This window comes from Rattus norvegicus, chromosome 15 (genome assembly GCF_021556685.1).
Source record: "Rattus norvegicus strain SHRSP/BbbUtx chromosome 15, alternate assembly SHRSP_T2T, whole genome shotgun sequence".
NCBI lineage: Eukaryota > Metazoa > Chordata > Mammalia > Rodentia > Muridae > Rattus > Rattus norvegicus.
The window spans coordinates 72,996,032-73,068,120 of NC_141548.1; the positions used below are offsets into that span (position 1 = coordinate 72,996,032).

Genomic DNA, 72,089 nt, shown 5'->3' on the forward strand with positions numbered 1-72,089 from the left:
AAAGACTGGTTAGAAGCTGCTGGAATAGTTTACTTCCAGTGCAATTTGAGCTTAGAAATGAAATAGTTGCTTTCAAGGAGACACACAACATGTTATTTATTTTCATGTCAATACATTTTAATTAAAAGTAAGTTTGGCTAATTTGCTTAGGTAACACGTTAGGCTCCATTCTCTGTTCCCACTGAAATATTTGTTTCATTTAGCTACATTTATTACTTACATTATGTTAGGCTCAAACCTAATGTAAACCTAACAGTCCACACTCTTGGTAAGTATTACTAATCTATACAACTTGATCCTACCCAATGTTTTACAAATGTTTCTAATGAGTATAAAACTCTATGTAATGTAATATCTTTGTTAAAAGAATGTCCTTTTACTCTAGAGTATACCCTAGTAATGGAGATAAAATATAAAATTTCTGCAATCAAAAATATATGATAGAATGTTAATAGTAAGGAAATTTCATGGAAACAGTTTTCCTTTGGAATTAATTTATAAATTACCTATTTGTAACAAGTTCAATAAAATACCACTGCGCACACACACACACACACACACACACACACACAAAACACACAACACATACAACATATACACATACACACAGAACACATACACACACAACACATTCACACACAACACATATGCACACACACAACACATATGCACACACACAACACATACATGTACAGAACACATACACACACACAACACATATGCACCCACACACATGTATTCAACAGTTTTTTTTAACCCATTTATCTGTTGACAGACTTTTAGGCTGTTTCCGTTTATCAGGAGGGATGAAAATTTGACAGAAAAATGAATGTACAAGGGTCTCTACCCTATGGCAACTTAGTGTCTATGTGTAGCTATTCAAGAAGAATTACACCATGATCATATTATATTTATATTTTTAATTTTGTGTCTTATTCACTGTTCTGTTGATGCAAATCGACAACATGGCTATGACCACTCTCACAAAAAAAGCATTTAATTGGGTCTTGCTTACTATTTCAGCTCATTATCGTTAGGGCAGGAAGAATGGCAGCAGACATGGCACTGGAGCAGTAGGCAAGACCTACATCCTGGTCTACGAGTATCAAACTGAAACAGACAAAAGAAAATCTGCCTGATAGTCAGATTTTCAAACTTCACAGTTCAGCCTGAAGACACACTTCCTCCACTGAGGTTGTAAGTATTAATAATACACCAGGGTCTGATACAGCCTGCCTCACATGCGGCCCATACATATACAGCCACCAAACTAGATAAGATGGATGAAGCAAAGAAGTGCAGGCTGACAGGAACTGGATGTAGATCTCTCCTGAGAGACACAGCCAGAATACAGCAAATACATAGGCGAATGCCATCATTAAGCCACCGAACTGAGAACCTGAGAACGGGACCCCCGTTGAAGGAATCAGAAAAAGGACTGAAAGAGCTTGAAGGGGCTTGAGACCCCATATGAACAACAATGCTAACCAACCAGAGCTTCCAGGAACTAAGCCACTATCCAAAGACTATACATGGATGAATAGCCTAGTAAGAACACCAGTGGAAGGGGAAGCCCTTGGTCCTGCCAAGACTGAAGCCCCAGTGAATCTGTTTGTTGGGGGGAGGGAGGTAATGGGGGGAGGATGGGGAGGTGAATACCCATAGAGAAGGGGAAGTGGAGGGGTTAGGGGGATGTTGGCCCAGAAACAATAAAGGGAATAACAATCAAAATGCAAATAAGAAATACCCAAGTTAATAAAGATGAAAAAAAAATCATTGTATATATAAAAGAATAGGAACCTTTGAGTTTGGCACAAAAGCAATAATATGATGAAATCTCCACTATGCACTCCAGTTACATTTCAATCATTGAAAATATATGACTTATTTGTGACTTTTGGCAACAATTAAATAAGTTGATTAGAATTTGGGAAAGGAGCAATAGTGCTACTACCAATGCCTTCTATTTACAAATTTCTACAATGCAAAGTCATTCTAATACTACAAAAATAATCCTTTATTTTAATACATGACAATATGATACAAAGAAAATAATATTTTATATCTTTTTTTCCATCTTTATTAAATTTGGTATTTCTTATTTACATTTCAAATGGTATTCCCTTTCCAGGCTTCCAGGCCAATATTCCCCTCTCCCTGCCCCTCCCTTTCTATATGGATGTTCACCTCCCAAACTTCCCCCCATTGCCGCCCTCCCCTCAAGAAACGCGTTCACTGGAGGTCCAGCCTTGGTAGGACCAAGAGCTTCCCCTTCCATTGGTGCTCTTACTAGGCTATTCATTGCTACCTATGAGGTTGGAGCTCAGGGTCAGTCCATGTATAGTCTTTAGGTAGTGGCTTAGTCCCTGGAAGCTCTGGTTGCTTGGCATTGTTGTTCATATTGGGTCTCAAGCCCCTTCAAGATCTTTCAGTCCTTTCTCTGATTCCTTCCACATGGGTCCCGTTCTCAGTTCAGTGGTTCGCTGCTGGCATTCGCCTATGTATTTGCCATATTCTGACTGTGTCTCTCGGGATAGATCTACACCCGGTCCCTGTCACCCTGAACTTCTTTGCTTCATCCATCTTATCTAGTTTGGTGGCTGTATATGTATGGGCCACATGTGGGGCAGGCTCTGAATGGGTGTTTCTTCTGCCTCTGTTCTAAACTTTGCCTCCCTATTCCCTCCCTAGGGTATTCTTGTTCCCCTTTTAAAGAAGGAGTGAGGCATTCACATTTTGATCATATGTCTTGAGTCTCATGTGTTCTGTGCACCTAGGATAATTCAAGCTTTTGGGCTAATAGCCACTTATCAATGAGTACATACCATGTGGATTTTTCTGTGATTGGATTACTTCACTCAGGATGATATTTTCCAGTTCCATCCATTTGCCTATGAATTTCATAAATCATTGTTTTTGATAGCTGAGTAGTATCCCATTGTGTAGTGTGACCATGTTTTTTCCTAATCCTAGAATTATTTTAACAGATCTCAAGAATACTATTAAAATTGATGTGTGGGATGATATAGAAACTTATGAGGATACAATATAAAAAACAAAGTATAACACAAAATTAATCAATTTTACTAAATTATGTTTCAGTTTTATATTTAAGTTAGATGAGAAAAACCATTTGTTTTTGTCCATTTTAGTAGAAACATCTTAAGTTTTATTTCACACTCCCGATTTTATTCCCCTGCTGGTGCACCCTCTAACTGTTCTCCATTCCATACCTTTCCCCACCCCCTATCTCTACGAGGATGTCCCCACCCAACCCCACCAGATCTCTAAACTCCCTGAGGCCTCCAGTCTCCTGAGAGTTAAATGCATCTTCTCTGAGTAAACCAAGATCCAGCATTCCTCTGCAGTATATGCATTGGGGGTCTCATATCAGCTGGCATATGCTGTCTGGTTGGTGGTTCAGTGTCTGAAAGATCTTAAGGATCCATGTTAGTTGAGACTGCTGGTCTTCCTGTGGGGCTGCCCTCCTCCTCAGCTTCTTCAAGCTTTTCCCTGCAACTAACTCTTCCACCTGCTTGTGGGGTCTGTTGGAGGGCAGCCATAATAAGTCCCCTTTTTGAGTGTTTCACAGCCTCAGTCATGGTGTCAGGTCTTGGGGCCTCCACTTGAGCTGGATCCCACTGTGGGCTGGACCTTCTTTTCCCAGGTTCCTCTTGATTTCTGTCCCCCAGACAGGAACAATTATGGGTCAGAGTTTTGACTGTGGGATGGCAACCCCATCCCTCTTTTGATGCTCTGTATCTCTGCTTGAAGTGGGCTCTAAAAGTTTCCTTGACCTCTGTAAGATATTTAATATAAGGCCCCTCCCTTTGAGTTCTGAGAGTCTCTCACCTTCCAGGTCTCTGGTATATTTTGGAGGATTCCCCTACCTCCTGCTTCCTGAGGTTGTCTGTTTCTATTTTTCTGCTGTCCCTCAGGGATTCAGTCCTTTTTCCATGCACAATATAAGATCATTTTTCCCTTTTCCCCACCCCAGTCACTTTCCCCTCCCCTGTCCCTCCCTCCCTTCCCCCTTGTGGTTGCTTTCTTCTATCTCCCAAGTTTGATTGAAGTGTTCTCACTTGGGCCCTTCGGCTTACTGACCTTTTAGAGATTTGTTGACTGTATCTTGGATATTCTGTTCTCTTTTTTCTTATTTTTATTTTTTGGCTAATATCCACTTATTAGTGAATATATATCATGCATGCTAGAAATAAAACCACACAGTTATGCACCCTTGTTCTTTGACAAAAGAGCCAAAAATACACAATTGGAAAAAGAAAACATCTTCAATAAATGGTGGTGATCTAACTGGCTGTCTGTTTGTAAAAAAATGAAAATAGATCCATATTTGTCACCTTTCACAAAGCTCAAGTCCAAGAGGATCAAGGACCACAACATAAAAACAGATACACTGAATCAAATAGAAGAGGAATAGGTAAAGAGCTCAAAATTGTTGGCACAGGCAGAAATGTCCTAAACAGAACTCCAATGGCTCACACTCTAAGATTAAGAATTGATAAATGGGACCTCATGAAACTGGGAAGATTCTGTAAGGCAAAGAACATAGTCAATAAGACAAATTGGCAACTTACAGATTGAGAAAAAAATCTTCACTAACTTCACATCTGATAGATGGCTAATATCCAAAATATATAAAGAACTCAAGAAGTTAACCACCAAAAAAAAAAAAATCAACAACTCAATCAAAACATGGGGTATAAAACTAGTCAGACGATTCACAACAAAGGATTCTTGAATGGCTGAGAAGCACCTAAAGAAATGTTCAAAGTCCTTAGTAATCAGAGAAATGCAAATCAAAACAATCTAGACATTCCACCTTATACCAATCAGAATGGCTAAGATCAAAACATCAGGGTACAGTACATGTTGGGGAGGATGTGAAGAAAGAGGAACACTCCTCTATTGCTGGTAGGATTGCAAATTTGTACAACCACTCTAGAACTCAAGCTGGAGAATCCTTAGAAAATTAGAAGATATACCTGAAGCCCCAGCAATACCACTCTTGGGAAGATACCCCAAAGATACCCCACTAGGCCACAGGGGTATCTGTTCCACTATGTTCATAGCGGCCTTATTTGTCATAACCAGAAGCTGGAAACAATCCAGATGTCCCATGACAGAAGAACGGATACAGAAAATGTGGTTTGTCTACACAATGCAATACTACTCAGCTATTAAGAACAAAGACATCATGAGATTTGCAGTCAAATGAATGGAACTAGAAAATATCATCCTGACTGAGGTAACTCAGACACAGAAAAAACTTATCTTGAATTTATATTTTTAAGTAATGCTATTTCTGATACTACCACGAGATTACTTAGGAATCTTTACTGTTATGTAGACAGATTTCAGTATTTAAACCTGCAGCTCTTGTTAAAATTCTGTACTCATTTCCTAGCATTCTCTTCGCCCTAACAAATGTCATTATGAAATAAAATTATCTATAAGGGGGGCAAGCTATCTCCTCCATGGCGCTTGATATTTAGGTTCCTGGCATTTTTGTTTTTGCTTTTGAGCTTTGTTGTTATCGTTGTTGTTGTTGTTTCTTCATTTCTTTGTCTTCTCCAATTTCTTTTCAGAACACTGAATAAGGAGTTAGAAATTGATGTGTATATGAACTGAACTCAAAAGTAGATATTATTATTAGAATTAAACTTTTAAAATTATCAATTATACTTGATCAGAAAGAAAAAAAGAATAATTTAATTTTAGTTCACATCTGTGATTATGGTTTTATTTGTGTGGTTTTTTGTTTTTATTGTTGTTCTTAAATCCTTAACATTCTACACACTTCATCAGAAATTTAAATATACACAGTTTTGTAAAAATAAGAGAAAATCTTCCATCTATTTTCCATCTTAAAAACAGCTTGATGAGTTGTTTCCAAGAAGAAAGACAGAATTAAAATAAAAATTTCATAGACCTAGTAACATCATCTTATAAAGAAAATTGATGGCAAAATTACTGTCTTATTTCACCAGCAATGATAGTTTGAAGTTTAAAAAGTAGCAACTTACCTAGAAAGGAAGAAAGAAAATTACCATGAAGCACAGAGAAAGGAAAATGCTAAAATGCCCTCAGTTATTACTATGAGGGTAAGATGTCTCCTACTGTTATTAAATGTTTAATGTAGCTGTTGGCAGGTGTGTATGATGAGCTGTGTTTCATGTCTGGAAGGTTGCTAATGGAACTATTTCTTATTCACCTATTGCACGATGTGGAAATCATCCCTGAGCTTCAAAATGTTCATTATCATCCTGTTCCATTTAAGTAAAGATTGTCCCTGGCATACAGAAGTTTGAAATTTTGTTCAATTTTATTTGCTTTAAATAAAATGGACATTTTCACCTGTTAAGAAAAATAAAACTGAGACTGTAGGAGGTTTTTACTGTATAAAAAAGTGTTTGATTATCAAAGGTCAAGTGTTCTGGAAGGTAGTGGATGTTTAAAAACGTTTTGCAGGACTTTCTTAAGGCTAAGCTTTCCTTCTGGTCATATTACTTGCTGTTCTGTAACATACTGAATTAATTCATTTTATTTTGTGTTTTCAAGCCAAACAATTGTTTAATTGCTTCAAGTGGTAGTATACCAATACACATTGTAGTTGAAAAAAATTAATAAAATATTGGGACTTAAATAGAATAAATAATATATAATACAATGTATTTCAAATTTTTATAACATGGTTTTAAATGAATATTATTCATATTAAATATGTGAATATTAAATATGTGAATATGTATATATTTCAAAGCCTCCTAGGAAATATTAATTGGCTTACCACTTGGATCCCCATACCAACCAGCAATTCAGAGCTTCTATTTTACTTATGTGAGGGTGACAAAGATGCCGCCTCTTCTCCTTGCTCCTTGTCTCAGCTGCTGAGGAAACAATTTTTACTCTGAATCTGGTTTCTCATAGTCATTTCTTCCTCAAAGGTAGTCAGAGCCTTATATCAACTTCAGGGGGTCTTAGAATGGCTCCATACACAGATAAAGGGAGTGGCTTGACTCTTAACTGAGACTGAGGCTTTATCCACCTTGATAAGTAAGGGAAGCAAGCACATTTTATAAATTATAGGTAAAGGACCAGATCTGTTTGTTTCGCCTGTTCCTTCCCAGACAACCAACAGTTCCTGAGAAGTCATACCTCTTTTACTTATGGCTTCATTACCTTCCCAGAAAAGCTAGACACCCACTATACCAAGGATAAACTGCTGGTGACCATACTGCACATTAGATGGCTCCCCTCCTCAACTCTTCACTGTCCTCTATGTCAAGGGCTCCACAGTTTTCCTGGAAATTGCAACATGGAGTCACCTATACAAGATACAAAGGAAATACTCTGAGACACATTTATTTTTCCTACTCACAGATAAGTCTCCTCAATTTGAAGAACTGTATGTCATCTTGCTCATCTTAACATACCTAAAAGAACCATTTAATTTGTATTCAGGCAACATTTATGCAGCTGATTTGCTCCCCTATATAGATCACTTTTATGCCAGACTGGATGGTAACCCCTTTTCTTCTCATAGCAGTTTGAATAGGTTTGGCCTGCAAAACTCATGTGTTTGAATGCTTGGGCCACAGTAAGTGGCAGTATTCTGTGGTGTGTCCTTGCTAGAATACATTAGAATACATTTTGCCTTGTACAAGGAAGTATGCCACTATGTAAGCAAGCTTTGAGGGCTCCTAGTGCTCATGCTCTGCCCACTGCCGAAGACTATGTTTCCTTCTGGCTGCTTTAGATCATGATTCAGATCCTTTCTTTCCTTCTAGTTCTCCATGCCTGCCTGGATGATGCCAGGCTTCCTGCCATGATGATGAATGAACTTCTGAAACTATAAGCCAATTATAGCAGTTACCTTGGATGTGGTGTCTCTCTACAGCATCAAAACCTAAACTAAGTCACTCCACTATTAATCGGTTTCATAAATACTTTAAAGAAAGATATGTCCCATTTTCATCAGCCACATATGGTCCCACTCATCCCTTTCCAGGCTGGTATATAATGGTAATGCCTTAGCTGACAAGATTGTCTCAACTAGGACCTTTATTATGTCAGTGCTTGCTGCTTAAGAATTCCATCAGCTGATCCATATTCACCTGAAAAGACTATATCTCAATTCCCCAAGACCCCCACAAAACACTGTAAACATATACTTAAACTCTGTTTCCTTTATGCCTCCCTAATCCTTACCCCTGTTATACAACAATTGGGCATGAACCTTAGAGGCCTTAAGGCCTGTTCTCTCTGTCAGATTAACATGTCATCCAAGTCCCATCATTAGATAGTCAAAACTTTGTATTCTTTATCATTTCACTTCACCTTGGCCACTGAACAAACTAAAGAACCCTCAAAGAAACTGATTAATTAAATATTCTCCAATTTTGCCATTATGACCTGGGTCCATCTCCAAATTAAAACTGACAATAGATTAGCTTTTGAGATCCTCAAAGTCCAAAATTTCTGCAAGATATGGAAAATTGTCCACCATACTGCAGGCCATACACTCACTATCCTCAGGGACAAGTCATCATTGAAAGAGCACACTACTCACTAAAATAAATAAATAAACAAACAAACAAACCATTACAAGGCTACATACCACCAAAAACCCATTTAAATCTGGCATTATTAACATTCATTGTGTTAAATGTTTATGCTACTCAGGAAGAACCTTCCATTGTCTGTCACTGGAGTCAGTCACCACATATACCACCCATTCTGGTCAGGTGTACAGACCCACTTAACAGGTGTCAGAGGAGACTGAATCCTCTGCTGACAGGAAGAATAGGATTACTTTGCATATTCCCACAGGACCAACATTGCCCTGTCTGGGTTCACCCCACAGTGTCCAATAAGATGCTTTCGGTCAAAAAGATTGCATGCCTGGCTATCACAAAAGGCAAAGAGAAAATGAGGCAGGCACTCAAGGACATGCAAACAGATCACCTGGAAGGATTTTAAAGGCCTCATTGTCACAGCCTGATGTAGCTCAACTCCCAAGTCTCCTATGCCATTCTATTGGCTGTTTTTTCCATTACCAATGGCTTAACACCAATGCCTCGGTTAGTTCCACTCCTAGAACACTATGCTCACATAATTTTCTGTCAGGAATACATACCAAGGGAGAAATCAAGTAATCGAGATCAGAGATTACCCACTAAGAGAACGTCAGAAGCCCATAAAGCTTGTGATATGCCCATAGGACAGTGTATATGTTAGAGATGCATATGCTTGATTTCCGTTCCAATACAATCCCTTATATCTCAAGGAGGTTCATACATATGGGGGCTGCCATTATTTCAATCCCTGTAGGATACAGCGAAATCTGACGGAAGGATCAGCTCATGCCAAAGGAGGAGAGATGAGACCCATTTACCTGATGGGTTTTGAGGGTGACTATGCCATAATACGTATTACATATCCTTGGCATGATCGCAGGTGTGATGGGTGAAGGTAAGAAGTTCTAGCTCAGGGGGTTTGCTAGGTACTCAAATGCTGACTTTCATCTCCTGACGGTTTGTACCCACAACTAAGCCTGTGTTCATTCATCATAATATTCTTACAGATTAAAACAAATGGAGTAGCAAACCCAATCAACAATATCCTAGTAGAATCAGTATGTTACTAAGTTGCTGACTTCGTCCCATTCACAACATACCCAAAGGTCTCTCACTAGCATTCTTTGTACCTATAGCACCCTGCCTCTCCTTACTGCAGTACCCACAACTGCTTCTGTGAATAGACCCACCAAGAGAAATGATGCCAGTTCAGACCTTCATGACACCCTCCTCCTCCTCAATCAAACATCTATTCTACCCCTGTGCCTCGTGTATATGCTTGCACTAATGGATCACTGATATGCTGCCAATCAAACTGTTAACCAGCTTGGCTTGCCCACTACCACTTTGCTTCCATTTTTGTGTAAAGTAAATCCTACATAGACTTTTCTCTGCCAGCGTTTGCACCCTTATTGTGATTAAAGCACGGGTTTATCTCTAAGAGGAAGAAGAGGCCACACTGCTGCTACAGACCAGACCGAACAAAAGAAACTTTTTCCATTACCATCAGGATTTTGACTTGCTATCTCTGTTGGATCTGCAGGAGCCATGACAGGTGCCATCATATGAACCTCCTAACTGGAGAAATAATCAGGCCATGGCCTCCAGAGCTGACAGCCTAGAATCCCTCCAGCAGTAGAAGAACCCTCTTGTTGTGATAGGGCTCTAAAACAGTAGTGCTAATAACTGCTGAACATGGGCAAACTTGTTAGGTGCTGCATGATTCAGCACATACATCAGGCTCAGCCCTTCCAGCCATATGATATTAGGTTCTGTGTTATGACCAATCAATCCTTCCCACCTGTAATCCCAAGAACACTTTATAACCTACCTGTGCAGGAGTAAAGTAAAACTGCCTCACCGTTTCTGTCTACTGAGGTCCTTCTGTCAATTATCCACGTAGAGAAAGAAAACCTACAATCATCAAAAGGCATCTAATAGAAATATCAGATCAACTTGCAGGCAGGTCAACTTTGTAGATCACAGAGTTGGTAGTTGGGTTGGTATTCATGGTTAGCCTTTTGTCCTGTCTCCAGTAACAAGAACACTAACTAGTTAGCAGATATAAAGGTTCTAGATAGATACCTGCTTGACTTCTCCCTTTCTGGTGAGACTTGTAGGTATTTCTTCACCAAAAGTGCTTTACCATAGCTCACTTTCTTCTGTTTGTTTTGTCCTATTCTGTTTTATTTTCACTCTACCTAAATTTATTAGTAGTAGTACTGTTTACATATAGATGCATGTTTATAGTCTAATAATTGGAAAATAAAAGTTGTGGGTTTTGGTGGGTATAAAAGTTGGGAGATCTGGGAAAAGTTAGGGAGGGACAGCCATAATAAGAATATATTCTATTTAAAAGATGTATTCCAATTAAAAATGTAAAACCTGTCCACAAACAAACAAAAGAATAATTGCCTCAAAATTAAGAGGACTATAATAGAAGACCTAGGATGAAATGAGAATGAATTAAAAAAGTTCTTTATACTTAGTCCTAAGAGGTACCAAGTCACTGCTCATCAAGTTACTTTTCTCTTCATTTTACATTAATACATACTAAATTAATATATTTAGAAGTGAAGAGGTTTATTATTGTTGCCCTAGCTTTTTTCACCCTCCCCCAAGAGAGTCTTTGGGGGTAGGAGCAGAAGCAGACTTATTTATTGAAATAGTAAGGGGTTCCTTTATACCCTCTCTGCCTGTGTCCCCTAGGTCCTTAGCTGCTATTCCCACACAGCTGGCATCAGCCACTTGGCTGCCCCAGTCACATGCTAGGTCATTGTTCATCCCTGGGTGTCAGGCAGTTTCTGGAGTTAATAAATGCTGAAAGGCCTGCCGTGCATGCACAGGCTATTTCGGGGAAGTGGGGAGCCAGTCAGACCACACTGACTCACTTTCCCTAAATAGCGTAACTTAGCAATGCATCTTGAATAATCTCCACTTGGAAAATTCAGGCCTCTTAGAAACTCAGTTTGGCATTCTGTGGTATTCAATTTCCTTGGAATCATAAAATACCGCATATTTTTCTCAATTTTTTCCTTCCACCTTTTAAAGTAAGTTTCCCTGTTTCTCCACAAGTTGAAAATATTAACTTACAAGTTCTGTACTGTTTTATTTTCCTTTCATTCTTATACTCTGAAGCAGGCATAACTTAAAACAATTGTTTTCCTGATGCTATGTATATGAATTATATCCAACACTTATTCAAGAACCATTTATCCAGAATCAACAATGTGGTTGGTGACTCATATTTAGAAGTAAAACCATGACAGCTTAAGTCAGAAAAATAATGTAACATAGGAAGAGAGACAAGCAACAAAATTCCACATGATAGCTTATGTTACCTACATGTTCCCAGCCTTTTCTGTAATGTCACAATGAAGACCATGTTACTCTGCATGGAAGACAAGATATCTATTTAAAACCACAGTAGAAAAGAACATATGAAGTGGATGAATTTGGAGCAGTGTGGCACAAGAAAGAAAAGGAACTTTACATGTAGCCAAATTAATCTAAGATCAACCAGGTAAAACCCAGATCACAACTCTATTGGGCAAAATTAATAATCATTCAATTTAACTGATATTACTTCGTTTTCTAAGTAATATTTAACTATACCAAGATTTTTCTTCTGGGTTAGTTACAATTTTTACTTAAAATTGTGTGTGTGTGTGTGTATACATATATATATATGTATATGTATATGTATATATATATATGTGTGTGTGTGTCTAAATTTTAGTTATACCAGAAAAAATATTTAGTATCTTATAAAGCACCTTAACTTCTTCAGATAGTGCACAGTGGCTGATGAAAGTCAAAACATGTTTTCAAGTGTTTTGTTATTGTTGGATAAGTGGCATAGGGTTAGAAATTTGGAGTGTGGTGAAGAGACAGATATTGAGAACAAGTAAGAGATTATTTTAAAGATTAGCAAATGAGAACCACAGAAAATTTTATCATCAAATTATTAGCTAAGTACTTCAAATAAGTTATTTTGTTAACAATCGAGAGTTTTAAAAAAATGAGACTATTTATAAGTTTTATCGTAGTAACTGTAATAAAAGTAAAAGAAATACCTAGAAAATTGAATAACTCAACTTCAGGTTATCATTGAATTGTCTATTTTTAAAGATTTTTAAATTTTTTTATTATTTATTTATGAATTTTGGTTAAATTAAATATCTTATGTTGTAATACAGCTATGATGAGTTACATCAATTGGTCTAATACATTGATTTTTTTTAAACCCAATATTATATATTTCAAAAACTAAATTTAATTGTATTTCATAATTTAAATTGATTCATATATATTTTGTAAAATCTCAATGAGTACTCTTCGGTTATTTATTCTCATTTAGAAGCTGCAGGTCCTTATTCTGACAATATTTTGGAATTTATTATTTTTTCAGATTTAAGTAATTAACTATATATTATTTAGTTATTTTAAAACAATTATGTAAATTTGAAATAACCAAGTTACTAGAAAATAATTAGTAGTTAATCTTGGGTTTAGATTTCATTCATAGGCATAAGATCAATTTCATTTTTTCCTCTTTATTTTACCTTTATAATGATTTTAAATATCTAACACACATCACCATACACATACACACAGACACAGACACAGACACACCCCCCCCACACACACACACACACAAACTCAAATATATGTAGAAGCCATGGTGAATATTAAACGGAGTAATTTCCACCCAGAAATATGTGTGTCAAGGTCATTCTTCCCCTGCATTTTTATTGTCTAGTCTTGGAGTAGCAAAATCAATCTAACACCAGGTTTCCCGTTTCAAATTAATTTCTGAACTTACTTTCCTTTTACAAAATACAGTTATGCTTCCTATATTTTTTATATTTTTTCTTACAAAAGAACAGGATGAAATTGGTTTTCGTATCACTCCAGATAATGATGATCTCCACCCTTTCTTTTTTTCCTCTCTATAAATCTGTCCCAGTTATTCTACCACATGTCATTACTCTGCAAGGTTCCTTTCAACCTCATCTTTCTGCCTTCATCTCCTGATCTGAGCTACTCTTCCACATCTCTTCTGTTTCACGTAGGCCTACTCAACATTTCTCATGCAACTACGATGATACTTTTCTGTCAAATAATTTGCATTTTTGCTCCCTACCATATTCAGTAACACATTAAGCTCTGAACTTGTTTTTGTACTTCACTGACTTCTTTGAATTTGTCTGGAGGAAATGTTGGATGACATTTTAGTTTACATCTAAATATTTTCCACCTAAATATTTTGATGTACAACTTTTAGAATTTGTTATATATCTATGTGAATGAGTGATGACATTCACAGAAAGAGTAGATAAAATAGGGAAGTAAAAATACTAAGATGGTCAGGTCCTACTAGATATTTAGTTTATGTTTCCACTATAATGTATGTATTGTACTAAGACTCAGAATCATTTTCTTGTCTTTTATGTGGTGATATACCCATGTATTGAAACTGTGTTATAGTGTTTTCAACAGAGATAAGCAAAAATATGAATGTTCTAGTTTGGGTTCAATTACTGTGAAGAGACAGCATGACCATGGCAACTCTTATAAAAGAAAATTGGGGCTGGCTTATAGTTCCAAAGGTTTAGTACATTATCACCATGGAATCAAACATGGCATGATTGAGGCAGATACAGTGCTAGAAACATGGTTGAGAATTTTACATCTTGATCTACAGACAGCAGAAGGCAACTGTAAAATGCAGAGTAGCTTGAGTTTAGGAGACTTCAAACCTTCCTTCATAGTGACATATTTTCTCCAACAAGGTCACACAAAATAAAAGTAAAATTGGTTATGGCTAAGTTTTCAAAAATATAAGTCTAGAGGAATCATATTACTCAAACCACCACATTTGACTCCAGGGCCCCCTTAGGCTCACAGTAATACCATGACGGAGAACTATATTCAGTCTAATGTCAAAAGTCCCCACAGTCTATGACAGTCTCAAACTTGCTTGAAAGTTCAATGTTCAAAATCTCTTCTGATATTCATACAGTCTCTTAACTGCAGCCTCCTATAAAATCAAATATAAAAGCAAATCACATAACAGCACAGGATGCACATTACCATTCCAAAGCATAGGAAAGGGAGAATAGTGAATAAATTGTAGCACAATCAAACTGAAACATTTGCACAAACTCCAAACTTTGCATTTCCATGTCTGATGTCAAACTCTTCTTCAGGTCTTGAAGTCATTTCAACTTTGTTGACTGCAAGGCACTTCTTTCTCTTGGACGGGTTCCACTCTCAGTAGGTTTTCTTGACAGGTCATGACTCTGGAATCCCCCCAAATCTTGAAGCCTCCAAGGCAATCCATCTTCACATAATGGATACCCTATGCCTCCGTGCATGGGTGCACATTTGAACATAGTGGATTTCTTTGGTTGCAGAGGGAGATTACATAACCCATTTTACATAATGGATTCTCTGGGACTCAATATATAGACACCCTGGCCATATATTGGACCTCAGCTCTTTTTTTCAGTTGCAGAGGGAAATTCCATAAGCATTTTCCTGTATTTTGATTTTAAAATCAGAACCATTTGGATGAAATGGCTAAGTTCTGCTGCTTTTGGGTGTTGTGGTTTGCCCTGGAGTTATCTGTATTTTGATGCTAATTCCACTGCCCCAAGGACTGCTGCCTAGTCACATGCTCAGGACTCAGGTGACTTAGCCAGAACCTTCTCCCCATTGAATTTGTAAAATACAGGTGAGGGGCAGGTACAGGATGGAAGGAGGCCTGTCATTGGATGAGAAGGAAGGATGGGTGGGAAGAAGTTTGAAGGAAGAGGAAGAGACTGGGACAGAAGGGAGAAAGAAACAGGAGGGAGAGGGAGAGAAACCATGGCAGGTGACATTAAGATTCCGTTCTGTGTATTTACAGGTTGTTATTAATGTTCTTAAGGGATGGATGGTACCATGCTCTGTATGTTTAGGTGGGCAATTATATGTTACCATTTGGGTCAAAGATTATTGCATTGTGTGTTCTTTTATGTGATGGTTTGAGTGTAAGAAAGTGTGCAGTGGCAGCAGACACTGGGCCGCTGTGGAGTTGGGATGTGTTTTCACCAAGATATCTAGCAGATCTTGGGTCACTCTGGTGCTAGACCTAGTGGGGATAAAAGACAACCTTACTTTTTTTATTTTTTTATATTTTTACAACAACATTTGGGAGCTGGAACATTTTTATCTGCTTTCTGTTTTCAATGATTTCCTTCACTGATTATATTGGCTACCTTGGAGTTTGCTCCAGTTTTAGGTGTTCTTTATCTCCTCAATCTGTACATTTTTTTCTTTTTCCTTGCTCAGCTTGGTCCTTTTCTTCAAAATGTTCAAAATGCACAAGAGTAATCGGTAGAAACATACAACTGAGTCTACACTAGGCTATTGAGATTCCCGATGCCAAAGCAATTAACAAAATCTTTTCAATTTACCCTCAGGCAGACTCTTTAGACAAGCACAAAGGAATCTCATTTCTGAAAAAAATCACAAGAATAATCTGTAGACAGCATAGTATATATATATTCTCTGAAATTACTTGACACATACCCCACACTTAAAATCACCCTCAGTACCTCTGTCTTCCATGCTTCTACTACTATGGCCCATTAAGCAGCATTTAAAGTGTTCCACTGCTCTCCTACCCCAAAGTCCCAAAATCTACAAAGTCATAGTCTGGCCTAAAACAATAAAACCCCACTCCTAGTACTGAATTAGTTTTGTTTACATGGCTGTGAAGAGACACCATGATCATAACAACTCTTATAAAAGAATTGTAAGCTAGTTCATTGGAGTTGGCTTACAGTTTCAGAGGTTGAGTCCATTATCTTCCTGGAATCAAAAATCGCAAGTACAGACAGACATGTTGATACAGAAATAGCTGAGCGTTCTATGCATTAATCCATAGGCAGCAGAAGACTGTGACAGTGGGCATTGACTGAGCATAGGAGACCTCAAAGCCTGCCTCCATAGCAACAGACTTCCACCAGCATGCCATACCTCCTAATAGTGGCATTTCCTATGGCTAAGCATTCAAGTATATGAGTCTCTGGGAACCTTACCTGCTCTAAGTCCCGCAGAGAGGTACGATGATTAAATCACTAAACTTGAGGAGTCTAACAAACACATTTTCTGAAAGAGAAGAAAGTAGAGCAGAGAGGGGAGATGCAGGGAGATGGCTTCACCACATGCCTCAGATCTGTTAATTACCCTGAAAGAACATTTCAACAAATGCAATTCTAATGTTTGTTGTTTTTATCTCTCTGTCCTGCACTCCCCTCTTAATTTTGCTGTTACTTTCATAAATTTTCCTTTTATGCCATTATATAATATTAGAAGTTTTAGTATTTCTCTCAAAATTAGTATTTGCATGGCCTTTTAAAATTGAAATTCGGTCTCAGCTAATTTAGAAGATAATTGTTTATCTGATTTTATCCGATATAAATACATACCTGGAACAAAAATTCACGTTTGAATTTCTTATGTCATCCTCAAATGTTTATAGGTCTCTATCATTCTATATTTGCAAGAAAGTAAAAGCAGTTATTTTTTTAGTCTTTTTGTATAATATAGTTTTGCATTTTATTCTTATCTTTTGTGTAGAGATATTTTGCTGCATGGGTCTGTGTACCATATTCATACAGCACTTATGGAGGCCAGGAAAGGGAAATAGGCCCTTTGGAACTGAAGTCACTGAAACTTGTTTATTGCCATTGAGAGATCTGGGAACAGAATCTATATCCTCTGGAAGACCAGCCAGTGACCTAAACCGTTGGACCATTTCTCTATCCCCCATGCATAACAAATTTAAAAACTATAAAATAAATGCTTCTGGTTCATACTAGATTAAATTCTGTAACCCAGTGTTTTCCAAAGAACATTCCTTCCATTATACTAGGATTGGACAAAGGGTAACCATTTGTGAAAAGTATTCTTATTTTGTAAAATGATAGAAAAGAGGGAAGTTTCATATATTTTAAAAAGTTACTTTAAAAAAATGAGAACTTCTTGGTCTGATAGCACTACCATAGAATGCCGCGTCATTTAGAAACTTGTAGACATTTATAAGCCTGTAATTTATTTTTTCATACTTTCTGAGGTAATAAGTACTAGGCAAAAATTCTAGAAAAATAAGTTTCTGATGATGGGTTTTGCCTATCCTTTAAGACACTTTGTTTAAATGCCATCATAGTGCCTTTCTTCTAAGCAGTGCCTAAATATGCTTGTAAGACACACAGACATAACCTAAAGCACAAACACACACACACACACACACACACACACACACACACACACACACACACGAGAGAGAGAGAGAGACATAGAGACAGAGAGACAGAGAGGAAGAAGAAGAAGACAGGAGATGTTATTTTTTTATTATTTAACTTAATGGGCACCAGTCCCCTTGATTTTGAGCCTCATAAACCTCATAGTTATGAGCTGTTAATCATCTAACTGAAATCTTATCATTTTCAATATAGTTAGAGACATAATGAAAAAGTTGTAGGCCATAATTTAGAATATTAAAAACACTTTGTTTGACATACAAAGTTATAAAATATTTGATATACAGATTTTATAGAATAAGTTTGTTGATCATCACAGTAGGCTAGTAAATATATTTATGTTTTAGTCATCAAGATACTGAAATTTAGACTAAATAATGCAAATCTTTTTCTACCTTGATAACTTAATTCCTCATTGATATATAACAATTGAACCTATGTCAATAACACTATTTTGACTTACCATTATTTTAAAATGTATAATTTTGTCAAAATTTAGGTGTTAATAATCCTCATCCAGATTAATCTATGGCCATATGGAGCAATTCTTTAAATGATACTTGTAATACATACATTATGTGTTAGCTTGTATGATGATTCAGTAGGTAGTGGTGCTTGAGCTTAAGTCTGATAAAATAAGTTCAATAAATTGATCCTAAAATGGGGCAATAGAGCTCTGATTCCTGAGTAATGTCTTCTTACTTCTATGGACCTTGACACTTACACTAAAGTTTTTAAAGTTTGTTTTATCATTGACTTCCTTCATGATTCAAAATTTGCATTATATGTAGTCTAGAGCCTCATACAAATGAATGATAATTTAATAATGTATAAACTTGATGACAAATCATTTACCTTTCGTAGTATAAAATTTTATTTGAAGTATATGACCCTCATTTCATTACATTGCCATATATACTGCAACAACTCCTGCGCATGCCCAGCAGATGTTTCTATCTCATGAGTTTAACTTAGCAAGTCTTACATTAAGCTTCTAAAAGCTTCTAAACACCTAAGGAATGATCATTAGAAACAGTAATTGTTTAAGGAGGAAAAGCTATCTCATTTGATAATTTTTTCTGTAATTCTCTGTGAAAGGGTGTAGTGGAAAGGCAAGTAAAATCAAAAGAGGCCGGATACTTGCAAACGTAAGTTCTCTAAATAGCAATGTGCTTAAGGTGTTTCCCAAGAAACACCTTAAAAATCAAGTCAAAGATTTAAAATGTCAGAGAAAAGATGGGCAGAAGAGCAACATGATAGTGAATCCCACTTCTCTCTGTCCTATCTTCAAAAAACTCAGGATATAATATTTTCTCTGTCTATGCCAGAAATCGAACTCTTGCTTGATATGAGAGGAGCTAGAACATCTTTTTACATGTCCTGAATATGAATAAATAATTGGCATATGAAAAAATCCAAAGCATTCCAATATAGAAGAAAGGAGAAAATCTACAAAGGCTACTGCAAAATTCTCTCTGGACTCAAATATGACGTGAGTATGATTAAATATACTAAACTCTTTGTAAGTGATAAAAACAATGAGCTAGCAGAAATCAAGGATACCTTCAAGAACTCCATTTGAAAATCTGTAAACATAATATGACAAGGGTAGAATTTAAGAAGCAGAAAATAGCAGACAGCAGTGGCTGAGAATTATGACACATGGATTTATGGAGCAGACTCAAGTGTGAGGTCATTCCTATTTGCAGACCTTTCAATTTTTTTTTCAATTCACATTTTTGAGGTCCCTAACTTTTTAAATATGTCAATATGCCAGTATCTAGCAAACAACCATTTACCACTACATTTCTTTTTATTCAAAAATTCAACAAATATGTCATGATAAATTTGCTAAAATATTAGTGCTCCTCATTAAGAAAACATTTGTGCTAATTTCTATTATATTTATCTGAGATAATTTAAACAAGATTATATGTGATCCAAATATTCAGAAGGCTTCCAAGAAACATCTTTGTTTTCCTAGCACAGTGTCTTACTGTGTAGCCTAGGCTGGCCATAAACACACAAACATCTGACTCCTGCCTTACAAACATTAGGGATAGAGGCAAGGGTCATCAAGCCCAGAATATAAATATGTTCCAACAATACATGCTTCAGCACTTATAAATTATTACTTAGTATGTGATCAAAACAGTGCTGACGTTACAAAATCTGCTAACATTGAGATTCTTCCCCTCTGTAAGGAATCTAGTTTTGACTTACTGGTTTCGAATTACTTGAATATTACACTCGTGTGACAAGAGTTATTTTCTGTGTCAATCTTGTTTCAGACTCTATGTCTTTCTTATCAGTAGTTTAGAGATTCCTTTCCTTCCCCCAAATCTATGGTTTTTATTTACTCAAATGCCTGCTTTCTCTCTTAACATTGTATACAAGTGTTTCTCTTGTTAGAGATACTTAATTCAACACTAGTGCTATTGCTGATGTCCTTGGTGTTGATAATCTTTTTGTTCATATACTAAAATATTACATAAAACAAGAGACCAAAAAAGACCTATGGTATCCCATAGTTGGACAAGATCTCCCTCTGTTAGTTGAGATAGAATGACTGACCAGCAAAAGTAGCAGGGTTTCAAACCATCAGAGTCGATTAGGAAGGAGGAGAGCAAACCTGAAACCAGTATGAGCATAACCTAAAAGTGTGTCATCTTTCATTTAACTCCATTAACTGAGGTAGAGTTTCCACAAGCTCCCTAAACAATACAACTACCTGGGACCAAGCATTCAAATCATGTGAATGCGGGAGGAACTTTGGGTGAGTCATAATCTTTCTACAACAAGAGAAAAGTCAAAAGGAGAAGGGTATTGCAAATTCGTTTAATCAAAATATTGTGTTACACAGAAGACTTTAGAATGAAAACAAAAGGCCCGAAGGAAGAGCCTGTTTTTACACTTAAGATTCCAAGAAACATTGGCTGCCAAAACAAAATGAGACTGAACAAAGGGAAATAATGTAAGAATAAAAAACGAAGTGCAGACATTTAGAGTTCCTTTGTAGTCTAAAGCAGGACTCCTGTGTATTAAGGACACCATGGTCTGCAGTGAGAACAGACCGTTCAGTGCTGTGATCTAAATCTGAAGTGTTTCCAGAAAGCTCAGTTAAAAGACAGTAGCAGGAATTTTGGTGTGGGTGGTATGCCATTCTGTGTCTCTGCTTCTTGGACTTGTGCTTGAATAAATTTTCTTCCTGTATATGATTAGCATCGAGATCTATATTTCTATAGACCAAAGACCAGAAGCCAAATGACTGTAGCTGAAATCTCCCAAGCTTTGACAAAATAAACCTTTCTGCTTTTGTTTCTTTAATTTACCTTTTCGCCCATTTAAAGAAAAAAACTTACCCAAACTGAGACGTTCTTTATGGCGGGTTTAGTTTTTGTGGCTAGCATCCAGGGATAAAGAAGATGCAATGATATTTCTTAGAGAATCCAGAAAAGTCATAACCATAACTATAGATTATTTTCAGCAAAATTGTGCTTTTGATCCTCCCTTCTTTATAACAAGTAGCACGTTGGTTCTGAAGAAGATCCAACTCCAAAACCCTGGATCCTGGAGCCTGGAAGAGACTTAATTCTGAGATTGTCTTATCTGCTGTAGAAGAGACCACAGTATGACATATTTTCCAAGATTTTGTTTTATCATTCCAATACGGTTTCCAACAACGAAACAAGTTTAGGTGTACATGGTCCAAAATATTCACCTTATTTTTGTCTCTGTTGTATTACAACTACTAAAGGCTATGAATACTGGCTACCAGAGAAAGAAACAGAGCATCTGAAAGAACAATTGGATGTTACAGTCACAATAATCACTTCCAATGAATTCCAATTGTAAGTACTGATATGATCAAATGCAAAAATAAAAGACAGAAAGATGCAAAAAATAAACAGAATGTTCCTCTGCTCATTTTACCTCAAAACAATAAACATACACATTTTTCAAATACATATTGAAAACACATGATATTAATTACAAATATATTTTTCAGATTCTATAATGGGTTCTTTGTTAATAGAAACAACCACATAGTCTGGCCCTACAGCTAGATGATGCTGTAACTGAATTTCATAGACCATAGTGGTACAGTGGTGCCTGTTGTTATTTGGATATGGTGTTCTCAGAGTTTCTCGACATCTTATTTGCTATAGGTTATACAGAAAAATGGATGGAGTTTTTGCAGCTCTTGTATCTAATTGTGTTTTCAGATTCTCAGTTACTTTCCTTGGTAGGCAGCATTCATAGCCTTCACTAATTGTGATAAAACTGAAGAAAAAGAAAATGAATGTTTTGGAACCTGTACACCTCAAACTGTTTCCCTGGTGAACTCTCATGGGTAGAGCACAATGAGCCACGTTGTTCTTTTGTTTCCTTATTGTTCATGGCTTTTAGCCAATGTGTAGTATCTTGCCAACCTTCTGGTGATCTTTCTTAACCAAAATTAGGATTCCTGTTGAACAATTTGCTTGACAAGGAAGGCTTATAATTTGTTTATGTTTCTGGCTGCAATTCACAGAAACATTAAGAGGCGTAGATAAACAGGTGTATTTGAAGATCTCTTGTGGCCTGTAAGTGAATGGAAAATGCTAATTCTGTTTGGGAACTCCCAAGTGAAAATTTTATTATGAATTAGATAAAGATGATTTAATTTTTTGGAACTGCATGGGATGTATTAAAAAGAAAAAGTACTGCACTCTGATTAGATACAATTGTTTGCCTTGAAGTAACTAGCTGGAATTATTGGATAATTGGATCTTTCTGTGGTGGTAATTTTTTTCCCTCTGGTAAGTTGAATCTCCTCTTCTCTCTCTCTCTCTCTCTCTCTCTCTCTCTCTCTCTCTCTCTCTCTCTCTCTCTCTCCCCCTCCCTCCCTCTCTCTCTCTCTCTCTCTCTCTCTCTCTCTCTCTCTCTCTCTCTCTCCCTAATTCCTCCACCCCAGATTCTTCTCTCTTTCACTTTCTCTGTGAGCTTTTGGTTGACAAGAGGTTTTGTCTTTCATTTATACTAAGGTATCCTTTGCATAGTACTTCGAATTAGTAAAACCCCATTGGCTCATGTATATGAACACTCTGCATCCAGATGGTGGTGTTGCTTGAGGATATCCTGCAAAATTTGGAGCAGAGAGTCTTGCTGTAGGAATCAAAATACTGGAGTTGAGCTATGAATGTTTATATCTTAGTCACATTTACATTAGTTCACTATTCCTTGTGTGGAAGGAGTTTCATCTTTCATCTTCTTGCTGAGTTTGACAGACCATGATATTACAATGAAGTCATGCCCAGCTCCCTTCTTACATGCCTTTCTCATCATTGTGACTTCTTTTCTGTGACAATAAGGACAAACGATGTTTATATCTGTAGGCTATTTTTGATCATGACTCATATTCCTTGATTCAAACTTGCTTTGAGGATTGTTTTTGTCCAGGCATGCCTACAATTTAGACATCAAAAATTTAGTTTAGATCATTTGGGAATTAAAGAAAATGGTATTTATTCCAGCTAAAATAACTGCTATATAAAATTCAAACTCAAGGTTTATAATATTTGATAATATTATGGCTTATATTTGGAATTAAGTAGTTGTCACTTTTCTCAGTCAATCATAATCATAATTTGGAGTTTATTGTCTATGTATAGACCTGATAAATTTATAATATCATGTTGTTTTCTTCTATGACTGAAACTTTAAGAAATGGAAATTCCTGATATCTTAGTTTCATTGAATTTATAAGAGCGTAAGAGAAAGAGAGAGGATATAATTAAAACTATTAATAATATTGGAAGAGCAAAGAAAACTCTAGACTTGCCAAGCTCTGAACATGTGGCCTACAACAGTATCAAGCCTGACAAGACATACCTATTGGTTTAGGCATAATGTTCTTGTTCACTGTATAATACCCTGTGTCATCCAAATGATGATTTTCTGCCCTTATATCTTGTTTCAATCTAGACATAGCATTGTAATGCTTGTATTAAGAATCTCCTGTGTCAAATTTGTTTAAAAAATTACTACTCATTTTCTGACTTGTCAATAAATGCTGATTACCCAATGGTTGTGTAAAAGAGAGAATATGGTAATATGGTAGTTCTTACCTGCCATAGGGGTTGGGGAGGTTCATATCGGCTAGGAGATTGGAGGAATTAGGGCCATGAGGAAGGGGTCAGAGAGAGATCATTGAAACACACCTGAAACCCAGAGTCCGACCAATAAGAGGAAGCAAGTATATTGTACTCATAGCTAGGAAATAGATTATTTTATAGGTTAAGGTAGATCAATAACTGGTCAACTATTGAAGTGCAGATTGAAGTAAATCTTGTGTCGTTATTGTGTAGCATGAGAAAAAGAAATACAGCCACAAGATTAATTTACTACCTGAATTTATGTTAAAATAATTAATTTTATACACTGATGTAAATAATAGCATGGTTTTTAGGGAGAAGCTCTATTACTTAGGCAAAAATTTTGTGGTTATAAAATCATGGTGTTGAATTGGGCAGAGTACTAAATTAGCTCCTGATAAACCACTATTATTCCTATGAATTACTGCATAGGTCATCCCTCCTGGGAGAAGCTTTTATTTGGTACAGATAAATAATACAGAGACCACAACTGATCAGTGTGCATAGAATAAGTCATTGCAGAATGATTAGTTCTAAATGGGACATCTGTGTTGTTACAGATTCTCCATTCAAGGGACAGTGATTATGGCAGAAGAATGATCAGAAGACTATGAAAACCGTAAGTGGTCACAACAAGGAAATAGCATTTTCTGGACATTTCAGGTTAGTTGAATGTAAACGTACACAATGGCTCAGAAAATATGCAATGACCTCTACAGAATCAGGTCAGGCATAATTCCAGCCTGGAGAGGGGAAATAGCCATGAACTCGCATCCCATTCAAGAAGCCAATGGGAAGTAAGGTAGTTTTGAAAGTTGGAGATTAATTTTTGGTAAAAATATTCTGCCCTAATAAATAAACCACAGGCCAATTAAAATTGAAAATCTGAGTATATTAGAAATATAAACTATTCTTGAAGGGCTTAAAATGATATATATTTTACTTGGTTGAAAGAGGAATGAGTATGCATCTGGGAGGAGTGGGGACAGAGGTACATATGTACAAAATATACTGCACAAAATACGAAAGAACTAATAAAAATGAGGCAAAAACTTTGTTATTACATTCTATGCCCTGCCCATATAACTAGCAAATCAGGGAATTTTACTTTATTTTTTAACAAGGATGGTAATTCAGGGTATTTTGTCAAATAAATGTTGAAGTTTTAGTACATTAATCTTTGTGAGCAATCTAAAACTAATTTGAAAAAGTATAGCCATTCATCATCTTAAAATTGCCTTACCTAAAGCTTATTCTTCCCAAATAATTGGTCTACATTATATGAGAATGTACATTAACTAAAGTATTGTTTTCAGATAATTGTCCATTCATATTGTTGTTCTGAAATTGATTAAACGATGAGATATTTCTTGAAAATTCCTTTATTTAACAACTTATAAACATAGATATATTGCCAACTTATAGATCTTGAGGGGACAATTGCTCTCCAACTTGTATGTGACTAATGCTTTAGTATTTCAACTTGTATATAAATGACTCATAACTCTTTTACATGTATTTGTAAATGTGAAAGAAAAATACAGTGTGTATGATTAAAGCAACAAAGTTTTCATCATGTGTCTATTACAATGTAAATAAAGGAATATCCAATAAAAATAAAAATAACAGTAGCAAAATTATGAAGTAGATACTGATGAAGTAGCAATGGAATAATTTTATTGTTGGGGGGTCAGCATAGTATGAAGAACTGAATTAAAGAATTGCACCATGAAGAACTTCTGATCCATTTTTATGTTATTATGTATCTACCAGACACCACAGATTACCTTCCAATGAAGATGTTTCCACTTCATTTTTAGTTTTTATCATTAACCTATGTTTTTGTGTATTTTGATGGGTTTCATTGTGGCAAATGCAAACCATGCATTTCTCTATCCCCATTTCCTTTTTTTTTTCATGAATAAAGTGCTTGCAGTATCGAAAATATCCCTCTGTACAACAAGAACAACAAATAAAACAGCAATTGGAACTGACTACATTTTACAATGAGGACTTTTCATTAGTTAAGTAATTAGAAATCTTCAGATCTTGGCTTCCACTGGAATTCTGTTTTTGATATTTCTGTATGGGCATGTGAGTACTCTTTATATTGTTCATGTATGGAGCACAAAAATTAAGCACTAGCCAGAGAAGCAAATAAGAAGAATGGGTATGAGAAATAATCTTAATACTGAATCCTAGAGTTTGAAATTGTGAGTATGTGTACCAGTGTATGTATAGCTCAGTTCCTGTTCCTTATAGAAAATAACATCAAGAATGTGAAAATGACCCCTTTTCAGTACTCCTCTGAATGTTATAAAAAAAAACATTATTTTCTGTAGTTGGAGACTCTCACCTAGATCTACATTTAGATATTTTCTTGTTTTAGCCTTTCTGGAAGTTGTAAGCCCATTCTGGACAGGGCAAAAAGAGATATTTTCTCCCTTCCCATAATTTTCTTTTGTTAAGTGTCCTATATGTTTATATTTGCTCTGTATCTTGGATATTTCCTGTTCTCATTTCATTCTCTTATTTTTTAGTGACACAAATAATAGTCAATAACCTGTGGTACTTTTAGGTTTAAGAGAGTATAGCAAACGAGAAGCTGCTAAAGATCCAGTCTACTGGATTCATGTCTACGAAAGTGGTATTTTCCTAACCCCTGTTTCTGTGTTCTGTTCTAAATTAGGTCAAAAGACTCTCCCACATGTTTCCAGTATGATAATCTGTCTTGACTAGAGTTCCATACTCCACAGAACCAATAACTAAAACCTGAACTGAAACCTTTGTGAATATGAATGAAAATGATTGCTTTCTCTCTGTATATTTCATGTGGTGAATTGTGCCACAATAATGAATATATTAAGAGATAAAATTGATACAGTAAGAGGGGTCTTTGCTGTGATTGAATCTGACAATGTGGCCTGCAAGCCTGTGAAACTTGTATCTAATGAAAATTTGATAAAAAGTTGAAGACAAGGTTGAAATGGCTAGGCATGCTATAATAAGAGCTTAATGACCAATTCTGTTAGAAGTGCCAAGAACGGGACAATTCTATTGAGAACTTCATTAGAGATCTCGTTAATTTTTGAAAATTAACTTCTCTATTATTTTTATTGCACTAAATTTTTTGCAAGGGTAATTCAAGGATGATGACACAGATAAAATGACAGAGAACAACTCAAAGCAGTAAAATATTCAAGGTATGTGACAGTTATTAGTGGTTGTATTTCAGAATGTTTTCTAACCTTTTTATGATATCTATTACTTATTCTCTGTGTGTTTGTGTTTGTGCATGTGTGTGTGTTTGTATGTGTGTGTGTGTTTGTGTGTATATATGTGTTTATGTGGTACATGTGTTTGTGTGTGTGTGGTGTATGTGTGTTTGTGTGTGTGTGTTTGCACGCATGTGTGTGTGCACACATAAGCAGCATGATGCTCAAATAGACATTAGAAGTTGACTTGTAGAAATTAGCTTTCTCCTTCTATCCTGTGAGTCCTGGGGATTGAACTCAAGTCATCAGACTGGCCAGCAAGCAATTTAACCCTCTAAAGAATATTATCAAACCTACTGGGTAGTTCTATTCATGTTTAAAGTTATACAAAGGAGGAAAGGAGGAAAGAACATGCTTTTTAACTAGCAGGTACATAGAAAATTAACTCATTTTAAGTTATTAACAAGAAAGCTGCTTTAACTGATTTCACATTACGAAGACAAATACCCAACCTACAAACAATAAAAGCAACTTAAGGAAAGAACAGCCGCACACCACCCTTAGGCCAGCTCTATCATTCATTTAGCTTCTTCCCCATAACATTCCCTGATGAGATGAGCATTCAACAAGTCTTTAAATTTACACATTGGCATTTTATACTTAATGTCTAAAATATCATTTTGAAGTTGTCATGCATCAAAGGTACTCACCAGACCCCATTCCCAGAGACTGTAGTGGTAGTTGGAAATACTGAAATTTTAAAGCACCAAGGTATCTGGAGAAGCTATGTCACTGCACTCATGTTCTCAGGTTAGTGTTCCTTTTTAGACTCCAGTTCACACCCATGAATTGAGGAGTTCCCGCCACATACTCCTACGGCAATAACGTTCTGCCTCACCAGGAACTACAGTTCAGCGAAATCAAGGCTTAAGTATCTGAAAATATGATCAACAAAATCAATGTTTTTCTCCTATGGCATGTCAGGCATTTTTGTCACAGGAACAAAACTTAACAAATAAGTAAAAACTGAGCATCCATTTTTAAAATGCAAACATTAGAAGAGACTCCACGTATCTCTCAATGTCACAGAAGCAATTAGAATATAAGTACCAATTAAAAGGTAACGATGCATACAATTTCATTTCCATAGTGTCTTTAACTAGTGCAAAAGTTGCTAAAATTCCCTAGACTTATCTTTATATGACTTCTGTTTGAGCTCTATTCTCCCTTATAATTGTATTTAATAATCTTACAATTGTTTTACCTGGACGCTGGCTCAGTTTTTAACATGTATTTAGTATAATTTGTTATTAGTTAACTTTATGGTATAAGACCTGTCCATCAAACAATGTTAAAAACTTACCAGTTTAAAACAATTCTTTTTAAAAAATAGAAATACTCACAGAAAATGTCACTTGGAAATTTTTCTATCATCAGGCAATTTATTAATAGAAAAAATGGGCTTACCTCATCTCAATTGTTTACATATTTATTTTAATTAAAGTCATTTTTAACCTAAGAAGTTCTATAGTCCTTATTTTAATAAACCCTAATATACTTATGACAATCTGGAGACCCTGTCAATAATAGATCTGAATAATACAACATTTGTTTTTAAATCTCATTGGGAATATTAATGATCAACCATGAAAAAAATTTTAAATAAAACAAGAACAAATTAGTGCAATAAATATATTATCTCATATATTGCTATGTGATAAAAAGGTAATACATCTGACTTCCCCTGCAAAAATGTGAGAAATAACAGAAAATGTTTCTCACCTGCAACTATCAATATCATGCAAGGCACAAAAATTTTAGTACTAGGTGAGATTAATTTTTAGAAAGGATACAGACTTTATTGCTGGAACTCTTGTGCTCAACATGAAAACAGATGTCCAGAATTATGGTATCTGAATATTAAAGAAATTCTTCGGCAGGATATGTGAAACAGGACAGCTAAGAATTTAGACAGAACCATCTCAGGTCTGTAAAGGTCATAAGACTCAGTTTATATCACATCATCCAGCTTTGCAAACGTTTGCCTATATTTTTACAAGCAGTGTACAGTGTCTGTCAGACCATTAGCACCTCTAATGAATTATAGCTCTTTGTAAGCACAATTTCATGGCTGAGTAGGAAAATGTCAGTAGTAGGGCAATTGTCTAGGACATAGTAAACAATAGATTCAGTGTCACTATTAAACAAGCAAAAGATAGTGTTATAAAAATATGCTCAAAATCAGCAAAATTGTTTTAATTTAAAATAATAGTGATTATGTAACTAGAAGCCATATGTTTTCCTCTTGCTGAATGCAACCAGAAAGTTCAAGCAGCAAATAAAAAAAATAAGGATGTTTAGAACCCTCAGTATCTAATGAGAATCAGGACACTGTGAAACACCGAATGTGTTAAACTGTCTGTGATTTATATTCTTCACCTTCAACTTGACTTCATTTTCGACTATTTAAGTGTTTTCCTTTTTGTTGTTTTATCTTTCCCTTTCTTTACTCTCTTCACCCTTAACCTCTGGTTCCTCAGCATCTTCATTAGGATTCTAAAATATAGTTTCATGAATATTATATCTACACTTTATCAACTTTACCAAACAAACTACGTCCCAAGTTACGGACTGTATTTTCAAAAGACTTAAAGAAAATTCCTCTTGGCTTTTTTGTGAAGTCACACTTAACTGAAGAGCAGGAATTCATTCTAAATATTTGCTGAGTATCTGCATGAATAAAAGGGACAAGCAGATGAAAGATCTAGGATTCTGCTGTTTGCCTCTTCCCAGAACTTGGATGCAAGATAAGGAGCTATTATGTCTTTTTTTTTTTTCACGAAGATATATTCTCTTAAACCATGAGTCAAAATAATGTTTTTTATTTAATTTAATTTTTATTTTTATTGGATATTTTTAAATTTACATTTCAAATGCTATTCCCTTTCCCGGGTTCCCATCCATAAACCCTCTATCCCACTGCCCTCCCCCTTCTTCTATGAGGGTGTTCCTCCTCTCCAAGCCCTGAAATTCCCCTACACTTGGGGGTCCAGCCTTAGCAAGACCAAGGGCTTCTCCCATTGGTGCCCAACAAGGTCATCCTCTGCTACATATGCAGCTGAGCCCATGGGTATGTCCATGTGTATTCTTTGAGTAGTGGTTTAGTCCCTGGGAGCTCTGGATGGTTGGTATTGTTCTTTTAATGGGGTAGCAAGCCCCTTCGACTCCTTCAATCCTTTCTCTGACTCCACCAATTGGGACCACATTGTCAGTTGAATGGTCTGAGGCTAGCATTCACCTCTATATCTGTAATGCTCTGGCATAGCCTCTCAGGAGACAGCTGTATCAGGCTCCTGTCAGCATTCACTTCTTGGCATCAACAATATTGTCTAGGTTTGGTGGATGTATGTATATGGGCTAATTTTTTAAAGAATTATTTATTTTTGTTAGAAATTTTATCACTACAATGAAAGACATTATCTAATACTTTGTCTATTACAAATAATCCTTTTATTTCATTCCATTTTCTGAAATTCTAAAGCCTTAAATATTGTAATATTTTGGACTTAAAAAATGTGGCATGCCTTGTTATCCCCAATCACATAATAATGTATGACACACACAAAATCGGTCATTATTCTGTCAAGACATAAGTGAAACTGTTCTGTGCATCTCTTATGTATGCTTAGAGCATACTTTTAAAAACTTATTGTATTACTTTCCTTCTACATGAGAGCTGGGATGCCCTATTAAAACAGTATCTTTAGCATTTAAACCTTTCCTAATCACAGTAAAGCTTTTTAACCACTTTGCCCCTCAACCTATTGATTCTGTGGAGTGGTGAACCAGAGATGGGAGTTTTATTGGATAAACTAATACATATTCATAAGAAGAAGGCATCATCACTTACAGAGTTGGGCACATTCATGCTCAATTTAAGTTTACATATTCCACTTAAACAGTGGCAAATTCAAAAGCTTTGCGTGGATATTTAGAATTCTAACAGGTAAAATTCATTCTATGTCATCTGGTAAAGGTGAGTGGGCAGCACTGCATTATTGGGCTATTTTCTTGTAATTTCTTCTGAAGAAATTCATCTAAAACAAAAAAAACAGCAAAAAAAAGTTACTTGTAAAGTTCTTTGTCTCATTTTAAAAGGGCAGTTGCTTCCCAAAATCCAGAGTACAAGACAATTATCTTTGTAACTTCATAGTATTTTCTTTCCTTGAATAATACTATAATACTTATATTATCCATATGTATTTTTCCTATTTTTACCTCTGATAAAATATAGCTACAATTTAAATATATGTTTTTGTACTATATATACTGTATTTCCTACTAGAGAAATGCTCTTAAGATTTATCATATTATTTTGTTCTATATTTATATTTGAAATCACCGTATGCCTACCATGTAGAATAGAAATTACTGTCTAATAACTCTTACTGATATCTGCAACTGGATTCCAAATAGCATGTCAGTCTCTTTGTTCTCTAGCAAAACATTTAGGTAAATAATATAGATCATAATAAAGGTGGTGGAGTTTACAGAATAGATTGGGATAGACTCTTAAACGTTAAGGGTCGATGATGGTCACAGGTCCTTTGCATCAACTTACATTTTCAGTGGGGAACTTCTAAAGCCTCTAGAGCAATGAACTCTACTTTAGGGGATTTGTTCTCTCCAGATGCTTGAACAGAAAATGCATGTCTTTGTACATTATCAGCAGGTCTCCTGTTTCATAATAATTTCATAAGGCTGTAGCTCCTGAAACTGGTATTAAATAGTTATCTGTTCACCAAAGTCTGAAAAATTCAGGACATCTATTATCCTCACTGGATCAGAGATATGATCTTTTTTCTATTGTTCTGACCAGTAAGTAAAGTTCTATACTGTCCTTGAATTGATAAGATGTTGATTAAGTGGAAAGGGTCCAGTCCCTCTAGTATCTGAATCCCCGAAATCATGAAGAGAGTTTTCCCTCCTGATTCTGAAGCCTTTACAAAGTTATTAGATACAGATGAAATAGGATAAATTGCATATAAACATTTCAGCAGGCAAATGAGATTCACAGAACAGGTTGGGGATGTCAATGATGTGATTATTCACTGCTAGCATTGTTTATGAATGTATTTACTTTTTTTTTCTCGATGAGGGAGAAAATGGATATATAAAATGATGAAAGCTTGAAAGTGTTTCTGATAGTAGGACGCGTCTTGAAGACAGTCTCTTCTGAAACATAAATGAGCTCGAATGATAGACCTTATACAGGAAGGAAAGCCACAGAGGTATAGTCATATTCCTTAGTATTTTTTATGAAACAAACAATAATTATGAGTGAGGGAAGAGGGTGGTCTGTTCCTGATGCAAATAAGGCTCTAAAGTCTCTGGTACTCGCACTTGGAGACAGAGAAGCAAGAAAGGTTAAAAGCTGATGACATTGAGTTTGTTTTTATAACCTCTTAATTTAATTAAAATAAAATCACTCAGCATGACAAAAATGCCACGTTTTTGTGGAGACAATGTTTGAACACCAACAGTACATATTTACATATGTAAAAACGTATCATGAAACTAATTAGCAAATTTTACATTTTTACATTTTTATTGGTTCTTTGTGAGTTTCACATCCTGCTCCCTAGTCCCATTCACCTCCCCCATCCCATCATACCCACTCTCCAACCAACATTCCTCACAGCAGAAAAAGAAAATTATACTGAAAGTTGTCCTGTGTCCCACAGTGTTCCACAGTGTGCACCTTTGTCCACATTTTTATGTTTGCAAATATTCACTGAAATGAGTTATTTCTGAAATGAGTCATGTCCCTGGCTTCTGTTATACTATTAATCCTGGAAGCTTGGGGTACTTCCTTTCAGGTAACTCATTATTACCCCCAGAGTCAGCTCTATTATGTGGCCCAGAACAGGTAGAGGGCACTTTCTCTCAAGTAAGTGCTGCAGCTAGTGAGGGACAGGGTCAGTTCTCTTGCTTTCACACTCAGAGGCTGGTCTCCCACTTGCTTCCAGAGGTGAGTGGTAGAGGAGGAAGGAAGGATGGTTTTCTTTATCTATGTCACAGCTTTGGAGATAAGTGGCAAAGCCAGCTCTTCTACTGTCGTACCCTAGGGGCCTGCTTACCTCCAATTCCTGGCATCTGTTTGGTCTCTTTCTCTTGAGTACTATAACTGGCTATGGATGGAGACAGCTCTCTTGTTTTTATGTCCCAGATCTGCTCCCCAAAAATATCCAGATAAGTGGAGGGATAAGTTCTGCATAAACTCAGATAACAAAATGTCCCTAGAAGCAGCCAGACCAAGGATGTCTTCCTGGCCTTTGGTGATAACAGACTCCTGCTGCTGAAAGACCACAGAACTAGAAGTGGATTCTGGTGCCAGGACCAGCCAGAACCCCACTATAGAACCAGGGGACATCACAGGCTACTGAAATCACGTTGTTCCACAATACCAGCGAATCTCAAATTTCTGCCTCTCTTCATTGTGCCTACATTCTTCTGTTCCTTTTTCTTTTCGAATCTCTGCATGGTTGGGGTCATCTCAGGAGTGAGGTCTTAGGAGTGCTTTGCCCTGCCTGTGCATTATGGCACCAGACAAGGGTCGTATTGAAAATGTTCTCTCTCCAGGCATGCAAGGGGCAAGACTGGTGGTTGTCTCAGGCTGGCTTCCTCTCTGGGCCCCATAGTACCAGACTGGTGGTCATCCTGGTCTTGATCCTTACCGAACCTGCACATGTGTCTCCATGCCATAGTCCTCTGTCTCAGACTCACTCCAGCTGGAGTCCCAAAGTCCCAGGCTGGGTTCTTCTAGCCTCAAGCATGCTCTCTGCCCTGGGAGCCTTCCAGACCTGTGTGGTGTTGGACTGGTGGTCATCTCTGGCTTTTGTTTTTTCAGATAGTGTTAATATTAATCATCGACATGATCACAGGTCAGAACACTGAGTTTAGACATAACTTCTCTACTCTCTCCCAGATACTGATGCACATATGACACAGTAGCCAAACATGCAAGGCCTCTAGGGGCAACTAATTAACATTACTAAATTTACTTTTTCAATATGTTATGAAAAATTACATGCAAAGATTTACAAACATTATTTATTATAGGTTCATCTTCCCTACAGTTTCTCCAACTAAACTCATTCAACTGTGCTCAAATAGAGAAGTGTTTCAAAATCATAAATAGTGTTTAAAATGTTCACTGCTACAGTCCATTAAAAAAAAAGACTGACTTACTTCAACAGAACACTTTCTAGTGAAATAAGATTTTAAAGCAGAGTATAGGTTGAATAGTCATTAAAAGACATTGAAGCAAAACCAAATAGGAAGAATTTATGCTTCTGAGTGCTTTGCTGAAATTTTTTTTTTTACTCATGTTGAAGCAAGATTGAATCTGTGCTTTTCCAGTTTTGTGTGTCAGGTAAAACATAGCAGGGGGTGAAATGAATTCATCTTTCTGTCTTCAAGTAAACTAAAAGCAATTTTTGTCTTCCCATGTGGTCACTTGAGGTGCTTGTCATGTTCAAGCTAATGATATCAGGCACCCTCAGGTTGTTTAAGTATTCATGAAGTAATTAAATTCTCATTAACATATAAATAAAAGAAAACTGAAAACAAGTTTAGCAGGCACCTAACATCTGTTCTAATGCTTTTAAGTATTAAAATTTGCCACACAGAGAAGGAAAAGTGCATTCTGTTCGGGAAGTACTTTGCATAGATTATTTATAGAAACTGTAATTAAACCGATTTGGCATATTAAAGGAAGTTAACAGCAGAGCATTATTTAGATACTTTGTTGGTCTCTGTCACCTAAATAAGGAATTAAAACAGATATCAAAAAGGTAAAGTTACATTTTGTTTATATTTCAGAAAAAATTGCATAAGTCATTGAAATTGATTTCTATTACAACCCTCTGGAATTCAGTCTGGAAGTTCCTCAGAATAGTGGACATAGTACTACCTGAGAACCCAGATATACCACACTTGGGTATATACCCCAAAGATGCTTCAACATATAACAAGCACACATTCTCTACTATGTTCATAGCAGCCTTATTTATAATAACAAGAAGGTGGAAAAAACCCAGATATCCTTCAAGAAAGGAATGGATTCAGTAAATGTAGTATATGTGCACATGTGTACTCAGCTATCAAAAACAATGACTTTATGAAATTCAAAGGCAAATGTATAGAACTAGAAAATATCACCCTGAGTAAGGGAAACCAGTCATAAAAGAACACACATGGTATGCACTTACTGAGAAGTGGATATTAGACTAAAAGCTAGGAATACTCATGATAAAACTCCCAGATCATAAGAAGCTCAAAAAAAGGAAGAGTAAAGAGTGGATGCTTCAGGCCTACTTAGAAGGGGGACACAAATAATCATGGGAGGTAGAGGGTAGAAGGGATTTAGGAGGAGGAGAGGAGGAAGAGTGGGAAAATGGGGGACAGGATAAGGTATGGGAGGAGACTGGTATGATGCACAGGGGATCAGGAAATTGAGCTGAGGAGGTATGTAGCAATGGGGGATTGGGAACCAGGGGTAGTTCCCAGAACATGAAGGATGCCAGGAAAGCAAGAGGCTTCCAGGACACAAAGGGAATGAGATTAGCTGAAATTTCCAACAAAGGGGATGAAGAACCTGTAGAAACCATATCCTGAGGTTAGGCATGCCCCCTGGTTGAGGGATGGGCCACTTACCCACTTACCCATCTTCAACATTTTAAACCTGAATTGTTCCAGGGACAAAGACTGGAGCAGGCACTGAAGGAAAGGCAATACAGAGACTGCCCCACTTGGGGATACATCCCATATGCAGCCAGCAAACCCAGACACTATTGCTGATGCCAAAAAATGCTTGTTAGCAGGAGTCTGAATTAGTTGTCTTCTGAGAGGCTCTGCATCCCTAATTTCTTTCTCAGCCAGTATAACCTTTGAGTAGAAGAAAGTTGATGATTCCTTTGAGTTAATTTTATACCCAGGCACTTTTCTGAAGTTGTTTATCAGGCTTAGTAGTTCTCTGTTGGAACTTTTGGGGTCACTAAAGTATACTATCATATCATCTTCAAATAGGGATATTTCAACTTCTTCCTTTCCAATTTGTAACCCTTTGACCTCCCTTTGTTTCCTGATTGCTCTGGCTAGGACTTTGAGTACTATATTGAATAAGTAGGGAGAGAGTGGCCAGCCTTGTCTAGTCCCTGACTTCAGTGGTTTTACTTCAAGTTTCTCTTCATTTAGTTTGATGGTGGCTACTGGTTTGCTATTTATTGCTTTTACTATGTTTAGGTACGGGTCTTAAATTCCTGAGGCTTTTAACAAGAAGGGATGTTGAATTTTGTCAAATGCTTTCTCAGTACCTAATGAGATGATCATTTTTTTCTTTGAGTTTGTCTACATAGTAGATTACATTGATGAATTTCTGTATATTGAGTCATCCCTGCATCTCTGGGATGAAGCTTATTTAATCATCATGGGTGATTGTTTTGATTTTTTCTTTATATTCAGTTTGCGAGAATTTTATTAGGTATTTTGCACCAATATACATAAGGGAAAGTGGCCTGAAGTTCTCTTTCTTTCTTTTCTTTTTGGTTCTTTTTTTCGGAGCTGGGGACTGAACCCAGCAAGCGCTCTACCACTTAGCTAAATCCCCAACCCTCTTTCTTTACTGGACCTTTCTGCGTTTTTTTCTGTGTAATTGTGTGTTTATTGAAGGAATTCGGTAGTGTTCGTTCTGTTTCTATTTTGTGGAATAGTTTGGACAGTATAGGTATTAAGTCTTCTATGAAGGTCTGATACAATTCTGCACTGGTTCTGGGCTCTTTTTAGTTGGGAGACTTTTACAAACTGTTTCTATTTCTTTAGGAGTTATAGGGTTGTTTAGATGGTTTATCTGTTCCTGATTTAACAGGTACCTAGTATCTGTCTAGAAAATTGTCCATTTCGAATTTCCTCAGTTTTTTTTTTATTTTTGTTATGTGTTCCTTTTCATTTCTTATTTTGTTAATTTGGATACACACTCTGAGCCCTCTGGTTAGTCTGGTTAAGGGTATATCTATCTTGTTGATTTTCTCAGGAAAACAGCTCCTGGTTTTTTGGATTCCTTGTATAGTTCTTTGTGTTTCTACTTGATTGATTTTAGCCCTGAGTTTGATTATTTCCTGCCATCTATTCCTTTTGTGTGTATTTGCCTCTTTTTGTTTTAGAGCTTTTAGGTGTATTGTCAAGCTACTAGTGTATGCTCTCTCCAGTTTCTTTTTGGAACCACTCAGAGCTATGAGTTTTCCTCTTAGCACTGCTTTCATTGTGTCCCATGCCTTTGTGTATGTTGAGCCTTCATTTTGATTAAATTCTAAAAAGTCTTTAATTTCTTTCTTTATTTCTTCTTTGACCAAATCTTCATTGAGTATAGCATTTTTCAGCTTCCACATGTATGCGGGTTTTCTTTCATTTTTGTTATTGAAGACCATGTCTTAGTTCATAGTGATCTGATAGGATACATGAGATTATTTCAATCTTCTTTTTTATATAACAAAAGATAGGTTAAGAAATGAAACACAAATATATTGAAATCATGGAAGCATGGAGCACAATATCCTAAAGTATATATATGAGTCAAGATGGAAAGCAATCTGAATATGAATAATTCTTGGGAACAGAAAATTCCTTCACACTCTATTCTTATTGAAGCTGGTTACCATCTGAGTGTGAAGAATTTTTGAAAACTTACAGAATTGTTCCTTAAGACTGCTGACAAAGGTACAATGTTCTTTCTTCAAAGATATACTTAATATAATAATGTTAAAAAACAATTGACTATGTTTAAATAAACAGTATTTTTGCTATTCAAATTTACATTAAGTCTTTTCCAAGATAGAAACATTTGAATTGCATTTTTTAGAATCTCACAATATTCTAGGAGTCTTCTTGATAGGTGATAAGAAATCTTATGTCTACTATAGTCACCAAGCATGGACATGTGCTCCCTAATTCTCAACAGGTCTGACTTCTACTTTTCAACTTTATTTGGCTTCATTAAGACCTGAAACTAGAGGGAATTAGAAAGGCTTCAAAAGCAAGACATTTCTGACATTTTACCTCCCTTTGCATTCGGCTACTATAGGTAAGGTCAAAGGAATTAGAAATTCACTTTAGATGATATAAAAAGACAGCTAGCTATTATTCTTGAAACCTCTAATTACTCTGGGTTTCTGCCTTACATTCTTGAAGCATGCTAGGTGGTGAAAAAAAGTTTGAAAAGAAAATTCCTCAGTAGAAAAGGACATCCAGAGACTTTCCACCTGAGGATTCATCCCCTATTCAGCCACTAAACCCAGTCCCTACTGCTGTTGCCAAGTTCATGCTAACAGGAGCCCGATTTGAATGTCTCCTGATAGGCTCTGCCAGAACCTTACTTACACAGATGAGAATGATTGAAGCATCTGACTGAGCACCATCAACCCAATGGAGTAGTTAGGGGAGGGACTGAAGGAGCTGAAGATGTTTGCACCCACATAGTAAGAAGAACAATATCAACCAACCAGACCACCACCACCACCCCAGAACTCCCAGGGACTAAACCACCAACCAAAGAGTACATATTAAGGGACACATGGCTCTAGCTGCATTTGTAGCAGAGGATGGCCTTATCTGGCATCAATGGGAGGGGAGGCCCTTGGTCCTGGGAAGGCTGGATGCCCCAGTGTAGGGGAATGCTAGGGAGGTGAGGCTGGACTGTGTGGGTGGTAAGGAGACACCTTCCTAGAAGCAGGAGAGAAGGTGGGATAGCGAACTCTCAGGCAAAACATGGAAAGGGGATAACATTTGAAGTGTAAATAAAATAACCAATATTTTTTTAAAAAAGGTCTTGATGGATTTCTTTCCTTTCTTGCTCATTCACACTTTAATACATGTCTTCACTTTTAAGGTTATTTGAATCAATGAATTTGTGATGCCTTTTTCTTTTCAACCACATTTGAAATGAAGGAGTTAAACCTGGTTTTCCTATTAATAAAGAAACATGCCAATTCCCTTGTTTTTACATCCCGTATTTCCTATATTTGCATGGGAGACAACAGGGAACATTTTGAATTTTTATTTATATGACATCTGACATTTTGTTCTTCAATAATGTGTTCCCAGTGACGTGGTCACATAACACAGTTAAATTGGCATTTTTCTGAAAGCTACTGGATGTTCATTTTGTGCAATATACATACAGGTTAATTCTTTAAGGTGTTTAAGCATAAAAACTCATGGGACCCAGCCTATTATGCACCTTCAACCTAATAAAAATTTACAAAGATAATAAAACTTAGTTCTTAACATCTTCATCTCTTTTCCTGTCTTCCAAAGAAGTTATGAAATAGTAGTGTTGAGAGGTAATGGATTTCCTTAAAATTTTGCCACAAGGGCTCAAAGATTCTCTTATATTTTGTTACAAAAGAAAATTTTACTCAATTTTTGTGCTGAGAACATGGTATCTTAGAAATTTCGAATTTTGAAAAATTTGTATTTTTGTGTACTTAATATAGGATTAGTAGTACCATTTCATACTTGGAAGATTTGTTTGTTCCTAAGTCTACTTCTCTGACAGATATATTTATATCTCTAAGAACATTTGCTGTATACTAGAATATGAGCTACATTTCCGTGTGCCTGTTAAACGCATTATTTGCTAGTCATCAAACAGATGATATGGGTATACATATAGCCAAATCTGATGGTTATAAGCAAGTCATTTAAGAATATCTGCTGTCCAACCAGGGCTTTACTACAACTTCAGAGAATATCCATTCTCTCTACAGAGATTCAATACAAGATGGTAGTATCATGACAGGGTCCAGTAATTGTCTTAAACCTGTAAAATGGTATGGAATCTAGAAACATCACTTTATAAACCAGATGACTTCATTTTTGAGATCAGTCTGTGAAGAGTCCATCCTTTAAAAACAAAAGCAATCACATGAAAACTAAATTGTGCTGTAAAGCCATAACAAAAATTTCAGGACCAAAAATTAAAACTAGGACTGAAACATGTCTTAAAGGGATCATAGATTAACCTACTACTAAATTGTGCATACTTTTATCTCCATCAAAATGTATATGTTTATATCGAAAGTTCATATAAGTACTATTATAATGGTTTTAAATGCTTGTTCTATTTTTTTATAAAATTACATTTGGAATAAAAGAAACCCAACTATTTGTACCATTATTTTTTTGGGAGAGGGGATGGAGAGTCTTGACTAGCAGAAGCACATAGCTATAGTAGGGCATCTGTTTTTAGACTACAATTAAAATACAAAGGATGTATCCATTGAACTGTGTTCCACAACACTACACTGGTTATAGGTTCCTATAGTTGTCTCTATTTCCAATTTTCTGAAGAACCACCAGATTGATTTTCAAAGTGGTTGTACCAGTTTGCAATACCACCAGTTATGGAGGAGTGCTCTTTTCCCACATCCTTGCCAGCATGTGCTGTTGCTTTGACTTTTTTTTACCTTAGCCATTATGATTGAAGAATGTTTCAATCCCACTTAGAAACTCAAGCGAAATAATTATGGGAGGCATAGAGAGGGAGGGACCTATATGGGAGAGGGAAGGGAGAGAGGGGAAAAAGGAGACAGGATCAGGTATGGGAGGAGACAGGTGCTAGAAGACTGGAGAGTCAGCAGAATAAATGGAAATATGCAGCTGCCTTGGGTGGAGAGTGGAAGGAACCTCTAGAAAGTCACAGGGACCTGTAATGGGGTAGGCTCCCGGGACTCAGTGTGAGAAGGAGAGAGGAGAGGGAGAGATAAAAGGGGGCAGTTCATATATGGGAGGAGATGGGGAAGAAGTACAAAGGGTCAGGAATTTGAAAGTAGGTGTGCAGCAGTAGGGGAGGGGGGACTGGGGGTAGCCACTAAAAAGTTCCAGATGCCAGGGATCCAAGAGGTGCCCAGGACACAACAGGGAGGATTTTAGCCAAAATACCCAACAAAAGGGAGATAGAAACAACATCCAGTAGATAGGCATGGGCCTTCGTTGAAGGATGGAGTCACCCACTCACTTTAAAGATGTTAATCCAGAATTCCTCTTGTCAAAAAGAAATGCCAGGACAAAGAGCAGAGCAGACACTGCCGCACCTAGGGATCCATCCTATCTGCTGACACCAAACCCAGACATTATTGTTGATGCCAGGAAGTGCTTACTGACAGAAGTCTGATTTGGATGTCTCCTGAGAGCACTGCCAGAGCCAGACCAATTCAGATGCTAATGTACATAAACTAAGAAAAAGAACAACAATATCAAACAACTAGACTCCGCCAAAGCTCCCAGGGAAGGAATGAGACCACCAACCAAAGAGTACACAAGGGGTTACTCATGGCTCCAGCTAGCTATGTATCAGAAGATTGCCTTATCTGACATCCCTGGGAGGAGAGCCCTTTGTTTCTGTGGAGGCTTGATGACCCAGGGTAGGGGAATGCTAAGGTGCTGAGACAGTGGGTGGGCGGGTTGAGGAGCACCCTCTGAGGGGATAGAGGGCTTGTGGCCGGAAACGGGGAAGAAGAATACCATTTGAAATGTAAGTAAATAAAAAAAAATCAGAAATCTACCCATGAGATAGCAATCTCAGGATCTTTTAGCTTGCGTAGTGTGCCGTATCATCATAACTCAGAGTAAGAGATTTTATTCAGATCCTGTTCTGTCATTCACGGATAAAGTTCATACAGCTGGCTTTACAAGCTGCTAATTATGATGGAGAGAATCCATCTCCAAAAGTCTTCAGGTTTCCAAATATCTTGCCTAGCAATAGAGCACATCAGTGTAGATTCATCTAATACATCCAATTCTAAACGTTTATTTTTTTCTGCATAAATAGAACAATATACTTTTATATTTAAATATCTGTATCATAGTTATATAAAAATAGCCAAAAGCCTTTACTGCGTCTGCTTCTTACTTGTCATCAGCTAAATAATTCTCCATATTTGGTATGTCATGTCTGGATTTTCCAAGTAGGTGAAACTATGTGGTTCTACCATAATAAAAGCACAGGATAGTATGGGTAAACGATATACATGTTACTAAAGAAAAGAAAACATAAATTTATAATAATAGCCAATTGAATTCATTTTAACATTAACTTTCCTGTTCAGTTTTGTAATTTCAATATTAAATTTTACTATCACTTCTCACATTTGATCCAAAATTCAAGGACTATGCAACCAATATTCTATAATATAAAATAAAGTTAATACAGAACTAAGAAAAGAAAGCATCACAAAAGAAGGAATAACTTGAACAAAGTTTTAAAGAATGTTTATTCCAAAGAAAAACATAAAATTGAATGGATAAATGTAACCAAATTGTTACAGGTACAATCTTTTGCACTTATGCTATACTTTTAGAAATGATATATTTTTATTAATTCTTAGAGAATTGGCTATAACACATGATGATGATATTCAGCTCTGCCTTCTCTTCCCAGTGTCTTAGACTATGTTGAATTCCATCCACTTCATTCTCTCTTTTAGCAAACGTTTTAGTCTTCTGACTGTTATAATTTTCTGATCCTTATTCCTTGGTGTTACCTGAGCCTTAATTATAGAAATTGATGTAAAAGTATAGATTATGATGTGAACACTATTTTCAGTTGACCTCTACCCTCTACATCTTTATTCCTTGTGATTTTCTGCAGTGAAATACATCTCTTTAAAAAATTAACTTCTTTGTTGTGGCATTAAAGGATTTATTGTTAAGCTTTCAGTAGTTAGAGGTGATATAGATTTAGGAAACTAGCAATAGTAAGTTCTCCTTTAGGCCCTATGGCCCCAACAGCTGCAGGCACCTAATTAAATGTGTGGTGTTGTGCATGAACTGTTTTCTGTTGACTGAGCAGGCCTTAGCTCAAATTAGATGACTGTTGACCCAGAGGATATATGTGCCACTGATACATCTTTCAGAATATGTTGTCATGTTCTTCCTTTCTGGGATTTATTGGTATTACAGTTAAATATGAGTGATAATTACTTTTCTCCTTTGGCAGTTTTGATGGCTCCTTCTGAAATTATTGGCATTAGTTATTTGCCTCCATAAAGGCATCTTCAATGCAATGATTTATTCCACTTTGATTTTTTTCAGTCTTTCAAATGACAAATGATCTTCAATTGATCCAATAATTTTCAGACAGTTGAATCAAATCCTAAGCCAATTTTGTACTTTCCTACATTCAGGATTTTTTTTTAATTATCTTATTTAATCTTATTTCTTATTTCTCTCCACCCATTTTAAGACTCGCATTGGCTTCCAATGTTCCTTCATCAATACACAGGAGTAGCATCCATGACCTTAAGGTACCTCTTAAAAGAATTTTAAGTTATGTGTATAAGTTCCTGTTTCCTTTTTATATTTTATTAATATTTATTTATCGGTGTGTGTTCATATGCTACACTGCGAAATCAGGGTATGTCATGAAGACTTGATTAAATCCTTCCACCATGTGAATTCCACAGATTAATTTAGGTAGTCAGTCTTCCCAGAAACCCTCCTTGTCACACACAATGTTTCTTCTTAGTAACTTTCCTGCTAAGTATTTTCACCCTGAACTCTGGCTATTGGTGTCTATTTATCCATATTGTATTTTAAAATGAATCCACTTCTATCCTCAATTTTCCCCAATTCCATACTCCTGAATAAAAATCTGATTCTTCACCAATTTAACTATAACATAGCTCTTATTTATTGTCTTTGAAATGGGAAATTTTATGATTTTTAAAATTCTTTAGAAAAAACTGAAACCCCAGGATGAAATAATGTATTATTTATTGACATTTAACAGTTGAAAATTTAACCTATTGTCTTTGCCATTTTTAACAAATTCTGTTGTCTGATATAGTATGTAGCCAACTCCTAAATCATTATATTATCCACCCTTACTCATTATTTATGGATAAGAAAAAATACTACCATATCCTCAAGAATGTTTCATGATTTATATCAAGTCAACATTAATCACACATTTTAAAAAAGTAGTTCATTCATTTCATGAGTACTTCATTAAATCCTTAATCTTCTACATATCATTCAGTGTGTGTGTGTGTGTGTGTGTGTATGTGTTTTCTTGATTATAAAATTCTTGTATAAAATATTACACTTAAACAATGGAAATTGAAAAAATAGTACAGATTATTTGTGTATTTATGCCCTAAATTTCATTTCTAGTACCATAAAGGAATGCAGTCAAAAACAAACAAATAAACAAAGAAACAGCTGAATTCTCTCCCACTGAGGACTGAAAATCTCAAATCTGATTTTCTAAAGAAAGTGGCCTCTCAAAAGGCTCTATGGGAAAACTTCATTTTCCCCTTCTAGCTTCTGGTGAATTCAAGCATTCCATTCTTACATCTGTTTCACCCCAGTCCCTGCCTTTGCTTATGTGGTGTTCTCTTGTCTCTTTTCTTTGTTTAATATTAGAAATTTTATAGAATGATTCATTCATTTTGATTATAATAATGATGGTAGTTCATTCTGTTATTCTTGTACATACACTTAGCATTGATTCTTTTCGTCTTGTGTAGTATTTGTCCTTGTTTCTCTTCCTCTTTGCTCTACATCCCTACATGTTTCCTAACAGAGGGTTCTTAAAACAAAACAAAACAAAACAAAATCACTACCATGACCAACAACAGCAGCCACAACAACAACACTGTCCACAGTCATTACAGAAATATACATCAAACAGATTGGAGACTTCTTGTTATTCCAGCATAGCAAAGATAATCATTAACAACAACTAATGAGCAAGAAACACTGGAGCAAGTGTGAGGGAGAGAACACTCATTAACTTTTGTGAGATTGCAAACTGGTGCAACCTCTATGGAAACCGTTGTGAAGAACTCTTTAAAATTAACAGACAGAAGACAGGGATCCCTATAGTTCAATTAGGGAAAGGTTAGACAAAGTTGAGAATGAGGTTGACCCCATAGGAAGACCAGCAGTCTCAACAAACCTAGACTTTTGAGATCTCCCAGACACTGAACCACCAACCAGGCAGCACAGACTAGCTGGTTCGAGTGTCCGACATATGTACAGCAGAGGACAGTCTGGTCTGGCCTCAGTGAAAGAAGATATGTCTTAGCCTTGAGAGACTTGAAGCCCCCAGATAATGAGGAGTCCTGGTGTGGAGGGGATGGTTGGGAGGTATCCTCTTGGAAACAGGGGACGAGGAATGGGATAAGGAACTGTCTGAGGGAAGAACAGGAGGGGGGGAAATATCTGGACTGTAAAAATAAGATTAAAGATAATAAAAGAGAAAAAACTAAAAGTAACTTTATCATATATCCTAGCTATTCCACTTCTTGAAATATGTTCAAAAATCTCAATTAATTTCCGCCGATATTTGCTGGCTATGATCATTAATATTCTATTCATAATTGCTAGGAAATAAAAATAATTTAATGTTATTCAATTAATGAATCGACAATGGAAAATGGCATACTTGTAATCTTTGGAATACTATTTGGTTATGAAGAAAAATGAAAATGTGAATTTTGAGAGTAAATGGATAAAAACTACTCAGGACTAAGGACATCTCCTAGCTCCTAGCTCCAAATTTACAGATATGAGTACCTATCCTTTAGTGACTGTGAGATATAATAAAGGAAAAAATGAATTTTGCTAGAGTATTGGGCTGGTAGAACAATAGAGCAGTTCATAGGAGGATACAGATGATCTGATCATTGAATGAGGAAAAAGGTGGCAGGCACTAATAAGGAAGTTATAGGTACTTATAAAAAGGAGTGAAATGGGGTAAAATACCAGTAAAGAAGACTGAAAAATAAAAAAGAATACAAAAAAGAAGCAAAAAGTATAACACATGTAAGTCTGTATATATATATATATATATATATATATATATATATATACACACACACATATACATGTACATGTACATAAATAGTTTAAATAAAAATTTGACATCTAGTCTGACAGTGTTCGCTCTAAGTGTCAAAGACAGTCTAAGAAAAGCCCCAAACCAGAAATGTGATGCCCTCTTCTGAGTTTTCTTTTTTTAATGGTTGTCCAAGACACTCCCAAATATACAGATTATTGCTATTACCTTTCATTTTCTTCCAGAGGGAGAAGTTATCTCCCCATTGCCAAATACACCATGTCCTACAGACACAGGGCCTTGAGGACCCTGAGTGAGAATTGGCATGAATGTTTTTCCCCCCTGAAAACCAGGTTTCATAGTACCAGGATTCTAAAAGAAGTTTAACAACGGATATCCTATTCATTTATGATACCTATGGAACACATAAACTATCAGTATGGCATGATAACCCTTAGGGTAAGCAGTCGCATGCATATCTTGGGGGATAACAATCATCTGTCTGATAGGGTATAAAACCTGTGCGATAAGGTTTTATATGGTTGAAGAAGAGAATAGTTGTGCCTATCACTGTAAAGGACTCAGGACTAGAGACACCCTGGGTCTTGGAGAAGAACCTATGATGGTCAGTTATAAAAGCAGCACAATTTTAAGTACACTATAAATAGTTGTGCTTATTTCCATAGATAAGTACTTACCCACTATCAAGGAAATCTCCTTTTGCAATATAAAGAGACTCAAACAAAAAGCTCAACTAACAAAATGAATGGTTGTGAAGCCCAGTTCCAACTGATACAACTACAGGGCAATGTATAAACCTAAGGCTCAGAACATTGTGGAAGAAGGGGTGCAATGATTTGAATCCCCAAGGAACCAGGATATTTGCTCTTATATTGTTTCTTCTACTAATATAAGAAGCTATAATGTAAAGTTTCATCAGCATGGCTCTTTAAACATGAATTGAGCAAGTACATCAATAGCAAACATGTCAAAGTGGAAGCAGAAAGACAATGAGGGCTCAAACTTTTACAAAGGAGGAGAGGCAACTAAGGAATACTGAGAGAAAAGAAATACTCTTCCACTTAGAGAAGCATATCAGCTGGAAATCCAATGCCAAATGGTTAGCAATGAAAATATATTAACAAATAGTGTCATATGAAATAGATTGTATATAGAAATACATGTATAAAGATATAAAAACATATCCATGTAACAAAAATACTTTTTAAAAAGCATTTAAAAGAGAAAATATAGCATATGGGAGAATTTGGAGCCTCTTCCATAACTACTTTTCCTTCTCTTTCCTCATTCCAACTCCTTCATTATCCTATTTTTATTGACTTTATTACGTGTATATCTGTATATGTGTATACATAGATTCCTAAACATAACATATTCAGTCTACATAATGTTAATTATTTATATGTTTTCATGGCTGATGGTTTGGCATTGAGTCCTGGAGGCTCTAAGTATTCCTGTACTTGGATGATGTCCATCTGTCTAAAGAGTTGCCAAATTTTCAGGTAGTGTTTCACTGCATGTGACATTTTATATCTCCACTTTGTAATGCATCTTCTTTTTCTACATAACTGTTTATACGTTTTATAGCAGTTGAGGTTGGTAGAGCTGTCAGAACCCTCAGTGGTACAGTGCTGCTTTGATGAGTGATCTTACATGGACTGTGCTCATATGAGCAAACTATCCTCTGAATCTTTCCTGATCACCACTGACGTTGTTTCGAGCTGGTCTTAGACCCCAAGCAACAGAATTGTCTTCCTTTAAGGGGTGTTATTCCTATAGATAAAGTACATTTAGGGTGATTTCTTCCAGTTTCTAATTTTTTGTATTCCTCAAATTTCTTCATTTCCTTTCTGTCTAAGTCTGACACCTTCCTTGATCATTACTCAAACTTGTATCTTCTCCAAAAACCAAGTATTTGTTTCTGTTTTGTCAAGAGAACAAAAATAACATAATATATTTGTTCTTCTTTTAAACAGCACAGGGAATAAACAAATGAAATGTGTCTGATTTTATCTAGAAATATAAGCTAGAGAATAAACTAATGTCAAGGATACTAAAATAGAGTTATTTTATTAAAAACCTCATGCATAAAGAATTAATTAACTCAAGAATATTAATTCAAATGTTCAATAAAAGTTTCCTATGGCATCATATCTGTTAATGAGTAAACTATTATGCCATGAATTATTTTTTCTTATTTAATAAATAGGTTCTAGAAATATATCAAATCATCTTTATTCCTTAACATACCTCAATGTACTCATTGAGTCCTGGTCTAGCCCCTTTACTCTATTTGGAACCTTGTAAACTAGGTAAAATAATATGAAAGAGGTTAATGAACTCTATTAATATAATAAACTATGTTCTTATCTTTAAAGTGTCAGTCCAATCTATTTTGTTTTGAAACTGCTTTCTGCTTCTAGTAATACTCTTAACTTTTCTGGCAGGTTCCTTTTTTACTCAAAGATAGGTGCTATATAGTAAAAAGTTTCTAGGGAGATACAGCATATGTTTACTAACCCCAGATAGTGAATCCATGACAAAACAAAGGAGAAATGCCAATAAAGTATTGCTTGTTGAACTGTGAATTGTTTTGGTGTTATTTACAAGACTATGACTGAGGGGTTACTTACAGAAGCTGACTCAAAGACATACATTTTCAAAGCCCACCATAACATGGGTGACAGCTAATAGAGCCTGGAACCTGGAGGACACTGAATGGAGAATGTTCTTACCAGGTGCTTTGGTTTGTCTAAACCTCTGTGGTAGTAGTGATGTGGAGGGTTGAGGCTAGTGAATCTGGTCAGTTTCAGGAACTTCCTGAAGATATTTGAGTTGTTTACCTTCCTGCTTGAGAAGCCTTCCTACAGGAAAGAAATGTTTCAATTTTTGAGGAAATAGTTACACAATGTGATTCATATTTTGCAATTTATATACTTTACACTCCTTGAACTCTGTTTGATTTTAAATAAGGACAGCCCAATTTCCCCTTTTTATTTTGACATCAATTTGATAAGCTCAAGGAAAATTTATGTGGTCAAATATCTTAGCTTCAAGACAATGAGTTGATCTATGGTTCTTTTTCCTAGTTCAGTGATCTCAAGCAGAGGCAATTTTGCCCCCTGAGAATACTTTGAAATATTTAAGATATTTTGATTGTTACAACTTGAAAGATGTTACAGCCCTAAACTGCTGAACACCATTCAATGCACAGGATTCTGCAAACACAAAGATTTATCCAGAACAAAGTCTCAGTAGTCTTTATTTTGAAAAACTCATTTTGTATAGCACCAGCTCTGCTGCAATATATCATCAATACATTTTATATTATAGTTTTACATTAATGCAATGAATAAAACACAATTATGATTTGTTTATTCATTAATTTATTTATGAATGCATGCTTGTATATCCCTGTGTTACAAAGCTTTTCTATTTCATGCAGCTAAAATGTTGATGTATTGGAGTAATTACAATGTACTAGTTTTTGCAGGAGTCTTTCCGGAGATGCAGGATCTTAATTTGCAATACAAATTAGCAGGCATTTACTGTACATCTATTATAAGTAAGCATTTGTGGAGGTTTCAAATATGTCTAGATGAAAGCTTCTTTTATTCCAGGGGCTCAACTAGTTGCTACAACTAAGGTGAAGAAAAATTTATAGGAGAGGCTTGAAAAAAGAACATGTGTGGAAAAGGCAAAGGAAGACCTTATTCAAGAAACAGTAGTTAACACATTTTGAGATATAGTATAAAAGTCTTCAGAACTAGGAAACACTTGATAGACTCAGGTTTTTATAATCTTGTGTAAATAGGATTTAATTTTGATCATTGAAAATTATTTTGCTGATGCTAGAGGCCATGTGGAGGTCTGTGGTCCATACTGTAGCCAAAATCCATGTGGAAGTCCACGATTCATGCTCCCATTGACTCTAAAGGTCAAAAAGCATAGTTTTTAGTGGTATCAGTGACTGCAGACTGAAAAGTTGAGAATGAGAGACATAGTAGGCCTCTGTGACAACATTCCGTACCTCTTAACCTGCCCCCCCCTGTATAAATAATCTAGACAGTAAGGTGTTGTAGAGGATTCTTAAAAATTATGATAAGGATACTGAAGTGTATCTATTCATAGTTGATAGGTTCTGGCAATGCAGGGGTAGAGAATAACTTAGTTTTATGGAAAGGCTGGTCTATGGAAGTTTGGATGTTTGACCATTCTCCAGTGAGGATGGGGCAACACAAATTGAACTTGATATTTTTCATCTCCTCCTCCTCCTCCTCCTCCTGCTCCTCTTCCTCCTCCTCCTCCTCCTCCTCCTGCTCCTCCTCCTGCTGCTCCTCCTCCTCCTCCTCTTCTTCCTCTTCCTCCTCCTCCTCCTCATCCTTCTCCTCCTCCTCCTTCTCCTCCTCCTCCTCCTCCTCATCCTCCTCCTCCTCCTCCTCTTCCTCCTCCTCTTCCTCCTCCTCCTCCTCCTCCTCTTTCTCTTCTTCTTTTTCATCATTGTCATCATCTTTGTCATCTTTGTTGTAGTCTTTTTTGTCATCTTCTTGGCCTCCTCCTCCACTTCTTCTTCTTCTCCTTCTTTTGCTTTGAGAGAGGTCACAAGGCAGGTGGAGGGATAGCCTTGGGAGTAAATGTGATCATGGTATATTATATGACTTTTCCAAATCAATAACAGTATTATGTAGATAAAAGAAAAGAAACATTTTAATAAGATTCGCATGGAAATGCACATTATAGATTTTAGAGCTTAGGAGATGTTAAAGTACTTGCTGTACAAACATGATATCCTGGGCTTGATCCCAAGTACTCACATAAAAATAAAGTTAGGATTTTGGTGCATATCTCTAGCAGTAATAGGCAGACACAGGTGATCTCACATAGTTACTGATTATCCAACCCTAAACCTGGCTTAAAGATAAAACTTTATATTTAGTCACAGACTATTTCTCAAAGAAAATATGTTAGAGAGATGATAGAGCACTGCTATCACCTTATCAACCTGTGGTCTCCACACAGGCACAGGCTCCAACTGTGTATGAACCTGGCTAGGGATGGAATAGGTGAGACTTTAAAGATTTCTTTTAATTTGTCGTCAGAATATTAGATACTGTTTTAAATAGCTTCCACTGAACTCAGACACAGAGTAGCCAAAGGCCCCATGGTGCTGGCATGAAGTGCTTTCTTGAGATTTTATGCCATTTTGATAGGACTACTCATCTTCCACATTCAATTGGATGCCTTTATGAATGGCAAAAAAAATAGTTCCATAAAAACATACATAGAAAATTTAAACAAACATGGCCATCAGTTTGTTTGTTTGTATGAATTTACTTCACATTTTTATTTGGACATGGAAATAAATGTTTGTTTCCTTCAGTCATACATCAATGAGAATATTCTATTTTATCTGTACTTTATAATTCTATAGAACCTCAGAAACAATATGTCGAATGGTTTTTGTTGTATGTATGCACTTTTATGAATACTGCTAAGCCTATTTGCTTTATGTAAACAATGTTTTCATATAGCAAGGTGGAAAGCAAAATTCTCCCCTTTTTTTCAGTAATAGAGAATAGAATTATATCACTAACTTACTCAGAATTTACAATACCTCTAAAACAGGCAACATCAATGACTTCCAACACAGAAATTTTTCACGTCAATTTTGTTTTAATGTTCACCATAAAAATGAATTTTAATCATTACAAAATGTTCAAAGTATGTTGTTAATTTTGTATAACATGTTTTTTCACAAAGTAGTGTCTGTGACTAAGTTTGAAATCTGAAAATTTAAGTATCATTATTCATAATATTACAACCTGACCTATTGTTAACCTCTTATTTTCAAAAATATTTGCAAACCTACTTAGGAATATTGTGAGATTTAAATGCAATGCAAAAGCAATCACATGACATTGTTGCACAAAAATACTACGTAAATTTTACATTGATTTAAATTGTGTTAATCAACAATGTGTGGTCATAATAAAAGGTACTTAATCTTTAATGTATATGACATTCATTTGTATTTTTTATAAAGATATCTGTTATTTATGAATTTCAGTTTCTGGAGCACTCAGGACATTCTTTTGTGAAAAACCATGACTTGTGACACCCAAGAAAATTGACATACACCTTGCAGAATGGTTTCATTTTCAATGAACTCACTCATGCTTGTGATAATCAACGTGGCAATTGGATGACTTTAGCATAATGTTGTCCTTCACTACAGAATACGTATACAGAATATAGATGCCTCAATAACTCATGCCTTTTCTCTGTACATACAATATGAAAAAATACTTAGAAATTATTTTATGCTAGAAAATGAATAGTTTGTACCAAAAATATTTCTTCAAAGCATAATCCACAGTCTTAGAAAAAAATGCGAACCTGTAGAAAGAGGCTAAGTTTCTATGGTACAAAAATACTTTTAATAAATACTTTGCAAATGTAAAAGTGAGGTAGCAAATATGGTAATAATAATACTCAGTAGTTTAAAAGCATTAACTTTGTGTCAAATGATAATGGAAGCCTAGTGACTAGAATACTCAATTAAGTAGCTTCATGAAAATTATTCACCAGTTTAGCACTAGAGTAAAACAAAACAAAACAACCAAAAAAAAAAAAAAACCAAACCAATTTAATAAAATTGACCATCACAAAGTAAATAAAAAGGAAGTTTCAAACTTTCACCATTATTGGTTCTCCATTAGAATCAGTTCTGCAGCAGCTGCCTCATTACCTTCCCATCCATCCTCTTCCCCAAATCCACATCCTCCACTGGATCTCTTACCAGAGAAGACCAAGCTTCCCTTACCAAGAACCAAACTCAGTACAAGATACAGTAAGACTAGGATACAGTAAGATACAAACCCTTAAATGGAGGTTGGTCAAAGCAACCCAGTATGAAGAAAATGGTCCCAAGAAATGGCAAATGGTCAGAGACACTCCCACTCCCATTTTCAGGAGTACCCCAAAAAATACCCCAACCATCAACCATAAAATATATGCGGACATCCTAGCACAAACCCGGCAGGTTCCTTAACTGGTGCTTTAGTTTCAGTGAAGCCCAGGATCTGTTTGTTGGATTCCACCTGTGTTCTACTAGTATCAATCCCTCTGGCTGTCATTGAACCTTTCTAATTTTTTTTTTCTTTTTTTCGGAGCTGGGGACCCAACCCAGGGCCTTGTGCTTGCTAGGCAAGCGCTCTACCACTGAGCTAAATCCCCAACCCTAATTTTTCTATTACAATCTTACTTGTACTGCTTATTAATGATTTATTTGGAATATTTGTATATTTCTGGTTCAATTTGTTGGGTAATTGGTGTATAGGAGTTTGTACACATATGACCTAAACAAGAAGAACACCCATGAACATGTCAAATGACAGAGAAATGCCATTGAAGACTTATTACTACACAAAGAGCTGCAGGCAACTGAGTAATGGTGGGAGGGAGGCAGGGAGGGAGTGGGGGGAGAGAGATAGATAGAGAGAGAGAGAGAGAGAGAGAGAGAGAGAGAGAGAGAGAGAGAGAGAGAGGTTCTTCCTCAGGGAAGAGCACACCAATTGCTAGTACAGTGTCAAAAAAGACAGAAAACATACATACAAGTAACACTATATGCACTCAAAACACTATATTTGAAGGAGAGCAAAGAGGTGTTTGGAGGTTTAAAAAGTGAAGGGAGAAACATTCTTATAATTAATTATAATCTCAAAAATTTTCCCCCCAAAAAAACAAAAGTTTTCCAATATTTTGAGAAAAATTTAAGTATCACATAAATCTGGATTTCAGTGGTAATAATGGTAATATATGTTATTTTCTTTAATTCACTATATGCTGTTACTCATTTGTAGGCTTTTATAAAGTTATGACAATCTTGCTTTTTTAATCAAAGAGGCACGTCTTTATTACTGGAAAGCATTGCATTGTTTCTTCATTCAAATTTCAAATGTTAGCCTCTGATATTTATTATTGATATCCATGTAGTGTTGGGGTTGTGATTAGTTATTGCTTTCAACATTCCTGACATACACAATTTAAATATTTATTTGAATCCTACATTTATATATAATGTGGGTACTCATAGATGTAAACATCTTTTTAGAATGTCTTTGTTTTTCTCAGGGTATAGTTTTACATTTTTGAATTCCAGGATTTTTGCTTGTTTTTTTTTTTTCACCTGACATTTATTTTTTTTCTATAGCATTCTGAACATTTATCAGGTCATTTTTCTGTATACATGTTTTTATGTAATTTTTGTGTTTTCTGTTGAAGTTGATTTCTATGCTTATTCTATTGTAATATTAAAAACAAAAGAAAGTATTTTCATGTTTTGAATTTGATAAATTTTTTTGACGGTCAAAAATATTTTTGTTTTGGAAAATAGTCTTACATTTTTATATGGTTATAGAAGGGTTGTTTCCAGCACTCCATGTTAGATTATTCTGTTATATTAAGTGTATTAAACATATATTATAACAGTACTGTGTTTTGTTTGGTGATAATTTTTCCTAATTATTTATTTATTTTCTGATTTATTTGTTGGACTGTTGATAAAAGTGAGATATTTTATAATTGTTACTTTGGTTGTATTAAAATAAAATCTCATTATGTAAATTCAGAGTAACCTTGAACACTGTGCTGAAATCACAGGGGTATGGCGCCATGAGCATCTGGAAATGAGATTCTGTTACATTTATTACTGTGTTGGTTCTGCTTCTGCCTTTATACATGATAATGTTTGTTTTAGAAATTGGATGCTTTGACATTTGTTGTGTATGAATTTATTATTTATAATTCTAGGCTCTTATGTATTTTTCTTTTATCAGTACACAGTGACTTCTTTGCCTCTATGACAGATTTTTTTTTCATTTGTCTTGAAATCTGTATTGTACATGAGAACAGTAACACCATGAATATTTTGATTATGTTTACTTAGAATATCGGCTTTTCTATGGGGTTCTTCTAAGTTTGTTTAAATCTCTGTAGATGAGATGAGTTAATAGAAGTTTGTAAAAATTTGTGTTTAATTTTATAAATCTGATCATCCATTTTGCATCTTTTAAGAAGATAACTAAAATTATATTTAGTGTCATCTTGAAAGTTATCTTATTGCTTCAAAACATTATGTGATTTTTATCTTTGCTTGTGTTGATGAGTGTTTTGGTTTCTTCCTTACTCATTTTAGACTTTTACTTCATGAATAATAAACAATTATTTTCTAATTCTCACACTAATTGTAGATATAACCTAGACCATCTCCCTATTCTGATTGTAGGAGATTTCACAAAGTGCCATCTTCTTTTAGTTGTAACTGGTTCCCTTACATGACACTCACTTTGATGGGACCTATTTCATCTCCTATTATGAGTGATAGCTTTGCTGGATTGACACTCATTTCCTTCAGGACTTTAAACATTATTCTCATTCTGTGAACTCCCAGACACTGGAATTTCTGTTCTGAACTATGCTGATTATCTGATGAGTCAAATGACTTGGGACTTCTGTATTGCCCCATTCTTTATTCTTTATTTTCATCCCTTAGCTCTTAAACATTTAACTATAATATAATGAAAAAGTTTAATTTATGGGATTATTTCATTTAATAAGGATTCTTTAAGCCTCTACCTCATCTGTTCTGTTATTTTAGTACTTTTGTAATCATACTTTTCATATAATAGATTCTATTTTGTAATTCATTCGACTGTTGTTTATATCTTTCTTGAAGTTGATCATTTATAAAATCATTTTTTTTATTTTCTAGAACATTCTTCATTTTCATATCTTTAAGTTCAATTACTGTAGTTATGATGTTATTACTTGAATAATGCCATATAATATATTTGGGTTATTATTATTTCTAGATTTTACATGTTTGTCTTATGCTTTCTATTTTTGATTTTGTTTTAATTATGTGTACATAGTTGAGGGGAAATTTTCATGTGAATATTGGTGCCCGAAGAGGAAGAGGAGCATCTTTAATTTTCTGGAGCTAGACTCTTAGGCAATTGGGACTTGCTGGCTTTGGTGCTAAGAACCAAATTCAGATCCTTTGTAAGACTGACAAACTCTAAATTAGCTCTTCCATGTCTTCATCCCTTTTTGTACTTTCAATTTGTTCTTTTTTTCAAATTATTTTATTAATCATTTTATTAGTTTACATTTCTAATGATATTGCCCTTCCTGGTTACCCCTCCACAACCCCCCCCCATCAATCCTCCCTCTACCCTTTCTCCTTTTCCTCTACGTGGGTGGTCCTCCACCCACTCATCCACTTCCACCTCTATAGCATCCTCCTACACGGGGGCATCAAGTCTCCTTAGGACTAAGGGCTTCCCCTTCCCAATGATGTCACATAAGGCCATCCTCTGATACATATATCTGGAGCCATGGATCCCTCCATGTTTACTCTGTGGTTGGTGGTTTATTCTATGGAACTCTGGGTGGTCTGGTTAGTTGATATTGTTCTTCCTATGGGGTTACAATCCCCTTCAGCTCCTCTAGTCCTTCCCCTAGCTCTGCCATGGACGGTCCATGGGCTCAGCCTGAGGGTTTGATGTGAGTATCTGCATCTGTGTTGATCAGGTACTGGTGGAACCTCTCAGGGACCAGCCATACCAGACACCTGTCAGCAAAAGCTTCTTGGCATCAGGGTTTGTTGTGTGCAGATGGGATGGATCCCTAGATGGGATAGTCTCTGGATGGCCTTGCCTTCAGTTTCCGTTCCATCTTTTTGTCCCTGTGTTTCCTTTGGACAGGAACCTTTCCAGGTTAATAATTTTGAGATGGTGGGAGGTCCCTCACCTCAACTGGGTATGTCTGAATGTGTCTATCAACTTGAGTTGGTCTCTACAGGTTGTATTTCCACTGTTTGGGGTATTTCGCTAAAGTCGTCCCCACTGGGACCTGGGAGACTCACTCCTGGCATCCACTTTTCTAGTGGTTATCCTCAATTTCCCACCCCACCCCCACTGCTACATATTTTTATTGCATTTCCTAAACCTCTGTACTTCTCTCCTGTCCCTTCTAACACCTGAACCTGATCCCTATTTTGCCCTTCCCCTCTTCTCTGCTTCTCATGTCCCTTCTTCCCTGTACCTCCTGTGATTATTTTGCTCTCCCTTCTATTTATGTGAAATCACAACCTCTGACCTCTGTAATACAGAACAATAGTGATAAAATTCACATGGTATTGGCATAGAGACAGGCAGGTAGGTCATGGTATAGAAGTGAAGACCCAGATATAATCCTACACATGTATGCTCACTTGATCTTTGACAAAGAAGCTAAAACCATCCACTGGGGAAAAAAACAGCATTTTGAATAAATAGTGCTGGCAACTGATTGTCAGCATGTAGAAGATGCAAATCAATCTATTCTAGTCTCCTTGTACAAAGCTCAAGTACAAGAGGATCAAGGACCTCAACATAAACCAGATATACTGAATCTAATAGAAGAGAAAGTAAGGAAGAGCCTTGAACACATTGGCATAGGTAAAATTTTCCTGAACAGACCACCAGTGGTCCAGGCTCTAAGATCAACAATTGATAAATAGGACCTCATAAAATTGAAAAACTGCTGTAAGGCAAAACATATTGTAAACGGGACAAAAAGGCAATCCACAGACTGGGAAAAGATCTTTACCAACCCTACCTCTGATAGAGGGCTAATATCCAAAATGTACAAAGAACCAAAAAAATTAGTTTCCAATGAACCAAATAACACTATTAAGAAATGGGGTACAGAGCTAAACAAAAAATTCTAACTAAGGAATCATGAATGGCTGAGAAGCACTTTTAAAACAATTCAACTTCCTTAGTCATCAGGGTAATGCAAATCAAAATGACTCTGAGATTCCACCTCACAACAGTCAGAACGATTAAGATTTAAAAAAAAAAAAAGCTTGCAAGGATGTGGAGAAAGAGGAACACCCCTCCACTGTTGGTGAGATTCTAACCTTGTAAAAACCACTTTGGAAGACTCAGCTATACCACTACTGGGCATCTTCCTAAAACATGCTCCAACATATAACATGGACACATGCTCCAATATGTTTATAGCAGCCTTATCTATAATAGGCAGAATCTAGAAAAAATGCAGATGCCTTTGAACAGAAGAATGGGTACAGAAAATGTAGCATATTTACACAAGAGAGTACGATTCAGCTATTAAAAACAATGACTTCATGAAATTTACAGGCATATAGATGGAACACAAAATATCACCCTGAGTGAGGTAACCAGACACAAAAGAACACACACAGTATGCACTAACCTAAAAGTGAACATTAGCCCCAAAGCTCAGAACACCCATGACACAACCCACAAACCATATGGTGGTAAAGAAGAAGGAAGACCAAAGTAGGATGCCTCAAACCAACATAGAAGGGGGAACAATTTTATTACCATATAAGTGGTAAAATAAAAATAAAATAAAATTCAGCAACCTTTACTTTATGTCTGACATTGTTTCCCTTCCACTTGGTCGCTATCAGTGAAGATGCTTTCAATTGTGTTTTACTTTTGACTTTTATACTTTTAATTGTCAAGATTTCTCTTTGCATTTTTCAGAAGCTGTACATTTATAATTCACAATTCTTTTCATAGACTACATTTCTTAATTCATTGAGCTGTTTTTTATATTTCTCCTGAAATTCATCATTTATAAAAATCAATTTTGATTTTCTAAAATGTTATTTTCTTACCTTTATATTCAATTAGTGTAGAATTATGAGATTTGTCCCCATTGATTCTTATATTTCCTGTGTTTGTGTTGGTCATTGGTCATTGGTTATAATGTAGATTTTCTGATTTTACAAAGCTTCACTTAAGAGTTCAATCCCTAATAGTACTAGAAAATAAACCACAATATTAACAATGAAACAGAAAACAAACAACATATATAAACTCAATCAAAACCAAATAAAAGCAATTAAATCACTAATAATGATGGACAAGAGACAACTTAAAGGAAATAAATATGCGATTAAAATTAATAAATGCAAATTGAACAATAGCAGAAAGGAGGTGTTAAAAGACAAAAATGGAAAAGGACAAAATACTTAAAAGTGAGAAAGGGAGGAAGATTAAATGAAAAGGAATTTTTTAAAAGACAGTAGTTCCTGCTGTTCCATAGACCCTGAGCTCAGTTCTTAGGTTGGGCTGCCTGCTATAACTTCAGCAAACCACATGTACTTTTCTGACCTCAGCAAAGACCTGCACACTTGTGGCATAAAGACCCTGAGAAATAAGAGCATACACATAAGTAAAAATAATTAAATGTTAAGTAAATTATATCAAAGAGGACCAAGTAAGAGAAAATAGATTTCAAAAGAAATTGGAAAGAAAATCAAGATATATCTTTAATTTAAGACTGGAAGAGTCTTTCTGAATCTTTTAGTATTAGAATTTGCTAGATAGAATGAGGATAAAGAGTAGCCTCTAAGAGTTATTTTGATTCTGATTTCTTCCCAACAAACTTAAATGTACGCATATTAATGAGTGCATTAAGGGATGAAGACTCAGACTTCCTCTTGGATTTATTTTATCAAGAGTTTGAATTCTCCTCTTCTCACTCTTGATCTTCAATCCTGCTATATTTTTGACTTATACACTTTTAATTTCCACAATTACTTTTTGCTTTTTTCAGGGATTTACAATTATAGTTAACCTTTTCCCCCTACAGGCTCCATTTCTTAATTCATTGAGTTTGGCTTTTTATACTTTTCTTGAAGGTGATCTTGCATCGGTCCCCAAGGAACGGTGTTGCTCCTTGTTTACTGAATAATACAAGATGGGACACAAATAAAAACTTACAGAGAAGTTTGATGCAGTTTTAAAACAAGATGTTTTGCATCTACGAAGATGCTCCACTACCCATTCACCCATTCCCACCTCACTGCTCTTGATGGGCCATGAAGTTTCTAAGAAGAAGAAGAATCAAACAAGGTTTCTTCATGGAATATATAGAAGCTGACGTAGAAATATACTTTATTATATTTTTCTTTTGTGTTCAATTTTCTACTCATTCTTTCATTTGTTTTTTTCAAGACAGAGTTTCTCTTTGCAGCCTTGGTGTCTAAGTACTCACTCTGTAGACCAACCTGGCCTCATAATTCAGAGGCAAAGATCAGAACTTAGAGATCTGACTTCCTCTGCTTCCTGATAACTGGCATTAAAGGCATGCAGCATCACTGCCTAACTTGCAGTTTTTAAAAACACTCAATCACAGATATTTCTTGCCTTCATTTTATATTGCTTGTTTGGATATTAAGATTTTTCTCTCTATTTCTACACCAATTGTATTCCATTTTGTCCATTATTTTTCTTACCTACAAAATTGATTTCTACCTCACTTTGTCTGTCCCATGCCCATTCTTTCTTGTAGCTACTTCCTACCTATATTTCCTATAGCATATATGATTGACTTTTCTTCAAAATTCATCTAACTTTACAGATCTATAGAAAAGAGATTCTATGCCTTAGATGTTCAGGTCTAAGATGTGACATTAGGAAAAAGAGACTTAAGCTGGTTCTCACTGTTTATCTCATAGCCTTGAGACCTCTTCACTGTTGGACTATTCAACCACATGGCGGCATAATGTCTTCCTTCTAGACATTGACAGTATAAACAAAAATTCCCAGAAACAAAATGCACCTTAAATTAAACCTTCTTCATGATGATCAACTATTAGAAACTTAATAAATACTGAGTTTGAAATATTATAGATCCAGAGTCTAATTACAATTTATCTCGGCTATCTTTAAAGCTCATAGTAGCCAGTCTTTGCCCAATTCTGTGTCTGTGACTGTTAGGTGAACGTCTTTGAAATGTTCTAACTTCACAAATCACTAGTTTCCACCAAGAGTCTAAAATATGTTCAAAATCTAAAAAATATGTTCAAAGGGTCTTTACAGTCTATAATAGATATTTCCTCATTTTACTGTAGTCCAACTGCCTGGTGTTTCTGCCCATGAATTTAAAATGTGTCTTATTTTATATTTGTTGTAATTGTGTTAACTATAAATTCACAAACTATTGTTATATGGAATTTGAAGTAAAGTGAATCTGGAAAAAAAAGTAAGATATCGTGTATAGTCCTCAACTGATCCAAAAGCCCTTAGTATATCAAATATAAACTATCATTCTACTTCCAATGGTTCCTGGTAATTTTATTATTGTGATTTTATTTATAATACTACTTCTAACATGTTAGCATCTGTAAGCACATGATTATAACAACACTGAGATACATTCTTATACAACCATGATTCAGGGGCCTGGAAGAGTATATAATACATGATTAATGTCTACATTAGCTGTGGTTGAATACTATGTCTATAAGAATATTTAAAGTATATTACACAAAAACACTGTATGATGACAGGTCAAAACAGTCTGAATTAATAACAAACTATGAAGTATTCTAAAATTAAGTATTTTTGACCTTGTGCTATTTTCATTGGGATGTACCATTAGATAAGACACATCCCATTCTATTTTTTTTAAATAAGCAATTGCATTTTTGGAAATATTTCACTCACAAGCTTATGTTCATTCCATAATTATTTCTTTATCCTTATCCATGGCAGGCTTAGCACTACTGTTCTTCAAGGAGAGTATAGACAGAATAAATCCCCCTCTTATCTACAGATTCAAGTTCATTCACAGAGGTATGAAAATATCCAAACCCAAGCGTATATCAGAAGGTGTTGGAGAATGAGAAAATATTTAGACCACTGTGGTCTCCAAGGTGTTAAAGATACTAAAAGAACTCAGAAGTTAGACTGTGATTTGAGATGTACTACCAATGTGTCTCCATCCCTTCCTGAATACAGAACATATGGCTACTGACCACTTGATCCTGCACAATCTACACATCCTGCTGCCTCAGTTTCCTGCTGGGTTTCACAAATTTTCTCCTACATATGGTGACTCACATGACCAACTCTCATTAACACATTTTGGCAGGATTCCCACTGAGCTGTGCTTATTACACATTTTCTTATCTGCAGAGAAACTAAATCCTTAACAATAGGTCCCATTTTGTCATGACCTTTGTTGTAGTTCTCCAAGCTGTTATGCAATAGACTTCTACTCCAAATTTAGTCAGTGGTACATAATTGCTTTCAAAATAAATACCTGAATGGCTTACAAATTTGAAAGGACCTTGGTTTGCTCAAGCAAATGGAAACCCATTTATTTCCTTGAAACATTCACTATTTTTCTGGCACATCTTGTGCTTGAAGCCTGAAATTCTCTCATATTTGCATGGCAGCCATGGTTTGAATTGTATGTTCCTTTTTGCCTCTATCTATCTGTTATCTCTTTGTGCCTGTATTGGCTATGCATTGGAAATCCTATTTGATGCTATGTAATTTCTGTCTTGATTTAGTAATTGTATTTTTCTTCTTCTAGGAATATAGTCTGTCCTTCATGATTCTGTCTTTTCTCACATAGTTATACACAGACTAATTCATCTCACCAAATTATCCCAGATCAAAATGTGAGGTAGATTACTGATTTTTATGAAGTACACTTGTGTGTATATTTTGAATTGCTTGTGAAATGAACTAACTAAAGATGTATTTCTCTATATTGAGTATTTCTGTTAAGAGATGTAGGTATTTTATAAAAAGTTCATGTTAAATACACTTTATGCTGAAAGAAATTACCTTAACATACACAGAAATCTTGTTTATGCCTTAACTCAAAGTTTTGCTTATTAATTTTAAAAATTAAATGTGAAAACATTTAAATCATTAAAATGTGTCCTATGCACAGTCTACCATATTTATTAAAATAAACACTTGGCCTGTAGCTATGGCTCAGTGGTTAAGAGCACTGTCTGCTCTTGTAGATGTCCTGGGTTCAATTCCCAGCAACCCACCACATGGTGGCTCACAACCATCTGTGATAGGATAGGATGCCCTCTTCTCATGTGTCTGAAAACAGGTCCATAAAGTAAATTAATAAATCTTAAAAGTAAACACATGTTGGTTACAATAGCTGACAAATCTTTTCTGAAAGACAAATATATTTAACATATAAGTTTAATAGAAACATATAACAATCATACATGAATGCAAACTCATGTATGTATGTGTGAATATATATGTATATATAATACATGTACAAACAGATGTATATATTAACATGCTTATAACATGTACTACTTCCTTTTCATTTTACCTTTTTTATATGCATATGATGAAGAACATGCCTTCTTGAAGTGCTGTTCTTTTCATTACCTAGACAGGCAGAATTAATGATTTCTACCACATGCCATGCTATACAAAATTATGTGCTATACAAAATATATGCACAAAAATTCCTCACATACAAACACATCAGTATTTTATGTTTACCTCATGTTTGAGGTAATAATAATTTCTTGGCAACACAATTAATAAAATGTATAGTTTTCCTGATAAAGCACCATATTCTAGATAAGAATCAAGAAGTTGTTTTTATTGATCTTGGTTGGGTCTTTTCTTAGAAAGGGATACTGCAAAAGACTAAAGAACAGAAGATGCTCTACAATATTAAGACAACAAACAGTTTTAATACTGGCTCACAGAGGAGGATAAGGGAAGAGGTGGAAAAAACAGGCTTGTTTTTAAATTTATGAATTCATGTGATGTCTTTGCTCTCATTTGTTCATTCATTCATTTGTTCATCTGCTGATTTATTTACTTTGGCCCTCATGAATTCCAGGCTTTCCTCAAACTCATTAGAGCCTAGGATGTTATTCAACTCCACATCCTTCATTGTTCTCAAATGCTGGGGTTATAGGCCATCAAGTCTGAGACTAAGAACATGTTTACAAAGATATTTGAGAATGTTTAAAATGTTAAAATAGAATTTAGAGAGCATGTACTACGAGAGGGGTATGTGTGATTCTTTAGATTTATAAAGATAACAAAGAATTTAAAATAGTAAGTTTCTGAACAAGGGTTTCATGGTGAAGACAACAGATGACAATACATAAGAAATTATGGCTTTCATATGTGGAGTAATTGGGATGTGTGTGTGAGGCTACTAGGAGTCTAATTCATAATTTGATTAATTTAGTCTTTAATATTCTAATACAGAATGGCACCTAATGGATGAAACCTAGAACTGTACATAGTAAATTATAAAATGGTAAAGACCAATTGAAAGCTATTATGATTACATGGTCTTTACCTTCATTTTACATTATTTTTATTTAATATTTTTTATTTGCATTTCAAATGTTATTCCCTGGTTTCACAGACATAAACCCCCTACCTTGTCCCCATCCCCTTCTTCTATAAGAGTGTTTCCCCTCTCCAACCACCTCCCCTTCCTGCTCCTTCCCCAACATTCCCCTACACTGGGGGGTCCAGCCATGGCAGGACCAAGGGCTTCTCCTTCCATTAGTGTCCAATAATGCCATCCTCTGCTACATATGCAGCTGGAGCCATGTGTCTGTCGATGTATGGGTAATGGTTTAGTCACTGGGAGCTCTGGTTGGTTGGCACTGTTGCTCTTATGGGGTTGCAAGTCCCTTCAGCTCTTTCAATCCTTTCTATTGTAAAAATATGAAGAGATTTATGCAACTCTTTTTTTGTTTTAATTTTTTACTATTGATTAAAATATATTTTATTGGATATTTTTTATTTACATTTCAAATGTCATTCCCTTTCTCATCCATGAGCCTCCTATCGCATCCCCCTTCTTCTATAAGGGTGTTCCCACTCCCCAACTAACCCCCTTCCTGTCTCCCTGTCCTCACATTCTTCTACACTAGGAGGTCCAGCTTTGGCAGGACCGAGGGCTTTTCCTGCCATTGGTTCCCAAGTGCTTTCATCTGAGTGGAATAAGTTATTTTTTCTTCCTTCCTTCCTTCCTTCCTTCCTTCCTTCCTTCCTTCCTTCCTTTCTTTCTTTCTTTCTGCATGTGTGTACGTATGTATTTATGTATGTATTGTAACACTCCAGATTTTATTCCCCTCCCAGTTCCACATTCCATACCTCCTTCTCACACACACACCCCCCCCCCCGCACTACTCTCCACTCGACACACTAGGATGTCACCACTCCACCACCCCAACAGACCTCGAAACTTCCTGGGGTCTCCAGGATCTTGAGGGTTATGTGCATCTTCTCTGACTGAACCCATACCTGGGAGTCCTCTGCTGTATATGTGTTAGAGGTCTCATCTCAGCTGGTGTATGCTGCCTGGTTGGTGATCCAGTGTCTTAGCAATATCAGATGTCTAGGATAACTGACACTGCTGGTCCTCCTACAGGGTTTCTCCCCTCCTCTGCTTCCTCTAGCCTTTCCCTAATTCAATCAGAGGGATCAGCAACTTCTGTTCCTTGTACACCCAACCGTACATATCTGCATCTGACTCTTTCAGCTGCCTGTTGGGTCTTTTGGAGAGAAGTCATGGTAGGTCCCGTTTTTTGTGAATGCCCCATAATCAGTAATGGTGTCAAGTCTTGGGGTTTCCCCTTAAGCTGGATCCCTCTTTGATGTGGAGCAAATTTTATTTTATATAAGTAATTTTGTTTTTGTAAAAACATTTAAAGAGATAATTAGATGAGATCAAACTTAATCATTTGCTTTTAGTAAGAGTGACTATCAAGATTAATTAATATTTCTTTTTTCTATTCTTTTATTGGAATTTTCTTTATTTGCATTTCAAGTGTTATCCCCTTTCCCAGTTTCCAAAAACTCCATCCCCTCCCCCACTTCTATTAGGGTGTTGCCCCACCTACTCACCCACCCCCTCCAGTCTCCCTGCCCTGGCAACCCCCTACATTGCTGCCTCAAGCATTCACAGGACCAAGGGCCTCTCCTCTTATTGTTGCCCAACAAGGCCCTCCTCTGCTACACACTCAGCTGGAGCCATTGGTTGCTCCATGTTTGCTCTTTGTTTGGTGGTTTAGTCCCTCGGAATTCTTGTGTGTTCGGTTGGTTGGTTTATATTTTTGTTCTTCCTATGAAGTTGCAAATCCCCTCAGCTCTTCAGTCCTTTCTCTTACTTGTCCTTAGGGAACACCTTTCTCTGTCAAATGGTTGGCTGTATTAGTCAGGCTTTGGCAGGGCCTCTGAGGAGACAGCTATATCAGGCTCCTGTCAGCATGCACTTCTTGGCATCTACAATAGCATCTAGGTTTGGTGACTGTACATGGGATGGATGTACCTTTCCTTCAGCCTCTGCTCCATACTTTGGCTCTGAATTTCCTCCTGTGAGTATTTTGTTCTTGCTTGTAAGAAGGACTGAAACATCCACATTTTGGTCTTCCTTCTTGAACTTCATATGTTTTGTAAATTGACCTTGGGTATTCTGGGCTTTTGGACTAATGTTTATTTATCAGTGAGTGAATATCATGTGTGTTCTTTTGTAATCACAAAAGGGTTACCTCACTCAGGATGATATTTTCTTGTTCCATTGATTTGCTTAAAAATTTCATGAAGCCTTTTTTTTTGTCCCTGAGTAATACTCCATTGTGTAAATGTACCATATTTTCTGTATCCATTCCTCCATTGAAGGACATCTGGATTCTTTCCAGCTTCTGGCTATTAAAATAAGGCTGCTATTAACATAGTGGAGCATGTGTCCTTGTTATATGTTGGAGCATCTTTGCAGTATATGCCCAGGAGTGGTATAGCTAGGTCCTCAGGTAGTACTCTGTTCAATTTTGGAGGAACCACCGAACTGATTTCCATAGTAGTTGTGTTAGCTTGCAATCCCACCTACAATAGAGGAGTATTCCTCTTTCAACACATCCTTGCCAGCATCTGCTATCACTTTAGTTTTTGATCATAGCCTTTCTGACTGGTGTGAGGTGGAATCTCAGGGTTGTTTTGATTTGCATTTCCCTGATGACTAAGGATGCTGAACATTCCTTTAGCTTATTTGTGGCCACTTGATATTCCTCAGTTGAGAATTCTTTGTTTAGCTCTACACCATTTTAAATAGGCTTATTTGAGTCTCTGGAGTCTACCTTCTAGAGTTCTTTGTATGTATTAGAAATCAACCCTCTATCAGATATAGGATTGGTAAAGGTCGTTTCCCAATATGTTGGTTGCCATTTTGTCCTACTGACAGTGTCCTTTGCCTTACAGAAGCTGTTTCTTAAAAAGCATTTCCCCAATAAGTGGCCCATGTCAAATGGAAATGTCTCTGATATTTTTGGAATAGACAAGTTTACTTATGTTAATATTTTATTTTTTCCAGTAAGCATCTAAAATATCTCTGGGTTCAAAGAGACATAGTGGTATAAGCATTGGGACTGGCACAGGGAAACTGGTAAATCCATTTAGTTAATATTGGACAAGCATTTTCTTTTGTTAAGAACACAGAGTAATAACTTGCATATCTCAGAAATCAAATACCTCTGAATATTATATAAACAAGACAAGCCAGAGTATGCTATGCTGAATTTCCCAGGGTTGATGCTGCATAATGTGATGCGGCCTGACATTAAAGAGATCAGCTTCTTTGTTTGATGCTGTTTTAAGAACACTGTATAACATGTCGTTATGCCATGTGGGCATTTATCTTCACATTCCAGTGACAATATATTTGTAAATTACTGAGGGAACTGCATTTTATTTGCATTCATTACTTTTGGCAAAACTATGGTTATATCTTGCCTTCTTATAATTTCTACAACTTTATTCATGCACTCTCTAAGAACAACATTGAAAAAAAAGACTAGTCAATTTTGTGGATCACAAAGCTGTAAACTTAGAAAGAAAACGTGTGACAATTTTATGCTACAGGTTATCAATGAAGCTACTATTGGGACAGATTCTCAATAGCTCATATTTAGACACAAAAGTTATGCTATAATTTAATATAAGTTGCAACTAGGACAAAATGTAGTAGAAAATCTCTGATTTAGTCATGGTAAAAAGTTCCTTCCCCAAATGTGTTTTGGATGTCTACTATGTATCATGCTGAGATGTGATCTGGGAATATGACATTAATGGTAAATATTGTCGTTGTAGAACTTTTATCTCTGTAGAAAAAGTCAAATAAGAAACAGGGAAGGTATCAAACATATAGTGTGTCAGAAGCTAGAATGTCATGAGGAAAAGAAAAATCACAGCCAGGGACTCAAGAATATCTACCTTCGAAAGCAATTTGCTCTCCTCCAGTTGGTAGGGAGAAACTTCACTAAACAGCTGACATTTGAGCAAGAAAAGGATCCTGCATTTCTTTAGAAAGGAGCACTTACACAGCCTTTCAAGTGTGAGTGCTTAGAGCTTGTGGCAACAGCAAGCATGTCGTGATCACAACACCCGTTGCATGAGACTCTCAAAAGGCTTGTTTCTTCAAACTTTTAGTATCCTGAAATTGGAAAGGTTTTGCTAGTCATTAAACAAAAGAGAAATAAAAGTGGGGTGCCGTATTATGTAGAATAAGATACAGGCATTAATCCACAGCGTCTACATGGGTATGCATATATTTTAAATTGTTTGGTAGAATCAAGGATAAGCATCTCAAATTCAGTTTAGTGAGAATGAGTATGCATGTTGCACTACTGTGATTATTATTCAAGCTTGCCCAAGAACACTCCCTCCAAATTCCTACACACAGAGCACATGTACCTAATATTTGTATTCTCTTTGTTTTAGAACATTATGGGCCCATTTGGACAGCCCTGTAATTTTTTTTTTGTCTCAGATTTTAGAAACAGCAATGATACAATTATTCTGCTGTCTTTTCAGTATTAAGTGGTAGGATGGTAAAGTTTACAATGTAAAATATAAACAACAAACAAAGAATATGTTATTAAAAGTGAAATGCACATGCAATGTTTTATAAGCTTTATGAAAAGATAATAGGTAAAATAAATTAATAAATTGAGAAAGTGTTTAAAGCCTTTTCATAACCTATTCTACTTATTATTTAATATGTTTTTTATTTGATTGAACATTTCCTATGTGTTTTATGTTTATCTACTGCCAGACAACATACAATACTATTATAAATAATTGGTTCATCGATATTTGAGAATAATAATTTAATAAGGTAAATTAAGAAAGATATTTTAGTTGTACTATTTATAAATATGGTAAAATAACATAAAGTATAACATGACATTTTACTCATGGGTTTCATTTTGATATCAAGACTTTATTTATGTTACAGTGCTCTTTGACCATTGCTAATAAAAATGTCACTGTGTTTGTGATTTGGTAGCCTGTAGAGAGAACTGAAATATGTCCTTATATCTACAGTAAGATTTTTTTTTGCCATAGATTTTCTAATCCTCAGTGGACTAATTCTTAGAACAGCGTCTGCTGTATCAGTTTCCTGATGATCTTTCACATTTTCCCTTGATATTCAGCAATATTAATAAGAAAATAGTAGGCAATAAAAGCAGGAAATGTGCACATATTTAAACTGATCTTTACAAGAAAGAAAAATATAAATGTAAAATGCAAAGCACTATATAACACTTATTCCTATGAGCAGTCGAGTACTTACAAGTTTATTTATTACATCAACCAAATTTATGTCATTAGGGATTTATATTTCCACTTTCATCATATGTTTTTCTCAATGTCAACTTTCTCCTGACTTGCTCAAAATGACTTTTATTATTGTTGTAAGTCTGTGAAAGGACATAGGCACATGTCAACTATAAATATGAGTAGTGTGTATGTGTGTGAGTGTGCGTGTGCAAGTGTGTGTGTGTGTGTGTGTGTGTGTGTGTGTGTGTGTGTGTTGGATTATGACTTGCTGTTTCTTTGACTTTCTAAAGAAATTCCCTTCCATCAAAGCTCTTCGGCAAATTTCTCTCATGCTTCATTTGCTACATGTCTTGGTAAGTGCCTATTTTCAGAGAAGAGCAATGTTTGTTACTTTGTTACTTTTACGTCAATATGTAGCTTTTATATGCACTAAATATTGCATTAATAGGATTATTTGTACTGGGGCTCAGAATATGATAGGACAATTGACATACTGAGAATTTAAAGTTCCAGAAAACTGGGGAAATCAGACGTGGGCTCCCCACCCCCAAATTAATGGGTATTCTGGCACAAAGTTCAAGGAAAGGAATGAAGTTAGAGACCTGAAACATTTGTAAGTAAACAGAACACACTTATGTTGCTGCTTTCTTTACAATTACACCCTCTTTGACCAACTGAACTTTTTTTACTGTTCATTCTCCATTTCTACTTACGTATACATTTGAATTAAACATTACTGAATAGTTTATAGTGATACAAGTGAGGACTTGCTTGCTTTTGTGAAAAGTTTGAGGAGGTTAAAGGTTTTCTAATCAAATTCATAATTTTCTTGAAACTGAGCAAAGTGTCATTGGCTCTTATCTAAATGGTATAGAATGAAAAGACAGAGATATGGATGTCTCATTATATTTGTCAGCAGTTGGTTTACTGTAGTTCGTCCTACTAATGTAGTCCTACAGAGTTCTCCTGCCCGTTTTGGCTTTCCTTACAATTGCAGGCCAATAGCTACCATGTGAAGCTGACCAACTGTTTGCAAGTTACTTATTAGCTGTGGTTCAGTAGCATTGTTTTTGTTTTCACTGCATCCATGACATATTCTTCATGATCTCACCCTTTACTTCAACTCTATACATAACTCAGAAGAGGCATCAAACTGATATAGAAATCTGGAAAAACCCAAACGATGATGCAGTGTGGGAAATTTTAGAAACAGACCGAAAACATAAGAAAATAAACCACAAAAAAATAAGGTAAAAATGAGCAATTTTACTTCATAATTTCTTCAGTTAGTAACATTTTTATCTCTCTTTTTTAGATTCTCTGCCTTTTATTTTTATGTGAATAAAATCCCTTGATCACATCAACTATTTCTAGAACCTAAGACATTTAGTTTCCTACATCTTCACAGTGAGAAGAAAAATAAACATTAGCTAACTGAAACTTCATTCTTTTTGCACAGTTTTGTAGGTCATACTTCATTATCATCAGGAAAAAAAAAGCTTCTATAAAACAAGCAATTTTTCCCAGAGGGAATCATTTTTACACATTAATATACATGGCACTTGATAGTCTTTTAAAATCTTATTTTTATTAAAAGATTCTTCCTTCTCAATTATATCAAAAGGACCTTTTTATTTCTGTGCTCTGTTCCAAAAAGATAATTTTAATCTTCAAAAACCTACTAAATCTCACCTCTAACTAGTGCAACTTTGAAATTACATTCCTCTCTATTCTAGCAGTTATTATCTGACTTGCAGGCCAATTGTCAAAGGACCATTAGGAACAAGTGCTTCATTACAGACCTCTAGAATTGGTCTTTTCAGTAGATTATGGTATATATTTTATCTGCCTAAAACATAACTTAAGAAATTTTCTGGTGATTTGCACCCTAGCTGAGTTTTTAATAAGTTTACACTACCCTATATTCTAGAAAATGAGAAGCACTAGAAAGGAAAAATTTCTATTTCTAATATATTTTGAGATATTATTTAGAAGTACCTCTTTCCTATAATCCTGTAACTTAGGCCTGAAACCAATAGGGTATTTCAGTGAAATTGACATTTTGCATATATTTTATAAACATTTTTATGTGTCTCAAGATGAGGTGGGTGATACTGAAAAGGTTATTGTCTTGATTATGTTGTCTTGATTATGTTATTGTGAAAGATTTTGGGTTCTTACATATTTCAATGGAACATAAGATCCTCTATATTCATTGCCCTAGGGCAAAGCATGTTAGCTTAAAGCATTCTCCTGTAACTTTTGAAATTTGTATGATTAGTCCTTAAGGAAACTACAAAAGACATAATAAAATAAAGTAATAATCTTCTGGACCAAACCATGGATAAACAGGACATGTATGACACTTAACACTGGGGATATGAATGTCAAAATAAAAAACAAGATATTCAAATTAACATGCTTGTCAACATCTTTCTG

At 35.8% G+C, this 72,089-nt stretch overlaps 1 non-coding gene across 1 annotated transcript; it reads right to left on the minus strand.

Moving 5' to 3' along the window:
* Positions 1-34,175: 34,175 nt before the first annotated feature.
* Positions 34,176-34,305, minus strand: LOC120097254 (small nucleolar RNA SNORA17). Its single transcript, XR_015639213.1, has one exon. It is a non-coding gene; the product is annotated as a small nucleolar RNA SNORA17 (small nucleolar RNA).
* Positions 34,306-72,089: the final 37,784 nt, after the last annotated feature.